General features: G+C 39.5%; 1 protein-coding gene across 1 annotated transcript; it reads left to right on the top strand.

Annotated features, from left to right (window-relative positions):
• The first annotated feature begins 31873 nt into the window (after window positions 1-31873).
• LOC121972532 (enoyl-[acyl-carrier-protein] reductase [NADH] 1, chloroplastic-like) lies at window positions 31874-64856 on the top strand. Its single transcript, XM_042524189.1, has 11 exons — window positions 31874-32006; window positions 62632-62756; window positions 62832-62887; window positions 62984-63068; window positions 63159-63206; window positions 63376-63450; window positions 63524-63635; window positions 63886-63937; window positions 64012-64063; window positions 64208-64249; window positions 64743-64856. Exons 1-11 carry the CDS (start codon window positions 31874-31876, stop codon window positions 64827-64829), a joined length of 867 nt encoding a protein of 288 aa, XP_042380123.1. The 3' UTR covers window positions 64830-64856.
• Window positions 64857-72089: the final 7233 nt, after the last annotated feature.

Here is a 72089-nt window from a genome sequence, read left to right as displayed (position 1 = left end):
TGCCAAGGATAATGTCAAACTTGACCATTTTCAGTACTAATAAATCTATAGTGAGTATATGGTTGCCAAAGTCAAATGGGCATCCTTCAACCTCCTAAGTGACGTCCAATGTATCACCAAATGGTAGGGAGACGGTCAGTCGCTGTGGTCTAAGAATAGGTAGTCTACCAATCTTCCTCATAAATACCCAAGAAATAAAGGAATGCGAACTACCAGTATCAATTAGCATATCCACAGAAAATGCATAAAGTAAAATCGTACCGCAGAAAATAGATCCGTCGGCCCACTGTGCATCCTCTCTGTTAATCGCGTGAATTTATCCAGTCTCTGGCGGGGGTGGAGGTGGTAGCACTACAAGAGGTTGCTGCGTCTGAACTGGAGTCTGAGCTTGCCACTGAGGCGGTGCTGGATACTGAGCCAGAGATGGATATGAGGGTTGTGACTGATACAGGACCAGTGGCCGGGGCTGCATCGGGTACTGAGCTAGTGACTGTGGTTGCAGCTGATACTGGACTAGTGGTTGAGGCTGTGACTGGTACTAGACCAGTGGCTGGGGCTGTAGTTGATATTGCACCAGTGGCTGGGGCTGCGACTGATACTGAGGCCCCGAAATAGAATCCTGCAATACCGTGTGAGCACTGGAAGGCTCCTGTCTGTGCATGCCATATGTAGCTATTGCTGGAGGGGATGTCCTCTACAGACGATATGAAGATTGGGCTTTCTGCCCCTCTCGCTGAGTCCCAGTCTGACTGAACTGTCCTCCCTGAACAGAAATCTCGGAATCCACACGCTGAGCATTCAGTGAGCAATCTCGGCTCATGTGTCCAGGCAGTTTGCAATAATAGCAAACTAACTGTCCCAGGGAGCAGGCTGATGTGATGTGATCTCTGGATCCACATTGGATGCAGTGCATGTCATTGGAGGACTATTTTCGGTTCTACTGAGAAGACCGGAAACGTCCTGAGGAAGTCCGCCTTAATTTCTGAGGCCAGCCAAATGCCCCAGAAGTACCCTGACCTGACTGACTGTGACCACTCTGCTGTTGTCCGGTAGCCTCTGGCTGCTGGGTCTGCCCTGAAGTCCGATCTGTCTACTTTCTTTTCTTGTCCACATTCGCTCTCTGCTGAGCCGCCTCAATCATAAGGGCTCTATCCAATGCCTCTATGTACGATGAATTACTAAAATCTGTAATCTTTACTTGAAGATGCCCATCCAGTCCCCGGATAAACTGAAGCATACGAGACCCATCCTCCGTAACTAACTCTGGACAAAATCTGGCCAACCGATTAAATTCGGCATTGTATTCTGTCATGTGCAGTTGTTCTACCGAAGACTAAGAAAATCCTGACGGCGTGTCATCTGATATGATCGTGAAAAGTACTAGCTCTCAAAAGTCTCTCTAAATCTTGCCCAAGTGATGTGTTGCTCACCTATAATCGAGCGCTGTGTATCCCACCAGATGTCGTCCTTGTCCCGTAAATGGTAAGCAGTCAGCTCTGCCTTCTCCCACTCGGAGTAAGCCATATAGAAGAAAGACCGCTCCAAAGTCTCTATCCAAGACTGAGCTATGCTCGGATCAGTCTCCCCGCGGAATAGTGTGAATATGTTCTTCATCGACTCTGCCAAAGTTGGGATCCGAGCTCGTGTCGCAACCATATGAGTAGGGTGAGTAGGGATCACCGCGGGAACTGGCGGAACCACTGGAGTTGGTACTACAAGTGGTAGTGCTGGATAGGCTAGAAGAGGTATGGGTGTTGCTGCATAAGCCGAGGCAGGTACCGCTGGTGGCACTGCAGGGTCAATATATGCAGGAGCGGCTGGAGGTACGGTAGGTGGTGGTACCAGATAAGAAGCAACTGGTACTGCTGGTGCGGGTGTCGAGTATACAATAGGCACAAGTGTAACTGGTGCTGCTGGTGTCAGATACGCCGTAGCAAGCACAGGTGGCGATGGTGCCAGGTACGCAGTAGCAGGCACTACTGGTGGAGGGGCCAAGTATGTCGTAGATGGTATTGCAGGTGGTACAATGGATACTGTAGGTGTGGGTAACTCTGGAGAAAGAATCGTCGGGATCCGAGAGCCCGACGCGCCTGCGGTACCATGAGGAGTCTGTCCCTGGCTGACAAGCTCAATCCCAGTAGACCTCTCTAGCGACTCGGTCACCGGAGATTCCAACGCCCTCTTGCGTGGCCGTCCTGCACCACGTCTCGGCACAGGAACACGTGTACTTGTTTAAATTTATTACCTCGGTATTAATACAAGTACTAAAATTATAAAAGTAATTATCATACCTATTTGCCGTCTGGAGATGTTCCGTCGCTGCTAAGTCCTCAAATATAACCTTGTCTAAAAATACCTCGGAATTTCGAAACATAAAAATTGACGGAATTCTGTATAAATCCAAAAATTCCCAGATTAACTCGTAATATCGAGCTCTGATACCGAATAAATTGTCACGTCCCGGGAGAGCCCCTGCCAGAGGAAATTTCGGTAGCATCTCCCCTATACAGATGATAATATGAAACTTATCTACATAGCCCTCAGGGCTCACAATTATCAGCCAAGATGACTGGAATATATATAATATAAAAATGAAACAATACACGCAGTTATAGTATATCAGCCTCCGGCAGTCATCACAATAAGAAAAGAAATCGAAAATAACATCCAAACTTACCTCTTCTGTCGTCCTGCAGGCGCGTAGCAAAACATGCCAAATAGAAACCCACCAAGTAAGCAAAAGACCAACCATTACAATGCCTTAAGAAAAGTCATACAAATCCAGGGTACAAAACCAATACAAGTTCAAAATACAGCTTTAAGCAAATAAACTGAATACCAAAAGACCAATACGTAAACTCTTATGACAGGGGGACTAGCAACTGGAATCTCCTGACGACCTCAACCTGAAATAGGAAAATAGAGCAACAGTGTGAGTTCAACAACTCAGCGGATACTGGATAGACATGCATAATAAGATATAACTAACAGTAATCATCATGTGGTACAGTTTCCTGAAAAAAATAGGAAATGCAGACTGAAAAGGTTGAAGAAACTGTACTCACCAGAACCTCTTATCCAGAAATAAGGGTCGCCAGACTAGATACAAAATGTCACCTGTATACATGTCAATCATATGCAACCACCAAAATGCATCATACATAATGCAGCAAGCACAAACAATAAATGCAATCCATGTATATGATGCAAAAATGACATGGTCACCCCTGACGCTAGTCAACCATCTCACACACGATGGTGAGACCGAGTGGGTAGGTCTATGACAATTGTGCACTCTGCCATCACTGCTCCTGAGTGGTCGAGTGGACAGGATGGTGCTGAGTATACCTATCCTCCTACCCCAAACAAAGTGGGGGAGCTCAATGCTCTCATCTCCCTGTATCATGGTCAAGGGGAGGGATCCCTGCCCGCTACACGCTGCAGTCATCACTACCCATGAGCAGACCAACGGAGCCTTAATAGAGCAAACTGCACACACCCTGCCTGATGTACCACTAACCCATGAATGGTTGTGTGCGCAGATCATGTAACTAGCGATGTGATCAACAATAATGGAGCCGACAATCGCTCAGCATGCAATCATGCAAGATGGTGCATGACACTAAACATGTAGATACTGACAGTATACACCTCCATATAAAATGTACCAAAAAGAAAATAAATCCATACAATGATCTAAGTGTAGGAGCAGCGAAGACTGGCAAGAGGGGGGTGAATTGCTGAAAACAAAAAATAAAAAGTACCCTCCTCGAATTTCAACTCAGAAATAAATGCAGCAATAAAATAATAGCAACTAAATTAAGGAAACAAAAAAAGAAACAGGAACAGAAGAGACTCAAGGATTTAACCTGGTTACAACCAAGGAGGTTGTTAATCCAGGATAGTAGAAAAAGCGCAGTAAGAAAAATCTCTTTCTCTGAAGGCGGAGAAGCCTTTTACACTTTGGAAGCTCACTAGTTGCTTAGGAATTGCTTACAGATTGATTGCTTGAGTTGTTGTTCATTTCCTAGCTCTAGGGGCCTTTATATAGCTCCTGGAAAGTCTATCCCGAGGGTCCAAGGCGCCTCCAACAAGGTTTAAGGCGCCTCCAGCTCGGTCAGCGGATAAAACTAAGCCTGCTGGAGGCGCCTCCAAGCTGGCAGTTCATTTTCCAGCCTGGTTTCTTCAGCTTCCGACGCTCCGTTCTTTTGGGTGATTGTGGCCAACCGGATAGGGCTCACCCGAACCCAATTCCCAGCCTTCTCCTCGAGCAGCTTTCCGTCCCGGCTTAACGTCCTTCGAATGCCACGCACGCTCTTCATGCCCACCGGAGTACTCTTCCGCAGCTCTCTCGTCCTTCGGACGCACCGAGCCCGTCGGCTCCCTTCCCGTGCCGTCATTCTCGCTAGCTGCGTCTTCCGCTCGACTTCCTGTGCTCCTAAGCTCTTGCACACTCAGACACAGGGATCAAACACAGCAGGACCTAACCAACTTGGTTGATCACATCAAAACTACCACGGGGGTCCAACAATCTCCCCCTTTTTGATGTGCATCAACCCAAGTTCAAGTTAGGGTTTACAAATAGACATAACTAGTAATTTTAAAGAAAAAAAATACTAAACTAACATATTAAGCATAACTTTGCAATAATTAAAATTGCAACACATTTTAAAAAAATAGGTAAAATTTAAAATTTTCATTTTGTAAAATTTTCATTTTCCTAAGTCCCCCTAAACTTGTATTTTTTTCTCCCCCTTTGATCATAGCAAAAATGGGGTCCTAATTAGAGGGAACTTAAAAAAATTCTAAGTAAATGAATTTTCAAACAGAACTATCTAGAAAAAATATTAAAAAAAATTCTAAGGATTTTCAAAAAAAAAAATTCAACTCTAAAAGCAAATTAAGTCTTTAGAATTTTTTCAGGAAAATGTATTTCTAAAAATGAATTATAAACAAAATTTTCAAAAATGTTTGATTAAACTTTCAATGCATTATTTAATTCTAATTTTTAAATACTTTTTCAGAAAGTTAATTAAAACATTTCATTTCAATATTTCAGCTTCCAGGTCGTGGCGAGGCACTAGGCCTTCTTGGTTATTGGAGCAACAACCACTTCCTTGACAAAGCTTTATAAAGAAATTTACTGTTTAATTTTCTTCTCTGAAAGCGCTAAGTCTAATATTTCAACTAAGATCAAATATTATGATTTTTAAATTTCCATTTTAACTTCTCATAAGTTCTTAATTCACAATTTTTTATAATTGTAGCAAAAAATATTGAGCATGCATAAAATTGTACATTTTCTATTGTTAGTTTGCCAAAATCTCTTAATTGACAAATTGTGTCTTTTAACTCAATATTCTTTAATAGTTTTTCAGTTTTTAATTCAAAATATTCTTTCGACGAAATAATTTGTAATTTACGAAAACCTTTCGGCAATATTTCAATTGAATCAATTAATTTTTCAAGAGGTGGAGACCATACCTGACTTACCTTGTCGACGGTTGATTCTCCCCCTATTACGTTGTTTTTGTCTTCTGATATTTCTCCCCCTTCATCGATGCTCATTTGTGATGAGCATTCTAGGTCTTCAAGTTGGAGTTTGGTTACTGGTTCTGTCTCGGCACTTACCTCAATTTCGGACTCTTCTGACGTCGGGTCAGTGTCCATCGAGGAGTCAGATTTAACTTCAATTTGTTCTTCATGGAGTCTTAAGAACTTTTCCCAAAGTACTTTTGCACTTTGGTAGTTGCCAACTTTAACGAGATCTTCATCTGGTAGTACGCTTAGAAGATGAAATTCATCCCGAGCGTTTGCCATAGACTCGTCACGTTGGTTATTGGTTCAGAGGTCCATCTCAAGTTCTTCTCCATTCGTTGTCTTTGGTGCTTCATAACCAAATTTCATTATTAACAGAATGCCAAATTCGATTTTAAAAAATACCTCCATTTTGCGCTTCCATGTGGCGAAGTCTCCGTCGAACTTCGGGGGATGGATGTTCGCTCCGGCCATCGTCTTGATCGTAGTGCTTCAGTTGGCGGTTAGTCCTTCTGAGACGATCAGGCTCTGATACCAATTGGCAGCGGAGACCGGCAAGAGGGGGGTGAATTGCTGAAAATAAAAAATAAAAGTACCCTCCTCGGATTTCAACTCAGAAATAAATGCAGCAATAAAATAATAGCAACTAAATTAAGGAAACAGAAAAAGAAACAGGAACAGAAGAGACTCAAGGATTTAACCTGGTTACAACCAAGGAGGTTGTTAATCCAGGACAATAGAAAAAGTGCAGTAAGAAAAATCTCCTTCTCTGAAGGCGGAGAAGCCTTTTACACTTTGGAAGCTCACTAGTTGCTTAGGAATTGCTTACAGATTGATTGCTTGAGTTGTTGTTCATTTCCTAGCTCCAGGGGCCTTTATATAGCTCCTGGAAAGTCTATCCCGAGGGTCCAAGGCGCCTCCAACAAGGTTTAAGGTGCCTCCAGCTTGGTCGTGAATAAAACTTTATCCATAGCATAACGGTCAAAGCCGACTGTTGAAGGAGCCTTGATAGGGTTGAAGCGGCTTGTGGGCGCATCAAGCTTCTGGGCGCCTCACAGCGACTCATTTTCGACTGGTTTCTTGACTTACTCCGTTCTTTTGGGTGATTATGGCCAACAACCCGAACCCAATTCCCGACCTTCTCCTCGAGCAGCCTTCCGTCCCGGCTTAACATCCCTCGAACGCTGTGCACGCTCTTCACGCCCACCGGAGTACTCTTCCGCAGCTCTCTCATCCTTCGGACGCACCAAGCCCATCAGCTCCCTTCCCGTGCCGTCCTTCTCGCTAGTTGCGTCTTCCATTCGACTTCTTGTGCTCCTAAGCTCCTGCACACTCAGACACAGGATCAAACACAGCAGGACCTAACCAACTTGATTGATTACATCAAAACTACCATGGGGTCCAACACTAAGTAACAATAAACTAGGTACACAAGTCAGACATGTCAAATAACTAGACTACTACACAGTAGGGCAATGTATGTCACTATTTCTATGAGCAAGAGTAAACATGGCAACAAACAAGAGAATATAAGTATGAATGCATAACTGATAGGAATATAGGTAGATTACAAGAACCAAGAAGTGACATACCAAAGTAGAAGTAACCACAATCATTACTACTAGCTATAAACTACTATGCATATCAAAAATGACCATATCAAGGAGATAAGTCAGAGGTACCCGCCTTTATCAGTCGATCGTGATCAGAAATCCTACGTCAAGATACCATCTCAAATCAATGTCCTGCGATTACATAAATGTATATAGCTAATTACACATATAGCAAATAGCTAAATAAAATCCCAAAACCTATATAGGGTAACTCCAATCAAAATATGATCATCGCTTAACCCCCAATATATGTTTAGGTCTCAGTAAAATAATTCACCACCTAAACTTGAGTTAATCCAACTTTAACCCTAAGCATTCCATAATCAACTTAGGATAAACAAACTTGAATCAATTCCAATAACTCACCCAAATCTCAATGCTCTGTTGTAGGACTTGCAGCTGAAGAAACCTGCTGCTCACCTTTCCTTCTCCTAATTTAATAGTCCCAAATTATAAATCGAATTAAAATAGAGCAAAAATGCCTAGGTTAAGAATTTGGTTACCTTCCATTTCTTGTTCTCCGATGAGTAGCGACTACTCATGGTGACCAGTGGAACCGTCGAAACTGGTGGTCAACAAATTTGTGCAAGCCTCTCACAAAGGAAACAATCGGTGATGCTATGATCTACCCTCCAACACAAGGTTGAAATGACTCAGAAGGAGATAACGACATCAACAATGATCTGTTGGAGGGGAATAATAGGATTAGGGCACGAGATGTACCTCAGGCGCTAGGCGACGATCTAGGGCGCGGAAGAAAGCTTGCTGCCAGCATGCCTGCGACCAGGAGAGGGAAGATCGAGTGTGGCTAGACGACCCTCGGGTCCCTGAACACCTTCTCACGCTGGCGATCGGGTGGCACTGGCTCAATCTAGTGGCGCAGAACAAAACTAGGGTAGAGGCACGAGAGGGATTGGACTGCCAGCGCGATAGGGGCTGAGGCGGGCATCAACGAAGTGGAGATCAGACAAGAGGATCGGGCGTGGAAGAAGGAAAGGGAGTCGACATCGCAAGGGAGGAGTCAGCGACACTCAAGCGGATGAGAGGAAGGGAAGTGGCATAGGCGAAGAGAGAGATCAGGAGAGAAGAGTTGGCTAGGGTATGGTGAGGAGGGGGTCGGCGCGCGCAAGGAGTCGGGAGGAGAAAAGAGGAGAAGGAAATAAAAAGAAATTAACTTAGGTTTTGCTTAATCAAACCCTAGGTACATTCCTCAATCAACTCCCACTTATTGGTATTCCAAACAGGTTTTCCCCAAGTCTATAAATTCGTCCCCTTAAAACCCGTCATACGAGCTCCGATTAAATCCCAAAAAATTTCTAAAAATTCCATTAAGTTTATTCTTCAAATAACCTTATTATTTTATTATTATTTAGGTGTCGTATTTTACAGAGGTAGCTGGGTCAATGAACTCACCTGTGGGCTCTTCGCACGACACTAAAGGAGGCGACCGACGTCACACCATTCCAGCTAGTGTACGACAGCGAGGCGGTGGTCCCCGAGGAAGTCGGAGTAGAATCCGACTGGGTGCAACTCTACGGTGAAGGGAACATTGAGCGGAGATTCATGGAGCTCGATTTGATGGATAAAGCTCAGGATAAGGCCATCGTTCGACTCACGACATACAGGCAGCAAATGAAGCAAAACTACAATCGGAGGGTGATCCTGAGATCCTTCCAGGTTGACGATCTAGTGTGGAAAAGAGTAAAATCAGTCGACAATGTCACCAAGCTTGAAGCCCCGTGGGTGGGACCTTACAAGGTCTTGCAGAAGCTTCGCTCTGGAGCCTACTACCTGCAAGACGAGGAGGGAAGAAAGCTTGATCGACTTTAGAGTATGAATCATCTCCAACCATATAAGGTTGGATGATAAGTGCGTGGATAAATTCAAATGTATTTATATAAGTGTATGTCTTGTGGGTGTAGGAAGAGAATGAATAAAAATCCCAAGTATTCCAGACTCTTGTGCCGATCGGTCAAGTTAAAAGTTGAGCGACAATTATAAACCCAAGTCTTCATCAACTGTCGAGCGACGATGTTAAACCCTTGTCTACACAAATCAACCATCGAGCAATGATGTTAAACCCTTGTCTACGCAAATCAATGGTTAAGCAGCAACCTTAAACCCCGGTCTTCACCAACGGTCGAGCGGTAATCTTAAACCTCTGTCTTCACCAACGGTCGAGCGATGACCTTAAACCTCGGTCTTCATCAACCGTTGAGCGGTAATGTTAAACCCCTATCTTCACCAATGGTCGAGCAGTTGCCTTAAATCCCAATCTTCACCAACGGTCGAGCGGCGATCTTAAACCCTATCTTCACCAACCGTCGAGTGGCAACGTTAAACCCTTGCCTTCATTGTTGGGATATATACTATAAGCCTAGCTTTTGTATGAACATCTGTTTTGAAATATTTTGAAATGAGAATCACTTTGGTAAAATATTTACATTTTATATTTATATATATGTCAATGCAGTTGTCCATTTAATTTATATTATAAATAACATGGTGTGTAGTGTCACACAGAGGATCATGTTATCGGTTCCTTATAAATTATAAATAGTAGCTCACAACTAAGATGGATTGGGATAAACCATTGGAACAATTGTAGTGTAATTTGGTATTAGTCTGTCTTGACTATAAAATTACACTAGTACACTTTGTGTGTATTAAGTAGGACCATTTGAGGTTGTTTGATTTATACTGACTACATAAAAGAATAGAACCTCTGTTATTATGGAGGTGCGCCTTCTTAATCCCTATATAATAACAAGCACGTATACTTAGTATTTATTTCTTTAACTTATCAATGAGTGAGATTTATTCATTAAATCAATAGGGCCGATGAGTTGGGAGATAGTATTATTTATATGGTGTGTTGTTGATTATAGAAGGAATTTGTGTCCTAATTATTTAGGCTAATGATGTCCCCTTGAGGAGCTCATAAGGATTATCATGTAAACCCTGCAGGTGGACTTAGGCCGGCATGATAATGAAGTTGAGTGGTACTACTCTTGTAATCATATGTTAATTAATTGAGTTGTCAGTAACTCATTTAATTAACGGACATACGATATCTTAAACACAGGGAGATTAACACACTCATGATAAGAAGGAGTCCATATTATAATATGGGATTGGTGTGGTAGTTCAATAATAACCCTTTAGTGGTATGAGTTATTATTGATGGACTTGGTTGGGTGTTCAGGCCGAACACAGGAAGCCCAAGCCCATCAGGAAGCCTAAACTAATTCCTCCTCTAGGTCCCTGTTGTAGCCTCTATATAAAGCCTCGCATCCACCCATCCACAACTTGGTTTGGTTTAACTTAACTTGGTTTGGTTTAACTTAACTTGGTTTAGTTTAACTTGGTTTGGTTTAACTTAACTTGGTTTGGTTTAACTTAACTTAGTTTTGTTTAACTTGGTTATAGAAAGGGAGATCTTTTCTTAATAGAATTCTGTTAATTTTCTTTCTTTGTAACCGATAGCAAGCCTATAAAAAGGAGTAGGTGGTGTCTCCTAAAACCTAATTTTCTCTCTTCTCCTCCTTGTGGTCGGCGCCCCTCCCTTTCCTCCTCACCTAGGGCCAGTGCCCCTCCCCTTCTCCTTTGCTAGGGTCAGCGCCCCCTTTATCCTAGGTGGTTGGCGCCCCTCCTCCTTGGTGGCTGGCACCCCCTCCTTCTTGATGGCCAGCGCTCCCTCCTACTTGGTGGCCGGCGGATTGGAGAAGAGGAAGAAGATTAGAAGGTGCCCCATCCTAGAGCCTCCTTTTGTGGCTGGTGGTTTGAATCCAAAGAGAGGAAGGGTGGTGTTGTCTTGGTAGATCGTCGCCCACATGACGTCCAAGAAGAGGAGAGGAATACGACAGAAGATCAAGAGGTCTTTAGCTACAAAGAAAAGGTACAACTAGTTCTTTAATTCCGCTGCGTAATTAGTTAGTTTTCTTTGTATCATTTTTTGGAATACCAACACAAGAGGCTGGCGATCTTGTACTTCGATCAAGGTGTGCTTTGATCATTCAAGAATTTGCTTGATTGGTCAAATATATGACTGATCAAACATGCGGGTTGCTAGGAAAAGTTCTATTCTTGTATAATTTTTTTATACAGGGAAATTGAAACAGAACGAAATTCCAGCGCCTTCATTCACCAACTGTCGAGTGGCAACCTTAAGCCCAAGTCTTCACCAACCGTCAAGCGGTGACATTAAACCCAAGTCTTAGTCAATCGTCGAGCGGTGACGTTAATGAAGGCCCTGGAATTCTGTTCTGTTTCAATTTTTCTGTATAAAAATTGTACAAGTACAGAACTTTTCCTAGCAACCTGCATGTTCGATCAGACATGTGTTTGATCAATCAAGAAAGTACCTGACAGATCAAAGCACACCTTGATCAAAGTACAAGATCACTGGCCTCTTGTGTTGGTGTCTAAAATCGATACAAAGAAAACTAAACTAATTATGCAGCGAAATCAAAGAACTAGTTGTACCTTTCCTTTGTAGCTAAAGACCTCTTGATCTTCTGTTGTATTCCTCTCCTCTTCTTGGACGTCGTATGGGCAACGATCTACCAAGATAACAAACACCCTTCTCTTCGTTGTTTCCAAACCGCCGACCACCAAGGGAGTAGCTAGGATGGTGCACCTTCTTCTCTTCTTCTTCTTTTCCAAGCCGCCGTCCACAAAGGATGCAAGAGGAGGTGCCGGCCCTAGCAAGGAAGAGGAGGTGCCGCCGGCCCTAGCAAGGGATGGAGGAGGTGCCGCCGGCCCTAGCAAGGATGGAGGTGGTGCCGCCGACCCTAGCAAGGGATGGAGGTGGTGCCGCCAGCCCTAGCAAGGAGAAGAGATGCGCCAACCCTAAGCAAAGAGGTGGTGGCGCCGACCCTAGGAGGAGAAGGTGGCGCTGGAAACCAAAACCAACTACTACTTGGATGTGTGGATGCGAGGCTTTATATAGAGGTTACAACATGAACCTAGAGGAGAAATTGGTTTAGGCCTCCTGATGGACTTGAGCTTCCTGTGTTCGACCCGAACACTCAACTCAAGTCTATCAATAATAATTCATACCACTAAAGGGTTATTATTGAGCTATCGTACCAATCCCATATTACAATATGGGCTCCTTCTTATCATGAGTGCGTTAATCTCCCTGTGTTTAAGATATCGTATGTCCATTAATTAAATGAGTTATTTACAACTCAATTAATTAACATCTGATTCCAAGAGTAGTATCACTCAACTTTATTATCATGCCGGATAAAGTCCACCTGCAAGGTTTACATGATAATCCTTATGAGCTCCTCAAGGGAACATCATCAACCTAAATAATTAGGACATATATTCCTTCTATAATCAACAACACACCATATAAACAGTACTATTTCCCAACTCATCGGGTCTATTGGTTTAACAAATAAATTTCACCCATTGATAAGTTAAAGAAATAAATACTAAGTATACGTGCTTGTTATTATATAGGGATTAAGAGGATGTACATCCATAATAACAAAGGTTCTGTTCTTTTATGTAGTTAGTACAAATCGAACAACCTCAAATGGTCATGCTTAATACACACATAGTGTACTAGTGTAATTTTATAGTCAAGACAGACTAATACCAAATTACACTACAACCGTTCTAATGGTTTGTCTCAATCTATCTTGGTTGTTAGCTACTATTTATAATTTATAAGGAACTGATAAGATGATCTTCTTTTTGGCACCACACACCATGTTATTTACAATATAAATTAAATGGACAACTGCATTGACATATATATAAATATAAAATGTAAACATTTGACCAAAGTGATTCTCATTCCAAAATATTTCAAAACAGATGTCCATACAAAAGCTAGGCTTATAGTATACATCTCAAAAATCTTCCACTTGTACTAAAAGACTATGCTGCCATAAATTCTGCCATACATTTGATTCTCATCCCCTCAACATGCCTATCAAAAGCTCTCACAGGAAGGACCTTAGTGAAAGGATCTACCAGGTTATCTGCTGATGTAATCTTGGCGACAACAACCTCTCCTCGTTTTACGATATCTCGTAGCAGGTGGTACTTGCGCTCAATATGTTTACTTACCTTATGGGCTCATGGTTCCTTCGAGTTTGCTACTGCACCACTGTTATCACAATAAATTGTGATAACTTTGGGAAAACCAGGAATCACATCTAAGTCCATCAAGAAGTTTCTGAGCCATACAGTTTTTTTGGCTGCCTCAGAGGCTGTCACATACTCAACTTCCATGGTGGAGTCTGAATTGCATTTCTGCTTAACACTCCTTCATGCTATGAATCCACCTCCCAAAGTAAACACATACCCCGAGGTTGATTTACTACTGTCCCTATCTGATTGGAAGTCAGAATCCGTGTAACCCACAGGGAGCAAATCATTTGCCTGGTAAACTAGTATATAATCTCTAGTCCTTTTCAGGTACTTTAATATATACTTTACGACAGTCCAATGTCTCGGTCCTGGGTTACTTTGATATATGCTAGCCATGCCTACGGTAAAACAGATATTCGGTCTTGTACATAGTATCACATACATTATGCTTCCTACAGCCGAAGCATAAGGAACTGTCTTCATCTCCTCTATGTACTCCATGCCGAAAAGGTAGAAAACCTTTCTTGGAGTTTTGCATGCTAAAACGAGCTAGGATAATATCGATGTATGAAGCTTAGGATAAGCACAACATCCTTTTCTTGCGATCCCTTATTACTTTAATCCAAAGAATATGTCCACATTCTCCCAAGTCCTTCATATCAAACTGCTTGGACATCCACACCCTTACGTCTGACAACACTTTGACATTGTTGCCAATGAGCAAAATGTCATCTATGTATAATACAAGAAATACCACCACATTCCCGTCACTTTTCTTGTATACACAAGACTCATCCAGACACTGAATGAATCCATGAGACTGGACCACTTCATCAAACCGGATGTTCCAAGATCTCGAAGCTTGCTTCAGTCCATAAATGTACCGATTGAGCTTACATACAAGATGCTCTTTGCCCTTCGTAATGAATCCCTATGGTTGCTTCATATAGATGTTTTCTTTAAGACTTCTGTTAAGGAAAGCTGTCTTGACATCCATTTGCCAAACCTCATAACCCATATGAGTAGCAATAGATAAAAGAATCCGGATAGACTTAAGCATGGCTACCGGCGAAAAAGTTTCCTCATAATCGATTCTCTCTTTCTGAGTATACCCCTTTGCAACAAGCCTCGCTTTAAAGCTTTCCTCCCTCCCATCTGTTCCTCTTTTCTTTTTGTAGACTCATTTACATCCAATGGCTTTTACACCATTTGGTGGTTCTACAAGCTCCCAGACCTAATTAGAATGCATAGATTATATTTCAGAGTTCATTGCACTTTGCCAAGATGCTGCATTTTTATCTTGGAGTGCTTCATCATATGTCCAGGGATCAGCTTCATGTTCACCAGGGATCAAGTCCGAAGACTCTCCCAAAAACATGAATCTTTCAGGTTGATTAACAACCCTCCCATTACGACGAGACACTACCTGTAATTGTGCATCATTTGTGACACGTGTTGCAGTTACTTGTAGTATCTCATCTTGTACCATTAGTACTAAAGTAGAAGTGTCCTCTCTCCTCAAGAACAATTTTACTCATGGGCTTGTGGCTCATTACATAGTCGTCTTCTAAAAATCGGGCATTGGTGCTAACAATGACCTTCTGATCTTTAGGACTATAAAACAAACCACCTTTCGTTCCTCTAGGATATCCCATGAACAAGCGGACTTTTGTATATGATTCCAACTTATCAGCGTCTCCCTTCAACACATGTGCGGGACTACCCCAAATTCGAATGTGTTTCAAACTAGGCTTACGTCCATTCCATAATTCTGTGGGTGTAGAGGATACTGACTTAGAAGGTACCAGGTTCAGAATGTACGCTGTCATTTCCAGAGCATATCTCCAAAACAAATTTGGTAATTCTGAATAACTCATCATTGATCTAACCATTTCCATAAGAGTCATATTCCTTCGTTCCGCCACACCATTCTGTTGGGGTGTACCAGGTGCAAACAATTGGGATTGAATCCCGACCTCTAATAAGTAACTCCTAAACTCTCCTAAGAGGTACTATCCACCACGATAAGACGATAGCATCTTGATACTTTTACCATGATATTTCTCCACATCAACCTTGTACTCTTTGAACTTATCAAAACACTCAGACTTGCGGCGCATCAAGTAAATGTACCCATATCTCGAATAGTCGTCTATAAAAGAAACAAAATATTTGAAACCACCTCTTGCCTGGATAGTCATAGGCCCACACAAATCATAATGAACCAATTGCAACACTTCTTTGGCTCTATACCCCTTTGCCTTAAAAGGCCTTCTGGTCATTTTTCCTTCCAAGTTAGACTCGCAGGTCGAAAAGTTTTCCACTACCAATGAAACCAAAGGTCCATCAGCTATTAACCTTTGAATCCTACTCAAGTTAATATAACCCAACCTTAGATGCTAAAGATATGTTTAGTTCATTTCCGAAGGTTGCTTTCTCTTATTAGAATTAGAAGACGTGCTATTAATTTCCATTTGTTGCATCGTGGGAGTTATTGGATTAAGAGTATACAAATTGTCAACCAACGCATCAGAATAGATAATCACCCTATTTTTCTTGACAACCACTTTGTCATCAAAAGAAACAGAATATCTATCCATAAATAATTTAGAAACTGAAATCAAGTTCTTTCTAAAATATGGTACGTAAAGATAATTTTTCAAAATCAAAGTTTTGTTCCTATCAAAAGATAAATAAACATCTCCCACTGCAACAGCCGCCACTCTCGTAGCATTGCCCATATAGACGGTAATTTCCCCTTCATGTAGCCGTCTAGTTTCCTGAAACCCCTACAATGAATTGTAGACATGATCAGTGGCTCCCGTATCTACACACCAGGTACCGACAGATAACACCGCTAAACATGTTTCAACAACTAATGAATAAGATATACCTTTATTGTTCTCCTTTCTGTGAGGACAGTCCACCTTCCAATGTCTAGACTGCTTGCATGTGAAGAACTTGCCCTTCGACTTCTTCACACCTGCCTGCGGCCTAGTCCCTTGAGGTCGAATCACTTTCTTTGCTGAACCAACTTGTTTCTTCTTCTTCTTTCTGCCTTTCGGCTTAGAGGCAGAAACGTTTTCAGCAATGTGAACTTGAGAACTTTGACGAAATAGCCCTTCTGCTGCTTAGAGTTCTGTCAGAAGTTCCGCCAATAAATAAACCCTTTTGTTCATGTTGTAGTTCAGGCGGAACTGCTCAAAACTCTTGGGCAGCGTTTGGAGAATGATATGATTTTAGCTCAGTCATATCATTCTGGTTTAGCTCGAAATAACCAAGGTTTCCCCATCAATTTTAGCTCAAAGGACTTCCATCTCATTCAAATGAGCCATCATCTTGACGATATGATCCCTTACGAGTGTCCCCTCAGTCATGGTGGTCGTCATTAAGTTTCTCATGGCCTCCTGCTTGGCAACCCGATTCTGGTGTCCGAAGAGTTCCTTGAGATTGAGCATCATGTCATAGGCAGTGGGTATGGCCTGATGCTGATGTTGCTGTACATTTGACATAAAAGCCAAAATGTAACACCGCGCCATCTCATCTGCCTTGACCCATTTCCTATGTCTCTCTATCCCCTCTTCACTAGAATCCATATCAGGCACGCTAGGACAGACCTCAAGAAGTATAAACTTGTATTCTTCAACAGTTAAGACAATGTCCAAGTTCCGTTTCCAATCAATATAATTTGGACTAGTAAGTTTGTTTTATTTTAAAATAACAATAAGAGGATTGAAAGTCATTTTGAAATCCTGAGAATCATAAAATAAAATATTTAGTCAAAACTTTAGAATTTAAAATAATATTGATTCCTCAAACAATATAATTTAAATTCACCAACACCTCAAAACACCGTGAATTTCGTATGCCACGATAGTGTGGGCGTATACTAATTCAAACATTTGTAAGAGGAGGTTTTACCCATTAATTTTATTATTTTGTCAACCTAACTTTATGACAAATAAAATTAATTGTTGGTTCATCTTCGGTCACACAAATAATAGCAGTGACTCCGATGGGGAGGATACTATTAAATGTGCCTAAGTATATACCATTACTTGATACTTAGGATTGTGCCCCTTCAGATGGAGAAGATCACACATACCTAAATAATTTCCTATAATCATCCATAGAGGAAGTTTGATCTAGTGATCCACAAACAAACTCATCCGATATAGAGGAAGACACTTAAAGCCAACGCGCAAATTTGAATGCATCACTTACAAACCAATAATGGAGACCGTGGAATTTATTTAAATAATCCCTTTCCTTCTTAGTTATTTAAATTGAGAAATTTTAACATGCACACACATCACAACACACAACATCACAGTATATAAAAACAGCATATAAAGGCAATAAATATGAAAATAAAATTTCTAACTATTATGGCCTCATCCATCGCTGTCCTCCAATATGCCGCTAATGGATCAAGTCGTCGCATCTATCTTGCTTCCTTCTTCGCTGCGCCTCCGGTCCTCAAAATAGCACCACGCATAGCAAGGATACAAGTCGCAATAAAAGAAATAAAAATTTACATTTATCGATCCTATATTCCACAAAGGAATTTACATATAATCTAGAATGAATAGAATGTAAAAATAATAATAATACAACAACCAGCTGTATTTAATTATTACAATCATGCACACAAAACAACCTCGACATGCCTGAGGGTTCAAATTATACACAAACAGAAAAAGTCATAATAGTTGGACCTAGGATGCCTACAACCATAGAGTTAATCTTTCTTGCACATCCTACTATTATCCTGCCTAAACTTATATATGAGTAGTGCATAATTTAACCGAAAACCAATCATACAGAACCAGAAAACATGCTCTGATACCACTTGAAGGCACTGGAATTCCGTTTTGTTTCAATTTCCTTGTAAAAAAAATTATACAAGTACAGAACTTTTCCTAACAACCTGCATGTTCGATCAGACATATATTTGATCAATCAAGAAAGTACTTGATGGATCAAAACACACCTTGATCGAAGTATAAGATCGCTGGCCTCTTGTGTTGGTATCCAAAATTGATACAAAGAAAACTAAACTAATTATGCAACGGAATCAAAGAACTAGTTGTGCCTTTCCTTTGTAGCTAAAGACCTCTTGATCTTCTATTGTATTCCTCTCCTCTTCTTAGATGTCGTGTGGGCGACGATCTACCAAGATAACAAACACCCTTCCCTTCGTTGTTTCCAAACCGTCGACCACCAAGAGAGTAGCTAGGATGGTGCACCTTCTTCTCTTCTTCTTATTTTCCAAGCCGCCGTCCACAAAGGATGCAAGAGAAGGCGCCAACCCTAGCAAGGAGGAGGAGGTGCCACTGGCCCTAGCAAGGGATGGAGGAGGTGTCGTCGGCCCTAACAAGGGCTGGAGGTGGTGCCGCTGGCCCTAGCAAGGAGAAGAGATGCGCCGGCCCTAAGAAAAGAGGTGGTGGCACCGACCCTAGGAGGAGAAGGTGGCGCCGACCCTAGGAGGAGAAGGTGGCATCGGAAACCAAAACCAACTACTACTTGGATGGGTGGATGTGAGACTTTATATAGAGGCTACAACAGGAACCTAAATGAGGAATTGGTTTAGGCCTCCTGATGGGCTTGGGCTTCCTGTGTTCGGCCCGAACACTCAACTCAAGTTCATCAATAATAACTCATACCACTAAAGGGTTATTATTGAACTACCGCACCAATCTCATATTACAATATGTGCTCCTTCTTATCATGAGTGTGTTAATCTCCCTGTGTTTAAGATATTGTATGTCCATTAATTAAATGAGTTATTAACAACTCAATTAATTAACATCTGATTCCAAGAGTAGTACCACTCAACTTTATTATCATGTCGGACTAAGTCAACCTGCAGGGTTTACATGATAATCCCTATGAGCTCCTCAAGGGGACATCATTAACCTAAATAATTAGGACACAGATTCCTTCTCTAATCAACAACACACCATATAAATAGTACTATTTCCCAACTCATCGGGCCTATTGATTTAATGAATAAATCTCACCCATTGATAAGTTAAAGAAATAAATACTAAGTATACGTGCTTGTTATTATATAGGGATTAAGAGGGTGTGCATCCATAATAACAGAGGTTCTGTTCTTTTATGTAGTCAATGCAAATCGAACAACCTCAGACGGTCCTGCTCAATACACACATAGTGTACTAGTGTAATTTTATAGTCAAGACAGACTAATACCAAATTACACTACAATCGTTCCAATGGTTTGTCTCAATCCATCTTGGTTATGAGCTACTATTTATAATTTATAAGGAACCGATAACATGATCTTCTGTGTGGCACCACACACCATGTTATCTACAATATAAATTAAATGGACAACTGTATTGACATATATATAAATATAAAATGCAAACATTTGACCAAAGTGATTCTCATTTCAAAATATTTCAAAACATTTCAAAACAGATGTTCATACAAAAGATAGGCTTCGAGCGGTGATCTTAAACCCTGGATTTGCCAATGGTCGAGCGATGAAATTAAACCCTGGTCTTCGCCAATGGTCGAGCAGCGACCTTAAACCCAAGTCTTCATCAACCGTTGAGCGGCGACGTTAAACCTGTTGGTGCAACCTTAGGTCAAGGTTGACCTGGTTGACCCGACTCGAGTTGACCTGACTCGAGGTGTATTTTGATGTTTGACGAGAATAGAAAAGTTGTATCTTGATGTTTGACAAGAATACAAACTTGGGAGATTGTGGGTGCAACCTTTGGTCAAGGTTGACTTGGTTGACCCGACTTGAGTTGACCTGATTCGGGTAAAGTCCAAGTATGGAGACTTGGCACGGGAAAAGTCCAAGTATGGAGACTTGGCACGGAAAAGTCCAAGCAGGGAGCTTGGCACGGGAAAAGACCAAGTATGGAGACTTGGCATGGAAAAGTCCAAGCGGGGAGCTTGGCACGGGGAAAAGTCCAAGTATGAAAGCTTGGCATGAGAAGTCGGAGAGGGCTCGGTAGCTCGTTCTCTGGACTAGGTCAGAAAGAGGGCTCGGGAGCTCGTTCTCTGGACCGGACGAAGTCAGAGAGGGCTCGATAGCTCGTTCTCCGGACTAGGTCAGAGAGGGCTCGGGAGCTCGTTCTCTGGACAAGACCGAGTTGGAGAGGGCTCGGTAGTTCGTTCTCCGGACTAGGTCAGAGAGGGCTCGGTAGCTCGTTCTCTGGACCGGATGAGGAAGTCGAAGAGGGCTCGGTAGCTCGTTCTCCGGACTAGGTCAGAGAGGGCTCGGTAGCTCGTTCTCTAGACCGGGAAGGCTTTAGGTTTAAGGCTGGGAAATTGGATCGGTCTGTTGATCGATCCAGTGATACCTTAGTTGTCTGATCGGTCTAGTGACCGATCAGTAACCCAACAGAAGCTTTCTATGGATTATCTAATCGGTCCATAGAACGATCAGGAAGCGATGTTATCTGAGGAAGCGAGGGGATTCAGAGAAGGGGGGATCGGTCTGTGGACTGATCCATCTATATCCTGATCGGTCCACAGACCGATCAGGATGACAGATCGATGCCCGATCGGCGTGGACCGATCGAGACCTCTGGACCGATCGGGATGGAGCTGATCGGTCGAGCTAGCCGCTGTGACTCAACGGCTAGATTCTGGATTCTTCCGTGTCTTCTTCGCTGTTGTTTATAAGCCTCTGATGAAGGTGGAAATAAGGCTCGGAAGATTGTCTTCCTCACTCTTGCGATCGAGCTTTCTGAGCTCCTATTCCGAAGCTTCGTGAGCTTCCCTCATTGGGTGATCACCGCTGACATCGTGAAGTTCGCTCATCGAACTCCGACGAGAAGGCAAGCAAAGTGTTTTTACATTTATATTGTTCTTGTTTTCTTTCTCTATTGGTTGTACTCCATTCTTGCTGTTGCAAGAGAGATTGTGGCGAGGTTTCTCCACCCAGAAGGAGTTCATATTAGCCGGTTATCCGGGGTCTCATCCACCGACGGATTGATAGGCTTCGTCCACCTTACGGACACGCCGAGGAGTAGGAGTATCATCTCCGAACCTCATTACATCATCGTGTTTGAGGTTTGATCTTCTCCACTTTCGTTTCTACATTGTATTTCCGCTGCGCTAACCTAAATTGTAGGAGGAAACGATAATTTGAGGTCAGCTATTTACACCCCCCCTCTCTAGCCGCATCCGAAGGTCCTAACAAGTGGTATCAGAGCTAGGTTGCTCTTCGACGGATTAACACCCAGGGGAGCACAAGCTATAGAATGGATCGACTTGAAGAAGACATCACGATTCCACCCTTCTACGATCGCGACGACTTCGCGTATTGGAAGGTAAGAATGAAGTATTTTCTTTTGACTAACCTAGTAAATTGGAATTGTGTACAAGTAGGTTTTATTCCTCCGGTGGATAAAGAAGGAGAACCTCTTGAGAAGAAGAAGTGGATGAAGGAACAAATCCACCGATCCATGATCAACGACGAGGTAACGAAAATCTTTGAATTTTCATTACCTAATGATGTCTTGTGTAAGATAGGTGGATACAACGATGCCAAGGAGTTGTGGAACAACTTGGCTAAGTTCCATGAGGAGAGCTCCAATTCAAGTCATGAAGAGGAGTCAAGTGAGCCAAGTATCTCACGTCATGGAGGTATGGAATTAGAAGTTGAGGGCTACTCAACATCTAAGGAAGAAGAGGAGGAGAGCTCTTCATCAAGATTGGTGCAAGAAGAAGCCTCTACCTCCGGAAGGGATGAAGAAGAGAGCGTATATCCATCCTCAACCCTAGGTAACTCAAGCAACTTAATTTCAAATAAATTACATATAATGTGCTTTGAGTGTAGGGAATATGGGCATTACAAGAGTAAATGTCCAAAGAGGATTAGGAAGACTCCACCGGCGCCAAAGGTCAAGGAAGCCGGGGTCCCAATACACAAGGGCAAGGAGCACGTGGTGTGCTTCCAATGTAAGCAAAGGGGACATTATAGGAGCCAATGTCCGAGGGGGAGGCAACCTCACAAGGACAAGAGACCAAGCACATCTATAGGGGGAGCTAAGACAAACCCTAAGGTACCCTTTAAGGCACATTATTGCAATTCTAATAAGAAACATGCTAGTAGCTTTATTGCAATTGCCAATGATGATAAGCATGATAACCATAGAAACTGATACATGTGCTTAGGTGCCAAACATGTTAGTCTAGGTAAGGATAATACTAGAAATGCCAACCCTAGAATTAACTCATCTAAGGTTAAGGAAAACCTAGATAGGAATCCCAAAACAACTAGACATATGCCTAGGAATACCTCAAAGAAAAATGACAAATTAAAACTTGAGGTATTAGAGAAGGAAAATCAAGTCTTGAGGTCAAGACTTGACACCTTAGAAAAGACTCTTAAGAATTTGGAGAAGTCAACTCTAGGGTCTAAGGGTCAAAAGCAAAAGCCCAAGGACATGAGAGGTTTGAGTCACAAACCTAAGTCTCAAGTGGTCAAGCCCACTTACCATAATGTTCCATTCGATTGTGGAACAAGACCTAGGGCTAGGAAGACCATCACCAAGGTCACAATGGGAGTCACCCCTAGAGTTGATCTTGATGAGTCCCAAATGACCAAGGCTTTAAAGCCTAGGAGGGTCATTAGGAGGGTTGCTAGGGAAGTCATCCCTAGTGAATATTTAGTGAACCCAATGAGCTCAAATAGGTTTTGGGTTCCTAGGAGCGTGATTTCATCACACTAGATGGTTTAGGGTGTGCCCACCTTATTTGGATAGGTAGTTAACCTAATCATGGCAAAAGGTGGCATTTTAGGAAGTTTCAAGGTATAACCAAGCCTTGAAAATGAAATTAAAAAATATTCCTAAGGTGATTAGGATGTGCCAACCACATTTGAGGAATTTTCTAGGGTCAATCTAATTGGCACATAGTGATCTAAAAATCTTTAGTATATGATTTTAGGTCTATTACACTTAGGAATATAGAATTTATGGCAAAATGATCAAAATTATCAAAATGACAACTAAGGCTAGAATTAGGTATTTTCTATACCTCTATATGTTCACTACAAAAAAAACACCCATATAAGAGCGGTTTTTTTTACTTTTAAAAGTGGTTTTCAAGCGCTCCTATACTTTTACCAACGGTTATAAAACCGCTCCTCTTGTTGCCGTCCCTATATCCTATAGTAGCGGTTTTTGTAACCGTTGGTACAAGGTGAAAAACCGCTCCTATTATTCTATGTAGGTACGGTTTGAAACCAATCTTACACGTTGTGCATATAACAACGGTTTCAAACCACTTCTACAGGTATAAATCCAGGAGCGGTTTAAACCGCTCTACAACCTTTTAGGTGTAAGAACAATTTTAAACCGCTCCTACACGCCATGAATATAAGAGCAATTTCCAAACACTATTGATGCTAGAAATTTAGGAGCGGTTCAAACCACTTCTAAATGTCATGGGTATAGCAGCACTTCAAAACGTTAGTAAAGCTAGAAATATAGGAGCGGTTCAAATTGCTCTAGAACTCATAAGGTTTAATAATAGTTTTCACAATATATGAGTGGTTTCAAGCCACTTCTAAATGTCATGGATAAATGAGCATTATTAAATGCTTTAAGAGCACTACAAACCACTCTTGAACCCGTGCTCTTACATGTCATGAAAATAAGAGTAATTTCAAAATTGATGTTAGAAATTATAGATTTGTTTTAAACTATGCTTAAAAGTACAACCTATTGATTGATTAAAAGTGATCTAAATAATTTTATGGATTAAGCTACCTGATCAATTATGTAAATCGAAATTATCATGTTAATCATGCCTGATGATGAATAAATCAATATGATTTGAGATTAGATACTTGCGAATACTACAATTAAAAGATGTTTTTAATTACAAGTCTAAAGATTCTTTTACAATCAAAACATGAAGATGAACAAAAAAAAAAAGCCTAGAATTCTTGTGAGGGTGATCTGATCTCTGGTTTACTCTTCCCTCCGCCTTGCTTCTTGGGCAGTAAAGCCCGATGGATGTTGGGCATGACCCATCATTAGAAATTGTCACACACGCTAGGAGCCTGCCAAACTCCTCATTGTTTTTCATGAGCAATTGAATGTGTTTTGGGATGACGCGTCATTTTTGGCCAACTCTAACACCTTGAACAATAAAGAAATATAAATTTAGTTAGAGAAGGGGATACCTAGTGAAAGAACAAAACAACGAAGCTTACGTCAGCATCTATGTACTCGAGGACTATAGAGAGAGACCGGTGCATCAGAACCAACGCGCTAAGAGTATCGATCGACCCCAAGGTAGTGAGTGATGCACCCCATCGGGAACTGGAGGCCAACCTTCTGCAACCAAGAAACAACCTTCGTCCCCTTGGCCTTGCTATGGCCACTCTTAGTCGTCGTCGCCCCCACTGTTGTCAAACTCATCACAAGAGATCGAAGCTATTCGACGGGGAAAAAAAATAGCAGCAATGATGGATGCTAGATGGGTAGGGTTTTCACATGATTTTATTGAATGGGTCGTCACTCGAATTGCCAGCGTGGAACAACTAAAGGTGTTAGATGATGTGAGAAATTTAGATATTCGACTGTCACGATTAGCTTTCACATGGCGGTAATCCCCTTTCCAATTAAGCAAAATATGCTCTACAAATCTTCCATTATCAGTAATACTGAATAAATGACAATAGTACGGTGTAGTCAATCATTGATTTTTTTTCCTTTTTTATTTTTTAAATGTTTTTATTTTTTTAATATTTTTTACACGTATTCCCTTTTTTATTATTTGCACGATTTTCCTTTTTTAATTTTTTACACGCTATTCCTTTTTTTTATATTTTTTTTATACATTTTTCCTATTTTAAATTTTGTTTTCCCTTTTATATTTTTAAATATATTTCCTTTTTTATTATTTACACGATTTTTATTTTTAATTTTTTACACGCTTTTCTATTTTTTAAAAAAAATTACACGTTTTTCTTTTTTTTTAATTTTTTACAAGTTTTTTTATATTACTTATTTATGTACTACTATAATTTAGACGAGTGTCGTTTGAAACAGGTATATTTTACAAATCAATTCTTATCCATTAGAAAATAAATAGATCCGCTACCTTAGCGAGTCCCTCGTGTCGACCCCATGGATATGAAAAAAGGTAAATATAGATACACAGGTGTTAAACGTATGGTGGGTGACCACAGGTCATCAGTTCCTGGTAATCGACTCATGACCATTACACTAGAGATATCATGCGTCCACCATCTGTGTTATGCCATAGGGGCATTACCCATTAGAGGAGAGAATATAAGTGGTTTATTGCCGCACAAATTCTTATCCATTAGAAGAGAGAATGGTTTATAGCAGCACTTTATATAAAACGTTGTTAGTGATTTGAAAATTATTTCTAGAAGTTAAGCAATAAAAACAGTGAGTAGCAATATTTGACACAAAACTGTTGCTATGTAGATAATTTCAATGTCTTGTGATCCATTGCACCATTTCCTCGGGATAGAGCTATCGATTTAAGTTGGGTCCGTTAAGTTGGGTTCGTCGGATTGATATACTTAATTGTTATTTTTTAAAAATAATATTGATCAATTTTAACTTTGATAAGTTATTAACTAAATTTATCTGGTCAAAAATATTTAATTAGTAATTAATTCTTTTTTAGCATCCAGATAAAAAAAAATATTTATAATAATTAGTGGATAAATGAGAATATGAAAACAATAGTATAAAAATTGATAACAAACGATAGAAATTGTGAAAGAAATAAAATTTAAAGAGAAATAATCTATTTTAATATTAAATATATTTTTATTTAAAAAATTAAACATAAAAATGCTATGTCCAAATTTTTAAAAAATTATAAAAAATTAATAATAAGTATAACCAATAAATATTTTAATTTATTAGTGAAACCTAACTTACACTAGTAAAAAAATTAAATATTACCGTTCAAATCTAATTTTGATAAATAATAAATTAAATATTACCGAAAAAATAAATTTGGTTAGTAAAAAATTATATATTACCTGTTAAATTTAACTTTGATTATAAAAACAAATTAAATATTACCGACCAAAGTTTGAATGATTTGATAGCGGTTTATAGCAACATTTTACACAAAACAATATTAAAAGTATTCAGTATGAATGCTTTGATAATTGTTCTTAGAAGTTAGAGCAATAAAAATGATTAGTAGCAACATTTGACATAGAACCATTACTAAAATTATCCAATATCAGTAGTTTCAAGATTATTTCTAATATTTATATCATTAAGAGCGGTTTACAGCGATGGTTCATTCAAATTGATGCTAAAACTATATAATAGGAGCACTTTGAAAATTAATTCTAAAACAATGGAGCAATAGAAGCCTTTTATAATAGCACTTTACACAAAATGATGTTAAAAGTATTTAGTAGGAATAGTTTGATAATTGTTCTTAGAAGTTAGAGCAATAGAAACGGTTAGTAGCAGTGTTTGACATAGAGTCATTGTTAAAGATACCCAATATCAGTAGTTTCAAGATTGCTTCTAAAAGTTATATCATTAAGAGTGGTTTATAGCGGCGGTTTAATCAAATTAGTGCTAAAGTTATTCAACAAGAGTGGTTGCAAAACTGTTCTAAAAAGGTAAGACAATAGAAACAGTTTAGTTCAAATTGATTATGTTGTTGGATTTCCAAGAGCGGTGTTACAACCGCTCCTAATAAACCGCTTCTATATGGGTGTTTTTTTTGTAGTGGTTATTTGTCATATATTGTTTGTCATATGCCATGTCATGACATCATATTTAGTTTATTGTCATTTGAAATGTCATGATAATGCATAGGTTAATTATATGTCATGCCTTATTTAAGTTTCATACTTTATGCCATGACATCATGACATTGGCACATATGTTCACTTATGATATTATTTTATGTCATGTCATCATATCTTGCATTTATGATCAATTAAATTGATTTAAGGATAAAAACTCAATTTGATATTGAAATCAAATTGTTGTCTAGAAAATGCATGAGAACTTAGCTTAAGATGACCTAAACTCATATCTCACATCAAAATTGACTTGGATGTGTTTGATACACCTTAGATGTGTGTGAGATATTAGGATTATGAGTTAGGATCAAGGTGCCTAGCTCTTGTACCTAGATGAGCCTAATTCTAAATTGAGGATCATAGGGAAAGCTTGCGTACAAGTCATGTACACTTAGCCTTAGGATTATGGTCCTAAATTAAATGGTTTAAAATCATTTCAAAATTGATTTGAAAAACCTTGATGAAGCTTTTCTAATGATAGCATTCATCATTGAGCAAGTTGATACAAAGATGGATTAACCTTGAACTATTTCAAAGTCTTTCGAACTTTGTATCAAGATTTAAAAATGGAAGTTATTTTCATAGAAAACTATTTTTCCATGATAATATATGTTATGAGGAATGTATCCTCAAAATTTTATAATTTTTGGAATTTTCTGTGATTTTTTAGGGGTTTCTGAATTTCGGGAGAAAAATCAGAAATTCCTATCAGAGCTTTGTGGACCGATCAGAGGGGATTCTGATCGATCCAGGGAGGTCTGGATCGGTCACTGGACCGATCCAGGGAAGTGTGGATCGGTCTGGTGACCGATCCAGTAAAGGGCTGAGCATGCCAAAATGCTGATTTTCGACTGATTGTCTGAAATTTCAGCTGGAAGTTGGTATTTTAGATTTCTAAAGGATTGAAACTCTCCAAGACATTGTTGGTGTAATGGTCAAGGGGGAGTTAACCTTTAGGAGGAGTTACCTATTGGTCAAGCGGGAGTTGACTTTAGGGGGAGTTTTTACTCGTCAAGATTAGTGATATGGGGATTGTCACTATGTTGATTGTTGTATTTAGTATCAAGGGGGAAATTAAGGGTTTCAATGAAAGGTATAGGACTTTCATTAGGAAGAAACTCTTGATCTTGATTCACTCTTTTTGATGTGTGTCAAAAAGGGGGAGAATGGCTAGAGAATGTTCAAGGAAGAACATTGGAATTTGGGGAGAATGCTCAAGGAAGAGCATTGGAGAACTATTGGAAAACCTAAGTTAGGTTATCGGGTTAACCTAACTTGATTATGGTTTTTGTCAAATATCAAAAAGGGGGAGATTGTTGGTGCAACCTTAGGTCAAGGTTGACATGGTTGACCCGACTCGAGTTGACCTGACTCGAGGTGTATTTTGATGTTTGACGAGAATAGAAAAGTTGTATCTTGATGTTTGACAAGAATACAAACTTGGGAGATTGTGGGTGCAACCTTTGGTCAAGGTTGACCTGGTTGACCCGACTTGAGTTGACCTGATTCGGGTAAAGTCCAAGTATGGAGACTTGGCACGGGAAAAGTCCAAGTATGGAAACTTGGCACGGAAAAGTCCAAGCAGGGAGCTTGGCACGGGAAAAGACCAAGTATGGAGACTTGGCATGGAAAAGTCCAAGCAGGGAGCTTGGCACGGGGAAAAGTCCAAGTATGGAAGCTTGGCATGGGAAGTCGGAGAGGGCTCGGTAGCTCATTCTCTGGACTAGGTTAGAGAGAGGGCTCGGGAGCTCGTTCTCTGGACCGGACGAAGTCGGAGAGGGCTCGGTAGCTCGTTCTCCGGACTAGGTCAGAGAGGGCTCGGGAGCTCGTTCTCTGGACCAGACAGAGTTGGAGAGGGCTCGGTAGTTCGTTCTCCGGACTAGGTCAGAGAGGGCTCGGTAGCTCGTTCTTTGGACCGGATGAGGAAGTCGGAGAGGGCTCGGTAGCTCGTTCTCCGGACTAGATCAGAGAGGGCTCGGTAGCTCGTTCTCTAGACCGAGAAGGCTTTAGGTTTAAGGCTGGGAAATTAGATCGGTATGTTGACCGATCCAGTGATACCTTAGTTGTCTGATCGGTCTGGTGACCGATCAGTAACCCAACAGAAGCTTTTTGTGGGTTATCTGATCGGTCCGTAGAACGATCAGGAAGCGATGTTATCTGAGGAAGCGAGGGGATTCAGAGAAGGGGGGATCGGTCTGTGGACCGATCCATCTATATCCTGATCGGTCTACAGACCGATTAGGGATACAGGACCGATGCCTGATCGGTCTATGGACCGATCAGGGACCTCCTGGACCGATCAGGATGGAGCCTGATCGGTCCAGGCTTAGCCGTTGTGACTCAACGGCTAGTTTTCTGGATTCTTCTGTGTCTTCTTCGCAGTGCTGTTTATAAGCCTCTACAGTGAAGGTGGAAATAAGGCTCTGGAAGATTGTCTTCTTCCTCACTCTTGCGATCTGAGCTTTGCTGAGCTCCCTATTCCTGAAGCTTCATGTGAGCTTCCCTCGACTGGGTGATCAGCTGCTGTTGACATCGTGAAGTTGCTGCTTCATCGAACTCCAGTCGACGAGAAGGCAAGCAAAGTGTTTTTACATTTATATTGTTCTTGTTTTCTTTCTCTATTGGTTGTACTCCATTCTTGCTGTTGCAAGAGAGATTGTGGCGAGGTTTCTCCACCCAGAAGGAGTTCATATTAGCCGGTTATCCGGGGTCTCATCCACCGACGGATTGATAGGCTTCGTCCACCTTACGGACACCCCGAGGAGTAGGAGTATCATCTCCGAACCTCGTTACATTATCGTGTTTGAGGTTTGATCTTCTCCACTTTCGTTTCTACATTGTATTTCCGCTGCGCTAACCTAAATTGTAGGAGGAAACAATAATTTGAGGTCGGCTATTCACACCCCCCCCCCTCTCTAGCCGCATCCGAAGGTCCTAACAAAACCCTCATCTATGTAAACCAACGATCGAGCAACAACCTTAAACCCATGTCTTCGTCAATGGTCGAGCAGCGACCTCAAACCCAAGTCTTCGTCAATCGTTGAGCGGCAACGTTAAACCCTGGTCTTCGTCAATACCCAAGCGGCAGCTATAAACCTAAGTCTACAATGAATAATGACTGATTGATCACTCTAAAACCAAGTCTACGACAAATGAATAGGAGCGATGAATATATAAGCCGAGAATAAGGCTGGCCAGGAAATGTCCTGCTCGAAGAAGCAACAGTTTCCACTAAAATAAAGTCATTCGACATCATTGAATTCATTGCTCGGACATCCCAACGACTAGCTACATCGACAAACGGGAGGACAAGGAACCACACTTAGAAAGTTTTCAAAAAAAAAAGGTAAGTGTTCCGTAGTCCTATTTAAGTCGAGCGGCGAAGCATGCATGAGTAAGCACGACAGGCAACAAAGCAAAAAAAATGTCGAACGATGATGCATGATGAAATACAAAATCAAATAAACAAGGATATGTCGAACAGGCAATCATGCATTAAGGCATAGAAAGTTTTTACAAGTTGGCAAGGGGCAGTACAAAATAAGGCAAGCTTCGTAGGGGGCGGGTTCACTCCAGATAATCTAACACATCATTGCGCAACGACTCAGTCAGCTTATCCTAATTGATGACCTTGTTGGTTAATGCAGATGGAATATAGCCACCGACCTTCATCTGGTCGAGCGTCCCGTCAATGACGAGGTTGAAGAGGCGGAGCACCTGGTCGGTAAGTCGATCGTTGAACGGGTCCGAGCGGAGGTAATCTCGCTTCAACATCTCAAACAGGCTTGACTCGATGCCTCGATACTCCTCCAAGGTTGTTCGAACGGTCTCCAGCTCTGCCTTCAAAGTGGTCGGCTCAGCATCCTTAGCGACGAGTTGTTCTTGCGTCTTATTCAATCGATTGGCTTTCCCGCTCGGAGCTGCAACCACCTCCTTCAGGTTTTGAGCTAGAATCTGAGCCTCATTGTTCTTGATCTCTAGGTCCTTGATGGCTTGGAGCTTCCTGGTATTGGCCGAAAGGATCTTCGCCTCAAAGGAGCTGGCCTGCTTATTGAGCCTCGCCAGTTGTGAAGCATGCTCCGCACTCTTGCCCCTCTCTGCCTCCAGCCGCTCGGTGCTCTTATGTAGATCGTCCTTCAGTTGAGTGGCCTCGATAGTTAGCTACTCTAAATGTGCCTCAAAAGCCGCTGACTGGTCGCTCAAAGCGCGCAATTGCTGGACTTCATGCTCTAAAAAGGTGAGCCTTTGGCACATGACCAGGCTATCGACCCAATACTACAGTAATAGAGAAATTGTAAGAGTCAAGCGGTTAAAAATAAGTAAGTACAAAGACAACGTGCATACCCTAATGGGCATCTGGGTGTAGCTGTTTGTGAGCTCCCCTGGAGAGATAACCATCGCACGGGCCCAAGAATCGGCTCATATTTGTGTGAGTGGCCCTTGGATGCGTATTTGGTGCTCGGGGGTGTGGGACATAACATCGTCTGGCCTGCGCCACTCGTCGGTTAGCAAATGTATAATTGCTGTTATTTACCTCTGGCTGCTCAGACTAGAGGGCTCTAAGGTAGCTCTTCTTGTCGACTGGGGCATTGTGACCGGTCAAATACGGGAGACTTGGGTCGCCGACAAGGATTGAGGCGACATGAAGGTGACTGGTGGTGCATAGATTGTCCCCAGCGGTAGCCCGGATAACGACGGTGTCCGGTCGGATGACAAGGAGGTGTGGAGTGCCGTGACTTCCTGCTCGAGAGTAGGCGTGGATGTCTTGCCCCACTTAGAGGAAGGTCGTGAGATGGCTTGTGTTGGAGTTTGCAGGGCAGAAGTTGCAGAATGGGAGGGTGCTTCCGCCCGGCACCTCTTGCGATGTTGCAGGGGTTCACCAAAGGTGGTCGACTCAGAAGCTATCACAATCGGCAGCATCGAGGGTCGTTCGGGAGGAAGGTACACTGTAGCAGTCGCTGCATCACTCGCCACTACCTGACTTCCCCACCCTTGCTCGCCGGCACTTGCATTCCTTTGGCCTGGCCGAGTGGATCCTTGTGAGAGCCAACCAGCTATAGGCCTTGGCTCTCCAGTTTGGCCACTACCGCAACATTGATCTCAGTGTCCACAAGCTTGCTTTTATTGGCCAGATGTGCCCTTAACATGATGTGAGCTGCAAAAAAGAAAGTAAAATCAGTTAGATTCAAGGATGAAGGGAAGAAAGAGGATACCTAAGCTCGACGGAAGCCGTATGCAGATCGGGCTCAAGCTAAACACATAAAGGATATCCTCCAACAACAATCTGTGAATGTGATATTTTTGACTAACTAAATTAGAAGCTGCCTGGAGAAAGTCTGATCAGCTTTTGTACTTCCTGAGTGATGGGGGATTTGTCACTTCCATCTGCCAGCCAGTCGAGAAGTCTGACCGCTCGAGAAAATGAAGAAAAAAGTAGTGGTCCCTCCAATGCTTATTGGAGGATGACATCTTATCAAAAAAGACTAAGCCCACTCGGACTTGGAACAAGAAGGTCCCCGGCTCAGACAACTTAGGGTAATAAAACTAATAGAAGAGTCGAGGAGTCAAAGGAATATCGTGTAGGCAGAACAAGACGACGACCCCACACAGTAGTCTAAAGGAGTTCGACACTAATTAGTTAAGAGAAATATGGAAATATTTACAAACAACGGAGAAGAATGAATGAAGAGGGAACCACAGACCGGTGGTAAATTGGTCCTTAAAAAAATACAAAAAGCCCTCTGGTGGCTCGTGTCGCCAGTCATACGCAGAAGGAATAGCAATTTGGTAGTCAGAGGGAAATTCATAGATGGATTTCAGACTTTCGATATCGTCCCCGTCGAACTTGGACTCGGTGGAAGTATACCAGAGTCTAGGGACAGGGACCGGGGGGGGGGGGCGTTGCAAAGAACTGGCCATTGAAAATAAAAGAGGAAGGAAGGAGCAGCGAACAGATTCAGATAAGGAAAATGTGAAGAAGCTTACAGAAAAGACCGCCGGAGAAGAAGAAAGGGTGAAGCGTCGCAAAAGGCTCAAAGACGAAGACACGCGAAGTGAAGCAGATGGCGATGTAAGAGAGGTTTATAAACTCGTGACTGATCACCCTGAGCTATCTGATCCAGGGTTATAAAATCTAGGAGAAGATCCGATAGTAGAATTTGAAAAGGCGCTTGCCACATCACCAGCGGATATCCGCCTGTCACGTCAAACGTATGACAGCAGAAAGTGGGGCACGTAGCGTTCAGCTAGCGGAAGACATTAATAAGGCTTAATTAAAAGGTATGGTCGCGTGCTTGGCCATAATGATCAGAGATTTGCATGGTCTTTGAGAAATTTGGATGACGTTAGGGCACTCATCCGAGGGAGCGCAGGGAAAAGAAAATTTCTCTAAGTGTTGTCGCCTATCATCTCGATCGGCACAGAGAGTGGGTTGTCACACTGTTGAACGGTCGATTCACTATCTTCCTTTGTAGGTATGATTCGGGCAGCAGCTACAAATCAAGCCTGGTGAAATAAAGATGAACGACATAAACTCTTGTTCCGACCAGCTACTTGGGAGCGCACCTGGTCTGATCAGACGCGGAAGCCACCGAAGTCTCTACTGGTCCAGTCGTCGGACTTGCAGCCTCCTTCGACTAGACTTAAGGGGGAGGTTTGTGATGCGGCGATAGAGGGGGGCCCACCCGGTACAGGTTAACTGCCAAGGTGGAGGTCAAAGTCAAGGTAGTCAACTTCGAGGTTTCAAAAGGCTCTCTTACGGTAGTCGAGCGGAGGATGACTACAACGATCGGTCAGGGCAATCAGTGTTCAATCGGCAAGAGACTAAAATAGCCAGTCGGGTCAATCAGAGTCCAGGCGGGTCAACCTTCTAGCTCGGATAATACGGTAAGATAGCCAGATGCTCAGTGTGGAGCAGTAGGACGCTAAGGAGACCAAAGAGATTGTCTGAACGGGAGGACGCGCTACTACACTCAGTCACCACAAGGAAGAGCAGCTAAGGCTGATAGAGCAGAAAAGTCCCAGCTGAGCAACTACCCCGCTCAGCCAAGCAACGGGACCTGACTATCAACGAAGTTGAGGAGTCCCGGTTGAGCGGCTACCCCGCTCGGCCAAGCAGCGGGACCATTGTCGTATCTCTCGATATCCTTCTGGGAGATAGTGTTGGAGCAATCACAATGGTCCGTGCGACCATGTGTTTTGGTTTTTGGTCAAAGGGTTTAAGTTAGGTTCACCCTTGTATTTGATATGTGTATTTGAGTTATGCAGGTTTGCAGGATACGCATTTGACTCAGGTTGATGACTTCGGGTCCGGTGAAGGATGGAGCATCTGAGGGACCATGGACAAGGCAGTGAGGACAAGGGCCGAGGGAAGCGACTTCAAGGCATACGTGAAGGATGGCATTGGGGACGAGTCGGGAGCTTGAATGTATCCGAGGGGCGAGAACCAAAGGAAGTAGGCTTGAAGGCAAGAGGTCAAAGATGTAGCGAAGCGTCAAGTGAGTCGTAAGGGTGAGGGTCCGAGTGCTGAGAGATTGTACTCGGGTACCATTCGATTGATGGTTTCATCAGTCGACTGGTGTAGTAGACTGGGCAATCAACTGGGACCAAACAGAATACTTCTGTTCGCTCGACCAGTGTGGAGTAGTCGACTGGTACTTTTTACCAGTCGACTGGTATCGAGCCGTTAGGATGTAACGGTCAAATTTCCATAGAGGATAGTCGACTAATGGTTTTAGTAGTCGACTGGTAGGCAGGGTTTTCCAAACTGTTGCCCATATAACCAAGGCTTTGGAGCTTGGTTGAGGCTGACGAAATAGAGGTGGTTAACCCCTATTAGTAGTCTACCAGTGCCCTACCTTGTAAAGAGTTCTTGTGAGAGCTGTGGTGAAGTTTCTCCACCCACAAGGAGCTATGTGAGCTAGCCGGAGGTATTCTGGGGAGTAATCCACCGACGGATAGGGATCATCCACCTTACGGACAACCGTGGAGTAGGAGCCTTATCTCCGAACCACGTAAATCAGCATGTCGATTTGTTTGCATTCTTTCCTTTAGTATTTAGCTTTTGTATTATTGTATTTCCGCTTATGCAACTAATAAATACGTAGGAAGCGATTCTTTGGGGGGTGCCATCTATCCAAACCCCCCCTTCTAGCCAGCCATCGATCCCTTACATGTGGTATCAGAGCCGAGGTCGCACTTCATCGGACTAATCGCCGAGAAGAGCAAATACAAGAAGATGACCGGCTTGATTGAACCGTCGAAGTTTGAAGGCAGAGACTTATGGGGCATCACCTATTGGATGATGAAGATGGAGGTCTTCTTCGACAATTGATTGGGATATCATGATGGTGATCAAGGAACCGTTCAAAGTCCCAAAAGACAAGAAAGGGAAAAAGCTCCGACCACGACATTAGACGGAAGAGCAAACCACACGGTCAAAGACAAACGATAAGGTAATATCAATTTTGGTAGATATTTTTCCTTCTAATATGATGAGATGTGTAGGTGAGTATGAGAATGCTCACGATTTGTGGAGCAAGATAAAGAAGGTTTAATGGGAAGAACTCATGCCTACACATGAAGAGGAAAAATCCAAAGAAAAGGATGAAGTGGCTCAAGTTGAGGAGGAGCAAATGGAAGATGAGCCATGCTCAACATCCGAAGAGGAAAAAGATGAAGAAATGTCATCCACTAGTGTGGATGAGAAGACATCCTCAAAGATTGAAGAAGAGTCCAAGACAAGTGAAGAAGAGGTCTTGGAGGTCAACTTAGTGAGCGTCTCCACCGAAGTCAAGTCAAAGGACCACATTGTGTGCTTCGGGTGTAATGAGAAGGGACACTACAAAAGTAGGTGTCCAATGGGTAAGAAGAAGGTAACTCCTGAACTCATTCAAGTTAATTTGAATATTAACAAGGGTTGTAGGAATGAAGAAACCCAAGGAAGGAGGATGCACATCATATGCTTCACGTGTGGAGAGAAGGGCCACTACCACACCAAATGTCCCAAGAAGAGAGAGATTAAGAAGCTTGCGCAATTAAAGAAATGGGAGAAAGAGAAGAAGAAGGAAAGCTCAAGTCGAGGGGGAGCTTCAAGGGTAAGGGAGGTATACCCTAATTTGAAGTGTAATCGTAATTTAAATTCTTACACTTCCATGCATGCTATAAATAATTGCTATTATTTACCCATGCATAATGTTGGTTTTAAATATCATGATAGGAGTAGGGTAAATGTTGATCATAACCCTAGGAAACTCATTCATGATAACTCTAGAAACGTTAGACCTAAGGAGACCCAAGGCATTAATCCCAAGAAGGAGATATATATGCCTAGAAAGGGTAGGTCTAGGAATGTCCATGGTGGACATGTTGACTCTAGGGTTAGGAACCTAGAAAGGAAAAATCAAGCTTTGAAGTCAAAGTTTGATAAGTTAGAGAAAACCCTAGAAAGATTTAAGGTTGGATCTAAGGGTTTAGGTATGGTGTTGGGTAGCCAAGACCCAACAATGATAGATCAGGTCTAGGATACTGATCTAGTGTCTCCAAAGCTAAGGGAAATTCTTATGTTAGGGTTGCATATGACTATAGCAAGGAGAAGCCAATAAATGACAAGAGAAAGTCATTTAATGGTAAGAATAATGTTGGTTGCTACTCGGAAAACCTAATGGTTTCACTGTACAAAAATTTTGTACAAATGTCTGAACCTTTTCCTAGCTACCATGTGTTCTTTTAAATTAAATTTTGGATCGCCTGCGGAACTTAACACGTTTGATCCAAAACTTAATCTATTTGTTCTTTTAGGTTTAGACTTGGATCTCCTGCGGAACTTAACACGTTCGATCCAAATCACCTAAGTTATTAATTCCATTAAATATTAATTTCCATAATTGGTTCCCAGTACTGACGTGGCGAGGCACATGGCCTTCTTGGATATGGGAACAACCACCACCGACTAGACAAAACCTTTTAAGGAAAGCTAATATTTAATTTCCTAAAATAACTTTAGATTAACCGAAAGGAACAATCAAATCACAAGGAAAAGAAGAAAATATAAGAACACTACATCGAAAATAAATTCGAAATACTAGAATCGTAAGCCTCTTGTATTTGGTATTATTTCCAAAAATAACTAGTATGATGCGGAAAGGAAAAATTACTAGTTATACCTTTTAGAAAGAGCTCTTGATCTTCTACCGCATTCCTCTTCTAACCTCGGACGTTGTGTGGGCAACGATCTTCCAAGATGAGAAACCACCTAAGCACCTTCTTCTCCTCCTTTCTAGGTTCGGCCAAAACAAAAGCTTCACCAAGGATGAAGAATAACGCCAACCAAGCTCCAAGGGATGCAAGCTTTCTCTCCTTCTTCTTCTTCTTCTCCAAGTAGTATCCGGCCACCACAAGAGCTCCAAGCAAGAGATAGGTTTCGGCCACCACAAAGAGGAAGAGAGGGAGGGAGGATGACCGGCCACAACACCAAGGAAAAGAAGGAGAAAATAATAGAAGTTGTAACCCATGAAGGCACCCCAACCCCTTCTTTTATATTCCTTGGCTTTGGCAAATAAGGAAATTTATTTATAATAAAATTTCCTTGACAACAATTAATTAAGAAAAATTAAATAAAATTTCCTAATTAATTGTATGTGGTCGGCCACCTCATATAGAGCAAATAAGATAATTTTAAATCAACAATTAAAACTTCCTTATTTGTCTTTAGAAATTTTAAAAAATAAAATTTCCCTTTAAAATCCCTTCATGGTTGATAAAAATAAATTTCTATAATTTTAATTTTTCAACATGTGAATAATTTTCAAAGAGAAAAAATAAAATATCTTTCCAATCTACAAATAAGGAAAGAGATCTAATCTCTTTCTTTAATCTTTTGTAGATCCATTTTAAGAGAGATATTTTAATTTTAATTCTCTTTAATAAATTATATCTTTCACATAATAAAAATTAAAAATTAAAATTCTTTTTAATTTAATGGGGGCCGGCCACCTAAGCTTGGGTACAAGCTAGGGCCGACCACCCATGAATCAAGGCTTGGCCGGCCCTAGCTTGAACCACAAGCTAGCTTGGCCGGCTCCCTTATCATGGGTATGAAGGTGGGTATAGGTGGGTATAGTACTCTATAAATAAGATGCTACGATAGGGACCGAGAGGAGGAATTGGTTTTGGTCTCCCGATAAAATTAAGCATCCCGTGTTCGCCCTGAGCACACAACTTAATTTTATCAATAATAATTCATTCCACTAGAGAACTATTATTGAACTACCGCACCAATCCCAAATTATATTTTTGGGCTCCTTCTTATTATGAGTGTGTTAGTCTCCCTGTGTTTAAGATATCGAATGTCCACTAATTAAGTGAGTTACTGACAACTCATTTAATTAATGTCTTAGTCCAAGAGTAGTACCACTCAACTTTATCATCATGTCGGACTAAGTCCACCTGCAGGGTTTAACATGACAATCCTTATGAGTTCCTCTTGGGGACATTATCAACCTAGTATCTCTAGGACACAGCTTCCTTCTATAATCAACAACACATACTATAAGTGATATCATTTCCCAACTTATCGGGTTTATTGATTTATCGAACTAAATCTCACCCATTGATAAATTAAAGAAATAAATATCAAATATATGTGCTTGTTATTATATTAGGATTAAGAGCACACACTTCCATAATAACTGAGGTCTTTGTTCCTTTATAAAGTCAGTATAAAAGAAACGACCTCTAATGGTCCTACTCAATACACTCTAAGTGTACTAGTGTAATTATATAGTTAAGATAAACTAATACTTAATTACACTATGACCTTCCAATGGTTTGTTCCTTTCCATCTTGGTCGTGAGCTACTGTTTATAATTTATAAGGTACTAATAACATGATCTTCTGTGTGTGACACCACACACCATGTTATCTACAATATAAATTAATTGAACAACTACATTTATCATAAATGTAGACATTTGACCAATGTGATTCTTATTTCTAGATAAATGTTTATACCAAAAGCTAGGCTTTTAGTATACATTCTAACAATCTCCCACTTATACTAAAAGACTAAGCTGCCATAACTGCTACCATACATCTGATTCCCAAACCTTCAACATGCCCATCAAAAGCTCTTGCCTTAAGGGCTTTAGTGAAAGAATCTTCTAGGTTATCACTTGATGCAATCTAGGCAGCAACAACTTCTTCTCGTTTATACGATTTCTCGTATTGGGTGGTACTTGCGCTCTATTGCGTTTACTTGCCTTATAGACTTATGGTTTCTTCGAGTTTGCTACTGCACCACTATTATTACAATGAATTATAATAATCTTTGGACAAACTAGAAATCATATCCAAGTCCATCTTGAGGTTATTGAGTCATTTAGCTTTTATGGCTACCTCAGAGGCTTGCCATATACTCAGCTTCTATGGTGGAGTCCAGAAAAACACCTATGCTTATCATTCTTCCATAGTTATGACTTTTCCTCCTAAAGTAAACACAAAACCCCGAGGTTGACTTATTATTGTCCCTATCTGATTGGAAGTCAAAATTCGTGCAACCCACAGGGACCAAATTAACTGCCTTGTAAGCTAGCATATAATCTCTAGTGCCTCTAAAGTACTTTGATATATGCTTTACTGCAGTCCAATGTCCTTGTCTAGGGTTACTTTGATATCTATTAACTATGCCCTTGGCAAAACAGATTTCTGATCTCGTGCATAGCATACATTAGGTTGTCTATCTTTCGAAGCATAAAGAACTGCCTTCATGTCCTCAATCTCCTTTGATGTCATCGGAGACATCTCTTTAGATAAAGACACTCCATGCTTAAAAGGTAGAAAACCTTTCTTGGAGTTTTGCATGCTAAAACGAGTTTGTTATATAAAGCTTGAGATAAGCACAACATTCTTTTCTTGCGAACCTTGTTCCCAAGAATATGTGCTTATTTTCCTAAGTCCTTTATAACGAATTGCTTGGACAACCATACCCTTACTTCCGATAACATCTTGATATTGTTTCCAACTATCAAAAATGTAATCTACGTATAGTACAAGAAATACCACCACGTTTCCATCACACCTTTTGTATACACAAGACTTATCCGGTTACTAAATAAATCCATAGGTCTGGATAACTTTGATAAACCGGATTTTCCAAGACCTTTGAAGCTTTGTCTCAGTCCATAGACTGATTGAGCTTGCACACAAGATGCTCTTAGCCCTTTGCAATGAACCCTTCTGGTTGCTTTATATGGATGCTTTCTTCAAGACTTCCATTAAGGAATGCTGTCTTTACATCCATTTGCCAAATAGATAAAAGAATCCAGATAGACTTAAGCATGGCTACCAATGAAAAAGTTTTCTTTTTATCAAGCCTTGCTTTGAAAGTTTCTACCTTCCTGTCTATCCCTTTTTTCCTATTATAGACCTTTTTATACCCAAAGTCTTTTACACCATTTGGTGGTTCTACAAGCTTTCAGATTTTATTAGAATACATATATTCTAATTCTGTTATTCATTACTCTTTGCCAATATGCTGCATCTTTATCTTGGAGTGCTTCGTCATATGTCCGGAGATCAGGTTCATGTCCTCCAGGGATCGAGTCCAAAAACTCTCCCAAAACATGAATCTTTTTAGGTTGCCTAACAACACTCCCACTACAACAAGGCACTTTCTGCAATTGTGTATCATTTGTGATACGTGTTGTAGTTTCTTGTGATATTTCATCTTGTACAGTTGGTACTAGGTTAGACATGTCCTTTATTATTTCCTTAAGAACAAATTTACTTATGGGCACGTGATTTATTACATAGTTCTTTTCTAAAAATCGTTCATTGATGCTAACAATGACCTTCTGATTTTTAAGACTATAATCCTACTTTCATTTCTCTAGGATAACCCACAAACAAGTGAATTCCTGTCCAACTTATCATTGTCCCTCTTCAGCATATGTGCTGGACTACCTGAATCCGAATATGCTTCAAAATAGGCTTATGCCTATTTAGCAATTCTATATGAGTAGAGAGTTCTGACTTTGGAAGGTACTATGTTGACTTCCGTTTCCAGAGTATATCCTTAAAATGAATTTGGTAATTTTCCAAATAACTCATCATCAATCTACTTATTCCATAAGAGTCCTATACCTTCCTTTTTCTACACCATTCTGTAGGGGTGTACCAGGTGCAGTTAGTTGGGATTGAATCCCTACTTTGGATAGGTGACTCTTAAATTCTCCCAAGAGGTACTTGCCACTACGATCTCACCGTAGTGTCTTGATACTTTTACTTTGATGTTTCTCCACATCAGCCTTGTACTCTTTGAACTAATCAAAGCACTTAGTCTTGCGGCACATTAAGTAAATGTATTTGTATCTTGAATATTTGTCTATAAAATAGATGAAATATTCGATACTACCTCTTGTCTGGATAGTCATAGGATCACACAAATCAGAATGAAACAATTCCAACATATCTTTGGCTCCATACCCCTTAGACTTAAAAGCTTCTTGGTTATTTTTCCTTCCAAGTAAGACTCGCAGGTTGGAAAGATTTCCACTACCAATGAACCCAAAAGTTCATCAGCTACCAATGATTCCTACTCAAGTTAATATAGCCTAGCCTTAGATGCCAAAGATATAATTGGTTCATTTCCGAAGGTTGCTTTCTCTTAAAGTTAGAAGATGTGTTATAATTTCCATTTATTGCATCGTGGGAGTTATTGGATTATAAATTGTCAACCAACATATCAGAATAGATAACTTCTCTATTTTTCTTGATAACAGCTTTGTTATCAAAATAGACACAATATTTATTCTATAATAGTTTAGAAACTGAAATCAGGTTCTTTCTAAACTTAGTACGTAAAGATAATTTCTAATAATCCATATTTTATTCCTATTAAAGGATAAATATCTCCCACTGCAACAACTGCTACTTTTACAGCAGTGCTCATGTGGACGGTGTTTTTATTTTTATTTAGTTGTCGGGTTTCCTGGAACCCTGCAATGAATTGCGGACATGATTAATGACATCTGTATCTACACTCCAGGTTCTGGTAGATAACACCACTAAACATGTTTCAACTAATGAATTAATTACACCTATATTGTTCTTTAGTTCTAAAAAGACAGACTACCTTAATGTCCAAGTCTTATTTCCAATTTTTACAATCGGGACTACTAAGTCTTTTCTATAGTATAACAACTAGGGAATTGACAAACATTTTAAATCCTAAGAATCACAAAAATATTTGGTCAAGATCAATTCCTTAAAATCCCCATGAATTTTGTATGCCACGATAGTGTGGACGTATACAAAATCAAAGAAGAGATTTTATCCATTAATTTTATTATCTCGTCAACTTTACTTTATGACGAATAAAATTAATAGTTGATCTTTCTTTGATCAAATATTTGGTCAAAACTTTTGAATTTAATATAACATTGATTCCTCAAACAATATTATTTAAATTCACCAACACCTCAAACACCGTGAATTTTGCATCCCACGATAGTGTGGACGTATACAAAATTAAACATTTATAAGAGGAGGGGTTTACCCATTAATTATCTTGTCAATAAATCTTTATGACAAATAAAATTACCTCCAACACCGTGAATTTTGTATGCCACGATAGTGTGGACGTATACAAAATCAAACATTTGTAAGAGGGGTTTTTAATTTTATTATCTTGTCAACTTATTTATTTGACAAATCAATAGTTGGTTTTCTTCGGTCACACAAATAATAGCAGTGACTCCGATAGGGAGGATTACTATTAGACGTGCCTAAGTATATACCATTACTTGACACTAAGTCCGTTAATAAGATTGTGTCCCTTCCGATGGGGAAGATCACACGCTCTTAATTAACTTCCTATAGTCATCCAAAATGGAAGTTTAAGCTAGTGATCCGCAAACAAGCTCATCCGATATGGAGGAAGGCACTCAGAGCCAACGCGCAAGCTTGTTGCATCACTTATAAACCAATAATGGAGACCGTGGAATTTATTTAAAAATAAATCCCTCTCCCACTTAGTTATTTAAAGTGAGGAATTTTGACTATGCTAGCCTACTTAGCATGCATACTAACAAGCACACACAACACAGCATAAAAAGCAATAAATAGAAAACCTAATTTTCAACTATTATGGCTTTTATCTATTGCTGTCCTCCGTGTGTCGCCAACCCTAGCTGCTGCCATCTTTGGCTACCGCCACCGGGTCTAGTTGTCGCATCCATCTTGCTTCTTGTTCCGCTGCACCTCTGATCCTCGAAAGGTTCCACGCCTTGCAAGATTTGATCCACGACATAAATAGAATTTTACATTTTTTCGATCCTATATTCCTCGAAGGAATGTACATGTAAACTAGATCGAACATAAAATAAAATTTACATCCATCGATCCTATATTCCATAAAAGGAATGTACATGTAACTAGATCAAAAAAATAAAATCCTAATAAAACTAAATACATCTCCTGCTGTATTTTATAATACAATCATGCACACACAATAAAATGCCCTTGACATGTCCAAGGGTCCAATCACACACATAGTAACTATAAGCCATAATAGTTGAATCCTGCATCCACAAAGTTAGCACATCCTACTATTAACCTGCCTAAATTATGTATGACATGTGCATAATTAAACTAATACCAAATACACAGAGGCAAAACCCTAGCTCTGATACCAATTGTTGGTTGCTACTCGGAAAACCTAATGGTTCCACCGTACAAAAATTTTGTACAAAGGTCTGAACCTTTTCCTAGCTACCATGTGTTCTTTTAAATTAAATTTTGGATCGCCTGCGGAACTTAACACGTTTGATCCAAAACTTAATCTATTTGTTCTTTTAGGTTTAGACTTGGATCTCCTGCGGAACTTAACACGTTCGATCCAAATCACCTAAGTTATTAATTCCATTAAATATTAATTTCCATAATTGGTTCCCAGTACTGACGTGGCGAGGCACATGGCCTTCTTGGATATGGGAACAACCACCACCGACTAGACAAAACCTTTTAAGGAAAGCTAATATTTAATTTCCTAAAATAACTTTAGGTTAACCGAAAGGAAAAATCAAATCACAAGGAAAAGAAGAAAACATAAGAACACTACATCGAAAATAAATTCGAAATACTAGAATCGTAAGCCTCTTGTATTTGGTATTATTTCCAAAAATAACTAGTATGATGCGGAAAGGAAAAATTACTAGTTATACCTTTTAGAAAGACCTCTTGATCTTCTACAGTATTCCTCTTCTAACCTCGGACGTTGTGTGGGCAACGATCTTCCAAGATGAGAAACCACCTAAGCACCTTCTTCTCCTCCTTGCTAGGTTCGGCTAAAACAAAAGCTTCACCAAGGATAAAGAATAACACCAACCAAGCTCCAAGGGATGCAAGCTTTCTCTCCTTCTTCTTCTTCTTCTCCAAGTAGTATCCGGCCACCACAAGAGCTCCAAGCAAGAGATAGGTTTCAGCCACCACAAAGAGGAAGAGAGGGAGGGAGGATGACCGGCCACAACACCAAGGAAAAGAAGGAGAAAATAATAGAAGTTGTAACCCATGAAGGCACCCCAACCCCTTCTTTTATATTCCTTGGCTTTGGCAAATAAGGAAATTTATTTATAATAAAATTTCCTTAACTTTCCTTGACAACAATTAATTAATAAAAATTAAATAAAATTTCCTAATTAATTGTATATGGCCGGCCACTTCATATAGAGCAAATAAGATAATTTTAAATCAACAATTAAAACTTCCTTATTTGTCTTTGGAAATTTTAAAAAATAAAATTTCCCTTTAAAATCCCTTCATGGTTGATAAAAAGAAATTTCTATAATTTTGATTTTTCAACATGTGAATAATTTTCAAAGAGAAAAAATAAAATATCTTTCCAATCTACAAATAAGGAAAGAGATCTAATCTCTTTCTTTAATCTTTTGTAGATCCTTTTTAAGAGAGATATTTTAATTTTAATTCTCTTTAATAAATTATATCTTCCACATAATAAAAATTATAAATTAAAATTCTTTTTAATTTAATGGGGGCCGACCACCTAAGCTTGGGTTCAAGCTAGGGCCGGCCACCCATGAATCAAGGCTTGGCTGGCCCTAGCTTGAACCACAAGCTAGCTTGGCCGGCCCCCTTATCATGGGTATGAAGGTGGGTATAGGTGGGTATAGTACTCTATAAATAAGAGGCTATGATAGGGACCGAGAGGAGGAATTGGTTTTGGTCTTCCGATAAAATTAAGCATCCCGTGTTCGCCCCGAACACACAACTTAATTTTATCAATAATAATTCATTTCACTAGAGAACTATTATTGAACTACCGCACCAATCCCAAATTATATTTTTGGGCTCCTTCTTATTATGAGTGTGTTAGTCTTCCTGTGTTTAAGATATCGAATGTCCACTAATTAAGTGAGTTACTGACAACTCATTTAATTAATGTCTTAGTCCAAGAGTAGTACCACTCAACTTTATCATCATGTCGGACTAAGTCCACCTGCAGGGTTTAACATGACAATCCTTATGAGCTCCTCTTGGGGACATTATCAACCTAGTATCTCTAGGACACAGCTTCCTTCTATAATCAACAACACACACTATAAGTGATATCATTTCCCAACTTATCGGGTTTATTGATTTATCGAACTAAATCTCACCCATTGATAAATTAAAGAAATAAATATCAAATATATGTGCTTGTTATTATATTAGGATTAAGAGCACACACTTCCATAATAACTGAGGTCTTTGTTCCTTTATAAAGTCAGTATAAAAGAAACGACCTCTAATGGTTCTACTCAATACACTCTAAGTGTACTAGTGTAATTATATAGTTAAGATAAACTAATACCTAATTACACTATGACCTTCCAATGGTTTGTTCCTTTTCATCTTGGTCGTGAGCTACTGTTTATAATTTATAAGGTACTGATAACATGATCTTCTGTATGTGACACCACACACCATGTTATCTACAATATAAATTAATTGAACAACTACATTTATCATAAATGTAGACATTTGACCAATGTGATTCTTATTTCTAGATAAATGTTTATACCAAAAGCTAGGCTTTTAGTATACATTCTAACAAATAAATTAACCAAGGACAAGGTTCCAAGGTTAAAAAGGTTAGGTTTGTAGGCCAAGTGTTACCGGAGGTGCACCGATGTGGCCTAGCAATTGTGGATGAGTCACCTAGGGAGGTGACTAAGGTTAAGAGCTTTAGGGGGAGCTCAAAGAGTCAATTTGAGACCCATGGCCAATGGATCTCAAGTGAGTATTACTTCGGAGTCTAGAGGAGCCATGGATTGTGCCAAATGGTTTGGAGACGGACTTAAGTCTCAAACCTAGGGAATTTACACACATGGATTGTGTTTCATGCAAGGAAATATGACATTGGGGTTATATTGCATGATAATTGATTTTGGATGTATAGATGTCATATAAACCAATGCTATGGATGCATTGTGGGTTAGTATGAGCAAATACATCAAGAGGAAGCCAAAACTAGGACTTTAGGTCAAGGTTCAATTGAACCATTTAGCTAGTTTTGAGTTTTGTGTCAATCTTGGGATTGGTGATAGATACATTTTGTAATGTATTTTTCTCAAGTAGACATGGGTAAAATAGATCTCTCCACAAAATTTGAGGATTTTTGGATGTCTGTGGAATTATTGCCATATTTTTGAAATTGGGTCAGAAATGTTGAAAAAGACTGAAATAGGGTGTCAGTCGACTGGTAACGGTGAATATCGAACAAAGAATGGTTCTGTGTGTTGTTTCGATAAGGGCAGTCGACTAGTACAGTCGACTGATGCCAGTCTAAAATTATTTTCATCACTGGATTTTGACCAGGTCAGCTCGTATATATATATGAGATCCATGGGGAATAAATACACGAGTTTAGGGTCAATTTGATGATCAAGTTTTCAATAATTGGGATATTGTTAGAGTCTTTTAATGTTAGGCAAAGGGGGAGAAGTAAGGTTTAGTTGGGAAAACCTTAGTGCCTTTGCGTAGGGGGAGCCTTGTGAAAGGTTCTTAAATAGCCCTGTGGGAAATTCCTAGCTCAACGGGGAGTATAGGTGTAGGAGGAGCCTTAGGATAGGTTCCAATGCCTGTTGCATTATTTTTCATTCAGTGGTATAAGTCCAAGTGTGTAGCCTTGGCATGTAAGTCCATTCGGCAGTGTAAGTCCAAGTGTGTAGCCTTGGCAACGTAAGTTCATTCGACGGTATAAATCCAAGTGTGTAGACTTGGCAACGTAAGTCCATTTTATTTTAGCATGTTTATTTGCTATTATGTTTTCCCTAACTTAAACGTATTGCCAAACATCAAAAAGGAGGACATTGTTGAAACAATCCCAATGTCCGTGCGACCATGTGTTTTGGTGTTTGGGAAAAGAGTTTAAGTTAGGTTGACCCTTGTATTTGATATGTGTATTTGAGTTATACAGGTTTGCAGGATACACATTTGACTCAAGTTGATGGCTTCGGGTCCGGTGAAGGATAGAGTAGGGACCGTGGACAAGGCAGCGAGGATAAGGGCCGAGGAAAGCGACTTCGAGGCATACGCGAAGGATGGCATTGTAGACGAGCCACGGGCTTGAATGCATTCGAGGGGCGAGAGCCAAAGGAAGTAGACTTAAAGGCAAGAGGTCAAAGCTGTAGTGAAGCATCAAGTCGTAAGGATGAGGGTCCAAGTGCTGAGAGATTGTACTTGGGTACCAGTCGACTAGTGGTTTCATCAGTCAACTGGTGTAGTCGGTTGGGCAGTCGACTGGTATCGAGCTGTTGGGATGTAACGGTCAAATTTTCACAGAGGGCAGTCGACTGATGGTTTTGGCAGTCGACTGGTAGACGGGGTTTTCTAACCGTTGCCTATATAACCAAGGCTTTGGAGATTGGTTGAGGCTGATGAAATAGAGGTGGTTAACCCCTATTAGTAGTCTACCAGTGCCCTAGCTTGTAAAGAGTTCTTGTGAGAGTTGTGGTGAGGTTTCTCCACCCACAAGGAGCTATGTGAGCTAGCCGGAGGTCTTCCGGGGAGTAATCCACCGACAGATAGGAATCGTCCATCTTACGGACAACCATGGAGTATGAGCCTTATCTCCGAACCACGTAAATCATCATGTCGGTTTGTTTGCATTCTTTCCTTTAGTATTTAGATTTTGTATTTGTGTTTATATTATTGTATTTCCACTTCCGCAACTAACAAATATATAGGAAGCGATTCTTTGGGGGGCGCCGTCTATCTAACCTCCCTTCTAGCCGACCACCGATCCCTTACAGATAGTGGCGCTGACACGAGGCATGGTCGACAGGCGGATCGTACGACGGAAGATTCTACTATTTTGTCAGGAATATGCACGTTCTGTTAAAGTATGATGACAGAGGTACTTTCCTGGCAGGTCCCTTCAGACGACATATTAGAGAACGTGTGCATGCCTCGAGGAGCGTGCACGTCGCCCACCAGGGTTGTATATAAAGGGAGGTCCATTACCGGCGGAGGTACGCGTGATTACTGTTTTATGCTTGCATTACTGTTGCTCCTCTTCCTTCTACACTTTCGGTGACTAACTTGAGCGTCGGAGGGCCAATGTCGAGGACACCTTCTATGGCTCGGTACTGACGTTACTTGTTTTGCAGAGCAGACAAGGTCTACAGCCAGTCAGCGCAGTAGCCACATCCCCAGTTTTCCATCTCCCCGTTTTCGAACAATGTCACAAGGAGATGTGAAAAAAATAAGAATTGATATAATTGTATCAATTTAAGGGATAAGTTCTGTAAAATATTAGATTAAATATCCATAGTGTTGTAAGCAAAAAAGTTGGGTAGGGAATGTGCAAGTACAATTATATCATGGCATCAGTTTTATATAATTGTGTGTAGTATTTGTTGTTCAATACAATGGTAATTATGGTATAAGAACTGTATACTAAATTATCACAGGAATAACAAGACTATTGCATACTGAACTAAAATTCACAATATCCAAATTTCCATGCTGGTGCTGATCAGTGAAAAGAGACATAACTTATATAATTAATATTTCACACCATATCTCTCTTTTAAAACTAAAAATTTGATAATGGTTGGGATTTTTTAGAAATCCAAATAGGCTAGTTCCAAATAGGTCTGCTTGGAAATATGAATTAGGCATGTGATTTGGGAACTAAAAAGAAACTAAGTTATGAGTAAAATAAAATTGGTTATTATCCCCTTAAAATCCATAAGTTTGACATGTTCTATGTCAAATGGCACGGAGCAAGAGCTTTATTTGTATTGGTCAAAGAAAAGTTTTGACATCATATATAGCATCTACTAGCTTGTTTCATAGGGAAAGTGATTTTAGAGAAATCCAAGTATCATAAGGCCATCATTGGATTTTGATCAAAAACCCACTGATGGACCTACACATCTCTGATTGCGGTCATTTCAAGTCTTATAAGTTTCTAGTATGCCAAGGACTCCAACGGTGCTATCCATTAATGATTTAAATCTCCCTAGAGGTGATCGAATGCTACAAAACATCTCAGCCTTATTGTGGGCCTGATATGTTATAATATCAAACCCAACGTTGGGCTGATATGTTGGGGCCTTGGCTGCTTTGTTCAACCGATCACTTCCAAGTTTTTTCTTCACAAATCTAAAACTTGACACCATCTCTCCCTTCTATAAGCTATAAACTTTCTACGATTTATGAAATAGTATAGAAATTCTAGTAGGCTAAGTCCAACAGTGGATTTCAAGCCTACAGTGTATGATTGGAACTATCTAATAGTATTTTAATATAGCTTTAATCTCTAACTAGATTGTGACTCAAAAATAAATTGATGGTATTTATTGTTGTTGTAAATTTAATGATGTTCATTTAAAGAAATTCATAAGCTTGACATGTTCTGTGCTAACAAGCACAGAGCAAGAGCTTCATTTGTATTGGTTAAAATTAAGTTTTGACACCATATATAGCTTCTACTAGCTTGAACCTTCATAGGGAAGGTGATTTTAGAGAAATCTAAGTATCATAGGGTCATCAATGGGTTTTGACCAAAACCCACAAATGGGCCTAGACATCTCTGATTATAACCATTTCAAGTCTTGTGAGTTTCTAGTATTCTAAGGACTCCAACGGTGCTATCCATTAATGATTTAAATCTCCCTAGAGGTGATCGAGTGTTATGAAACATCTCAACCTTATTGTGGGCCTGATATGCTAGCAGTAGCAAGCCCATGTTGGGCCTGATATGCTAACATATCAGGCCCACATTGGGCTTGATATGCTATAATATCAGGCCCAACGTTGGGTTGATAGGTTGGGACCTTGGCCACTTTGTTCAGCCGATCACTTCCAAGTTTTTACTTCGCAAATCTAAAACTTGACACCATCTCTCCCTTCTATGACCTATAAACTTGCTACGATTTGTGAAATAGTATAGAAATTATAATAGGCTAAGTCCAACAGTGGATTTCAAGCCTACAGCGTGTGGTTGGAACTATCTAATAGTATTTAATATAGCTTTAATCTCTAACTTAGTTGTGACTCAAAAATAAATTGGTGGTACTTACTGTTGTTGTAAATTTAATGATGTTCATTTAAAAAATTCATAAGCTTGACACGTTTCATGCCAACTGACATGGAGCAAGAGCTTCATTTGTATTAGTTAAAACTAAGTTTTGACACCATATATAGATTCTACTAGCTTGAACCTTCATAGGGAAGGTGATTTTAGAGAAATCCAAGTATTGTAGGGTCATCAATGGGTTTTAGGGTTGCTACCATTTCAAGTCTTGTAAGTTTCTAGAATGCTAAGGACTCCAACTAGTGCTATCCATTAATGATTTAAATCTCCGTAGAGGTGATAGAACGTTACAAAACATCTTAGCCTTATTGTGGGCCTGATATGCTAACATATCAGACGCACGTTAGGCTTGATATGCTATAATATCAAGCCCAATGTTGGGATGATAGGTTGGTACCTTCACCACTTTGTTCAGCCGATCAATTCCATGTTTTTGCTCTCCAAATCTAAAACTTGACACCATCTCTCCCTTTTATAAGCTATAAACTTACTATGGTTTGTGAGATAGTATAGAAATTCCAGTAGGCTAGGTCCAACAGTGGATTTTAAGCCTACAGCGTGTGATTGGAACTATCTAATAGTATTTTAATATAGCTTTAATCTTTAACTAGGTTGTGACTCGAAAATAAATTTGTTGTGCTTACTATTGTTGTAAATTTAATGATGTTTATTTAAAGAAATTCATAAGCTTGACATGTTTCGTGCCAACTAGCACGAAGTAAGAGCTTCATTTTTATTGGTTAAAGCTAAGCTTTGACACTAGATAGCTCCTACTATCTCGAGCCTTCATAGGGAAGGTGATTTTAGAGAAATTCAAGTACCGTAGGCCATCAGTGGGTTTTGATTAAAACCCACTGATGAACCTAGACATCTTTAATTGTGGTCATTTCAAATCTTATGAGTTTCTAGTATTCCAATGACTCCAACGGTGTTATCCATTAATGATTTAAAGCTCTCTAGAGATGATCGAACGTTACAAAATATCTCAGCCTTATTATGGGATTGATATGCTATAATATCATGCCCAATGTTGGGCTGATAGGTTGAGACCTTGGCCGTTTTGTCTAGCCAATTACTTCCACGTTTTTCATCACCAAATCTAAAACTTAACACCATCTCTCCCTTCTATAAGAGATAAACTTGCTATAGTTTGTGAAATAGTATAGAAATTCCAATAGGCTAGGTCCAACAGTAGGTTTTAAGCCTGCAACGTGCGATTGGAAATTGCTAATAGTATAATATAGCTTTAATCTCTAACTAGGTTGTGACTCAAAAATAAATTGGTGTGTCGTTGTAAATTTAATGTTGTTCATTTAAAGAAATCCAATAGGTTGACATGTTCCGTGCCAACTGGCATAGAGCAAGAGGTTCATTTGTATTGGTTAAAACTAAGTTTTGACATCATATATAGCTTCTACTAGCTTGAACCTTCATAAGGAAGATGATTTTAGAGAAATCCAAGTATCGTAGGGTTATCAATGGATTTTGGTTAAAATCGACTGATGGACCTAGACATCTCTGATTGCGGTCATTTCAAGTCTTGTTAGTTTCTAGTATGCCAAGAACTCCAACGGTGCTATCCATTAATGATTTGAATCTCCCTAGAGGTGATTGAACGTTACGAAACAACTCAGCCTTATTGTTGGCTTAATATGCTAACAAATCAGGCTCAACGTTGGGCTAACAGGTTGGGACCTTGTCCGCTTTGTTCAGTTGATCATTTCCAAGTTTTTGCTCCCTAAATCTAAAACTTAACACCATCTCTCCCTTGTATAAGCTATAAACTTGCTATGGTTTGTGAAATAGTATAGAAATTCCAGTAGGCTAAGTCCAATAGTGGATTTTAAGCCTATAGCGTGTGATTGGAACTATCTAATACTATTTTAATATAGCTTTAATCTCTAACTAGGTTGTGACTCAAAAATAAATTGGTGTGCTTACTATTGTTGTAAATTTAATGATTTTTATTTAAAGAAATTCAAAAGCTTGACATGCTTCATGCCAACTGGCACAGAGCAAGACCTTCATTTGTATTGGTTAAAACTAAAATTTGACACCATATATAGCTTCTACTAGCTCGAACCTTCATAGAGAAGGTGCTTTTAGAGAAATCCAAGTACTACAGGGTCATTAGTGGATTTTGACAAAAATCCACTAATAGACCTAGACATCTCTGATTGCGGTCATTTCAAGTCTTGTGAGTTTCTAGTATTCTAAGGACTCCAACGGTGCTATCCATTAATGATTTAAATCTCCCTAAAGGTGATCAAATGTTACAAAACATATCAGCTTTTTTGCGGGCCTGATATGCTAATAGTATCAAGCCCACGTCGGGCCTGATATGTCAATAAAGCCTGATATGCTAATAGTATCAAGCCCACATTGGGCTTGATATGCTAACATATCAGGCCCACGTCGGACCTGATATGCTAACATATCAGGCCCATGTCAGACCTGATATGCTATAATATCCAGCCCAATGTTGGGCTAATAGGTTAGGACCTTGACCGCTTTGTTTAGCCGATCACTTCCAAGCTTTTGTTCCCCAAATCTAGAACTTGACACCATTTCTCCCTTCTATAAGATATAAACTTGCTATAGTTTGTGAAATAGTATAGAAATTTTAGTAGGCTTGGTCCAACAGTGGGTTTTAAGCCTACAGCGTGTGATTGGAAATTGCTAATAGTAGTGTAATATAGTTTTAATCTCTAACTAGGTTGTGACTCAAAAATAAATTGGTAGTGCTTGTTGTTGTTGTAAATTTAATGTTGTTCATTTAAAGAAAGTTTAATAAAATAAAATTAATGTTATATATAGGTGTTGTTTTTTAAGGAGCTAAACTGGTCATACTATCACATATAGCATCATGGACTAGCACATTTCTCTGGGAGAGACTTTAAATTGATTCAAATAAATGGCTCCACACAAAGCAAATCATAAGTATTTATTTATGTTACATCACCTTATCTCCAAATAGGCTCTTACAATTTTAATATTATTTTCTTGTAGGTTAGATTTTGTTTTTTATGATGCGCTATGCAGAGAGTTTGATGTTTGAGAGATCAATGGACTTTATACAATTTGAAATGAGAGCTTATAGATCTAGTGATGTACAAAAAATTATAACAGACAAAAACTTTAAATTGTAAATTGTATATTTGTAATGAAAAATATGTATAATATGTTGTTCTTGTAATGATATACTATTTGTTTAAATTCAAAGTATGTTGTATCAAATTTTAGATGAATGGTTGTAAAATTTTTGTACTACATATCTATGTTTCAGAGTTTTGGATGAACATGGGGCCTGATATGTTAGCATATCAGGCCCGCGTGGACCTGATACTATTAGCATATCAGACCCACAATAAGGCTGGGATGTTTTGTAACGTTCGATCACCTCTAGGGAGATTTGAATCATTAATGGATAGCACCGTTGGAGTCCTTGGAATACTAGAAACTCACAAAACTTGAGATGACCACAATCAAAGATATTGAGGTCTATCAGTAGATTTTATCAAAATTCACTTATGGCCCTATGGTACTTGGATTTCTCTAAAATCACCTTCCCTATGAAGGTTCGAGCTAGTAGAAGTTATACATGATGTCAAAACTTAGTTTTAATCAATACAAATGAAGCTCTTGCTCCGTTCTAATTGGCACAAAATATGTCAGGCTTATGAATTTCTTTAAATGAACATCATTAAATTTACAACAACAGTAAGCACCACCAATTTATTTTTAAGTCACAACCTAGTTAGAGATTAAAGTTATATTAAAATACTATTAGATATTTCCAATCACACGTTGTAGGCTTAAAACCCACTATTAGACCTAACCTACTATAATTTCTATACTATTTCACAAACCGTAGCAAGTTTATAGCTTATAGAAGGGAGAGACGGTGTCAAGTTTTAGATTTGGGGAGCAAAAATATAGAAGTGATCAGCTGAACAAAGTGGCCAAGGTCCCAACCTATCAACCCAACGTTGAGCCAGATATTATAGCATATCAGGCCCAAAGCGGGCCTGATATGTTAGTATATCAGGCCCACAATAAGGCTGAAATATTTCGTAATGTTCGATCACCTCTAGGGAGATTTAAATCATTAATGGATAACACCATTGAAGTCATTGGCATACTAGAAACTAACAAGACTTGAAATGGCCGCAATCAAAGATGTCTAGGTCCATCTATAGATTTTGACCAAAACCCACTAATGGCACTACGATACTTGGATTTCTCTAAAATCATCTTCCCTATGAAAGTTCGAGCTAGTAGAAGAGTTATATTTGGTGTCAAAACTTAGTTTTAACCAATACAAATGAAGTTCTTACTCCGTGCCAGTTAGCACGAAACATGTCAGCCAATTAGATTTCTTTAGATGAACAACATTAAATTCACAACAACAACAAGCACCACCAATTTATTTTTTAGTCACAGTCTAGTTAGAGATTAAAGTTATATTAAAATAGTATTAGATATTTCCAATCACACATTGTAGGCTTAAAATCCACTATTGGACCTAGCCTTCTAGAATTTTTATACTTTTTCACAATCCATAGCGAGTTTATAGTTTATAGAAGGGAGAGATGGTGTCAAGTTTTAGATTTAGGGAGCAAAAACTTAGAAGTGATCCGCTGAACAAAGCTACCAAGGTCCCAACCTATTAGTCCAATGTTGGCCTGTTATGTTAGCATATCAGGCCCACAATAAGGTTGAGATATTTCGTAACATTCGATCACCTCTAGAGAGCTTTAAATCATTAATGGATAGCACCGTTAGAGTTCTAGGAATACTAGAAACTCACAAGATTTAAAATGGCCACAATCAGAGTTGTCAAGGTCCATCAGTGGGCTTTGATCAAAACCCACTTATGGCCCTACAGTACTTGGATTTCTCTAAATTCACCTTCCCTATGAAGGTTCAAGCTAATAGAAGCTATATATAGTATTAAAACTTAGTTTTAGCCAATACAAATGAAAATTTTGCTCCGTGCCAATTGGCAGGGAACATGTTAAGCTTATGAATTTCTATAAATGAACATCATTAAATTTACAACAACAGTAAGCACCACCAATTTATTTTTAAGTCACAACCTAGTTAGAAATTAAACCTATATTAAAATAGTATTAGATATTTCTAATCACACATTGTAGGCTTAAAATTCACTGTTGGACCTAGCCTATTAGAATTTCTATAATATTTCACAAACAGTAGCAAGTTTATAGCTTATAGAAGAGAGAGATGGAGTCAAGTTTTAGATTTGGGGAGCAAAAGCTTGGAAGTGATTGGCTTAACAAAGAGGCCAAGGTCCCAAACTATCAGCCCAATGTTGGGTCTGATATGTTAGCATATCAAGCCCTCAATAAGGCTGTGTTGTTTCATAACGTTCGATCACCTCCAGGAAGATTTAAATCATTAATGGATATCACCATTAGAGTCCTTGGCATACTATAAACTCACAAGACTTGAAATGACCGCAATCAGAGATGTCTAGGTCCATCAGTGGATTTTGACCAAAATCCACTGATGGCCCTACGATACTTGGATTTCTCTAAACTTACCTTCCCTATGATGGTTTTAGCTAGTAGAAGTTATAAATGGTGCCAAAACTTAATTTTAACCAATACAAACGAAGCTCTTATTCTGTGCCAGTTGGCACAGAACATGCCAACCTATTGGATTTCTTTAAATGAATAACATTAAATTTACAACAACACCACCCATTTATTTTTGAGTCACAACCTAGTTAGAGATTAAAGTTATATTATACTACTATTAGCAATTTTCAATCACATGTTGGCTTAAACCCCACTATTGGACCTAGCCTATTGGAATTTCTATACTATTTCACAAACTATAGCAAGTTTATCACTTATAGAAGGGAGAGATGGTGTCAACTTTTAGATTTGGGGAGCAAAAACTTAGAAGTGATTGGTGTAACAAAACGGCAAAGATCCCAACCTATCAGCCCAACGTTGGGCATGAAATTATAGCATATAAGGCCCAACATGGGTCTGATATGTTAGCATATCATGTCCAATGTTGGGCCTAATATGTTAGTATATCAGGCTCATAATAAGGCTAAGATGTTTCGTAGTGTTCGACCATCTCTAGAGAGATTTAAATTATTAATGGATAGCAACCTTGGAGTCCTTAGAATACTAGAAACTCACAAGACTTGAAATGACCACAATCAAGGATGTCTAAGTCTATCAGTGATTTTTTGTCAAATTCCACTAATAGCCCTACAGTACTTGGATTTCTCTAAAATCACATTCCCTATGAAGGTTAGAGCTTGTAGAAGCTATATATGGTGTTAAAACTTAGTTTTAACCAATACAAATAAAGCTCTTGCTCCGTGCCAGTTGGCACAGAACATGTGCACCTGATTTGTACTCTATGAACAGCAACCTCTGTCCTATTTTATTTTTCAAGCACAACAACATTCATTTTATTTAAGTCATAACTTAGTTAGAGTTGAAAACAAATTTATAAAACTTTGAAATTTCCAACCCCAACCTATTGAGTTTAAATGCACAATTAGACTGAGCCTATTATATTTCTAAATTTTCACAACTGCTAATGAGTTTTTATTTTACAAAATGGGGATATGGTGTGAAGTATTAATTCTGCCTTCCTGGGTTTGGTTTACACTTCTCATATCATAGATATCACTGTATTATAAAATGAATACTACATACAATGAATAACAGTAGCATTTTTTGCACAACTATTTTTCTTACAACACTATAGATGTACTATATACTAAATATAAGGATCTACTCCTCCTGCTTACAAAATATTTAAATCAAGTAGAATATTCCTATATATATATACAGGTAAGTCAAGAACCAGGGGTTAGCGGCACTCTACAAGTCCTTCAATTATGGCCCAGTTGTTTACACTGGCTGCATTTAATTTTTACCTTCCCATTATGTTTCGATTCGATTATTGCTTTCTTTCGCCAACCCGACTGCATAAGACTACGGGGACATAGAACTATAATGTTGTTTATGCCCCTAGGCCAAAATTTCTTACTTTGACATGGGTAAATACGATCCATGTATGTCGCATTCCAATTCTGTGCATGAAAAAAATGCTCACAATATGAAAGTGTATCCATGTTCCGTTAAATGATGACAGCAATAGAATGTGAGCAAGGCAGTCCTAAAATTTAAAATTCCTTGTAGTTATAATATTTTCTTTCCAAATCAACAATGAATGAAGCACCTCATGTCTCTACTTCCATTTTAGATTGAGAGTAGGGTGGACTTTATATCATCTAGCTTCTCTCTCCTTGAATCCATTTCTTTGGTAGCATGAGGTGTCAAAGCAACATACCATTTCGAGACTTCCTCCCTACGGTTAAAGAACTATTGAGCTACATTTCTTTTGGTATTATCAATTAACTTGTTTATGGAAAGTTCACGTGTATGCTTGAACAAAACATTCAAACTCTCTACACAATTAGTTGTTAGCATTGTGTACCTGCTTCCACTAACGTGTACATTAGCCTATCTTTTAGGGTCAATGTTCTGAAGCCACTTATGGGTATCTAGATATTTTTCAAGCATGGATTGCATTATGAGATAATATTATAGTATTGTGTTTGCTCGTGCTATTACCCAAAACAAGCCTAAAGCTGACCTGCTACCAATATCTGTTACCATATTGCAAGACATGTGGTGGCAATAGAAAGCATGATGAGCGGTTGGGTAGACTTTATTAACTATTGATACAATGTCGCAATGTCTATCTGATACTATGCTCATTGGTTGTGCATCAACAGCAAAGAATCTCTTTGTATGATCCAAAACCACTCCCAAGCAGACTCACATTCAACTTCAGCGATTCCAAAGACTACTAGGAGGGCATTGTCATTAGCATCAATTGTTGTAGCCATCAACAACACGCTCGGATACTTCCCTCTTAGATGTGTGGCATCAATTCCGATCAATTTGCGAAGATAAGACCTGAATACTCTTTGACAAGCTCCAAACTCCCAAAAACAGCGTGGAACTGATTATCACCATTCCTTTGTAGTGCCACGTAGGTTTCCAGGTCCCTGACTCTTAACTCATGCAGATATAATGGAACATCCCTATAAGCCTGGTCATAATCTCCAACAACCTTCTTCATCACTTTCTCCTGAACTATGTATGCTTTTCTGTATGATATAGTTATTGGAGCTATCTAGGTACCCTAAGTTTTGATATTTGGGCAAAGTTTAAGTTAGGTTTATTGTTGTATTTGATATGCATTGTGAGTGTGCATAATACAAGTACAACAAGGAGAGTCTAAGTGTGATCTTGGCAAAGGAGGAAAGTCCAAGGGTGAATCTCGGCGGTGTATGTCCAAGCATGTAGTCTTGACAACATTAGTCCAAGTGTGACTTGGCAATAGATGAAGTCCCGGACGTACGACCTCTTGGTAAAGGAAGACCTGACAATAATGACAAGGTCGATGAAAGCTCCAGAAGGCAATGTGTGAAGGATGGGGAGGCATCCGAGGGACGCGAGGCTGATGGAGGAGGCTAGAACACTAGGTCTAGGTTGTGCAAGCAATGATGAGTGGATGAGAGATTGTACTCAGGGTAAAATCTTAGGTTGAGGGTTTTACTGTAGCAATACTATAGTAATTACTGTAGCAGTTACTGTAGCAGTCGACTAGTATTTTCATCAGTCAACTGGTAGTGAACAGAATGTCTCTGTTCGCTCAACCCATGTGGAGCAATCAACTGATACTTTCATCAGTCGACTAGTATCAAGCCGTTAGCGAGTAACAGTTGAATTCCACTTAGGACAAATCGACTAATGTTTTTACCAGTCGATTGGTGGCGGAAAAATAGCTTGGTGTTTTCCTCCAGAATTCTATTCAATAGAACTCAAGGTGCTTGAGCAAGGTTGACGAAATAGAGATGGTTGACCCCTATTAGTGTTCGTCCAAATGCCCTAGCCTCCCAAACATGTTTGTGCGAGTTATGGTAAGGTTTCTCTACCCACAAGGAGTTACGTGAGCTAGCTGGAGATTTTTTAGGGAGTCATCCACTAACGGATCGGGATCATCTACCTTACGGATAGCTATGGAGTAAGAGCTTTATCTCTGAACCATGTTAAATCAACATGTCATTGAATTTGTCTTTCTATTTGTTAGGTTATTCCCCCCCCCCCCCTTTTAGCGAACGTCAAGGTCCCAACAAGTGGTATCAGAGTTTGGTCACTCTTTGTTGGACTAATCACCAAAGGAGCAACTACTAGAGAAGAAGATGGACTCGGAGGGACCTCTCAGATGGGATATTGGGGTCCCACCTCCGTACGACCGAGATGACTTCAATTATTGGAAAAGGAAGTTTGAGACATGGTTCCAAATGGAATGGAACCATTAGATAGCTTTGGATGAATCATTCAAGACTCTAACGTACAAAAAGGAGAAGCATCTTCGACCTCGGTATTAGACCAAGGAGCAAAGAGACCAATCGGAGGTGGATAAGGAGGTAATAAAAATTTTATTGAATTTATTGCCTCCTAACGTGTTGTTGAGTGTAGGTAATTATGAGAACGCAAGTGATCTTTGGAAAAGGTCATTGCATTTCATGAAGATCCTACAAAACTCCAAGGAGTGGAGGAGCCCAAGGAGAAAAACTCATTGGTCCAAGAGGAGAAGGACTAATCGGATGTTGATACGTGTTCAACATCCGAGTAGGAGAAGGAAGATGACAAAGTGTCATCCACATCTTTAAGGGAAGAGGAAGTGGAACTGTCCACATCTTTGAGTGAAGAAGAAGAAGAGCCATCCAAGGAAGAGAAGATCTTGGAAGCTCAACCCTCCACCTCATCCACCAAGAAGAGCGCAAAGGACCACATCAAATATTTTAAGTGTGGTAAGATGGGACACTACAAGAGTAGGTGTCCTTCACTCAAGAAGGTAATTCCTAAACTCATCAAGGTTGATTTAACTAAAGTGAGTTATAGGAAGGAGAAGAAGCACATTCATTGTTTTATGTGTGGTGAGTATAGACACTACCACACAAAGTGCCCAAGAAGAGGAGAGCTCAAGAAATTGGCGCACTTGAAGAAATGGGAGAAGAAGAGGAGCTCATGTCAAGGGGGGGCTTCAAAGGTAAAAGGGAATGTAATCCCTAACTTGAAGTTTAATCCAAGCTCTAATTCTTACATGCTTGTTAGAAATAATGTAGATTATTTGTCCAAGAATAATCATGGATTTAGATATAATGATAGGAATAGGGTTAATGTAGATGATAACTCTAGGAGACCTATTGATGCTAAATCTAGTAAGGGTAGACCTAATAAGACCCAAACCACTTTGTCTAAGGGAAGGAAAGTGGGTGAAAACCTAAGCATTAATCCCAAGAAAGGGAGACATATGCCTAGGAAGGTGGATAGGTCTAGGGATGTCCAAGGTGGACATGTTGACTCTAGGGTTAGAATCTTAAAATTAGAAAATCAAGCCTTGAAGGTAAGGCTTGAAGAAATGAAGAAAGTCCTAAATAGGTTCATTATTGGATCTAGAGGACTTGACATGTATTTGGATGGTTAAAGACCCAAAAGTGTCAAATTGGGTCCCTCCCATGCCAAGAGGATGTCAAGTGCTAGGGTGACACATGACAATTACAAGGGAGGAGTGACAAAGGGCAAGAAAGAATCGTCCAAGGTTCATGATAAGAAATATGCAAGGGTTTTATATGATTATGGAAAAGACACTACAAGAATTTCTGGATTTAACCACACCTAATAGACAACAGTTTTTCAAGAAATTGTTGTCTTTTTTTCATTTAACAACAGTTTTATTGAAAACTGTTGTTGTTCACCATAATGTTTTTTAAATAACAACAGTTTTTCAAAACACTGTTGTCTAATGTGTGTCAAAGACAACGGTTTTAAAAAACTATTGCCTTTTAGTGTTGCTTATGTGATAATATACAACAGTTTTATTAAACTGTTGTCTATTGAATGTTGTTGAATCCTAAAAACACAATAGTTTTTTTAACTTCATGAAAAAAAACCTAAAAACCCACTTCTCTGTGACTCTTCAACGAACAAAAACCTATCTCTGACTCCTCCTTCGCGAAAGACGCTCCTCCACTACTAGAAAAATGATTTATTATAACACTTTCTTCATGACACCTATTAAAAAGTGTCAATATAAATAAATTATAATGACACTTATAAAAACTAATTAAATTTTTAGAAAATATCATATTAGATGGTGTATGATGACACATTTTGTAAGTGTCATTATAATTATAATCACATTAGACCTATTCCAAATCTCTTTCCACCCACGCGATCCTCCTGATCCTTTTGTTTCCTCCTTGCAGCACCGCCCATTTTCTTCCCTCTCCCACCCCCTTCTTTCCTTCAGCGCAGACATGTTTCATTCCCTCTCCGCAGCAACCAAGATGAGCTCAAAGCCAAAGGTAACCTATTTCTTATTTCTTCCCTCTCCGCAGCACCGCGCGCTGCCTTGCCAGGCGACAAGCGATCGCTTCGCCTGTGGCCGCACTCAAGAGGGACACAACCTCGCCAGGCTGCTAATTCACTTACGGCTAGTTTGTAAATGGAGGCACATGAGGGGGCCATGCCTCGCCAGGCATTCGGTTCACAAACGATCGCACACGAAGGGGTCAATTCCTTGTCGGGCAGTGTCCTGTCGTGAGGCAGCGACATCACTACTTGCTTTTGAAACTCTCGCCCTTTTTTCCTAATTAATTTGATCTATTTTGTTTGAATAACTATAGGAATTTTAATCATAAATTGGTTGATTTTGTTGACTGTGAATATAGTAGAGAAGTTAATTAGTTGTGTTTGTTGTTGGTAATTATTCATGACGCTTGTGATGTTTGTAATTTAGATTATGTGCTTGATTCCTAAATTTTATGACATTTTGGTTGCTGGGAATACTGATGATAATGTGTTCTTATTTAGGCAAAAGGGCATTTATTGCTGGAGTTGTTGATGATAATGGTTATGGTTGGGCAATCACAAAGGCTCTTGCCGCTGCTGGGGCAGAAATACTTGTTGGTACATGGGTGCCTATAGGTGCTTCCGAAGTCATGTTTATTTTGTCATTATGTAATTAGATAAACACTGGAATATAAGCCTTCTGTTGGATCATTCATCAATAGGCACTGAACATATTTGAGACAAGCTTAAGGTGTGACAAATTTGATAAGTCACGGAAGTATGCCCTCCTCTATTATCAGGAGCATACATGGTTGGATTTATTTATTTTTCTCTTTCATGTTCAGTAGTAATCTTTCTCATATTGTATTTACATATTGCCAAATGGCTCACTGATGGATATTGTCAAAGTATATCCTCTTGATGCCGTTTGCGATACACTTGATGATGTTCCTGAAGATGTATGTAAAAGAAACTTTTGATAAAATTGGTTCCTGGCACTTATTCCAATTTATGATCATAATCAGCAGCTTGTATGGTGTTTATTTTAGGTCAAGACAAACAAACGCTATGCTGGATCCTCAAATTGGACTGTTAAGGTAGACACCAACTCCTTGTTTTCACCAGAACTTGAATTCCCTTTTCTGTACACTAATTAAACATTTTTTCTCCAAGAGACTGTGTAAACAGAACTAAAGCCTGGAATGATAATTCATTTGATTTTTCACACGCTCTTGTGTTATTGATGCCTTCTTCTGCTTGGTGCAGGAAATGGCAGAGGCTGTGACGAAAGATTTTGGAAGGATTGACATCCTCGTGCATTCTCTTGCCAATGGACCAGTGGTACTACCTTACACCATCATATAATCATGATGTTTTTTTTACTTTAGTTCTAAATTATGGTTTTCATAAATAGGTAACGAAGCCACTCTTGGAGACATCTAGAAGAGGGTATCTTGCTACAATTTCAGCTTCGAGTTACTCTTTTGTCTCCCTGCTTCGGCACTTTCTTCCAATAATGAATCCAGGTTTCTTTCGATTCCATGAAAACAAAACAATTGCATGTTCCATTTGTGTGTATATTTCAACTTGAGATCCTGACAAGAACATCATTATCAATCCATCATTATATCTTCTTCTTTATGGATAGAATAAAGCAATGCTAGTAGTTATAATAAAACCCAAAATAAAGTTATCAAACAATTCCTTTTCTTGTTGGCACATAGATTTTATATCTCATCTTCACTTTGTTTTGGATGTCTCCGTTAAACATGGCAAGCGGTGCTTCAATATCTTTGACATACATAGCTTCCGAAAGGGCAATCCCAGGGTATAACCTTTTCCCTTGTTTATTCCAAAGTTTATAATTTGGAATACTTGTTTAGTTCTTGCATCAACTTGCAGATATGGAGGTGGAATGAGCTCAACAAAAGCTACATTGGAGAGCGATACAAAAGTAAGTTCAACTCTTCTGTAATTGTTGTATGTGTTTGGAAATATTTAAAAACAAACTATATGGTAGTTCACTCATCTAAGATTATATTTGGCAAAATATAGATTCAATAATTTTGATGTTTTCAGCATTTGTTTTTGGATGTAGGTGTTGGCTTTTGAACTGCACTTGCTTGCCACAAAGCATCAGGTAATTATATAATTAGTAACCATTTGGTGATTGTTAGCATACATGATATGATGGCTTTTCTTCAGTTCAATAGACATGTTTTTACCTACTGCTCTGTATTCCTATGTTCCTTTCTCTGTCTATGCAATGTTTTACATTGATCTTTCAATTGGCATTTGACTCGAGATTTACCCACGCATGAAATTCTGCAGTTTGTTTATATCACTTGATTATAGAAATTTGTTGAAGAGTTGTCCCGTTTTTGTTTATTTGATCTATGAATTTGTTTGCATTTGCATTATTTTCAATTCCTGAGATGTTAAACACTTCTAGTTGCTTCCTTATACATTGAAGAATGTTTTAAAACATTCTTCAACCTAGCTCTTAATTGTTAATTTTAGTCAATTATAGTGGTAATTGTTAGATCCTTTATTTATTTTAATTAATCTCTATTTGTATATTCCATTATCTAATTAATCAATGACTTATTAATCAATGGTGCTTATTTTTGTAGATGTTTCATCTGATTCCAACACCTCAGGGAGCTTTTATGTACTCAATGACATATTCCGTCTCAACGTGCTCATTACAAAGATTCTAGGATACACTTGGAGGAATGATAGCTCAGCCTTATCATCTGGTGTGATTTTAATTAATCTTTCAGTGAAATATTATAAATTTTTTAGATTTATTATGTTATTAAAATTTTAAATAAATATGAAATGTATTTGCAGTTGGCTATAAACGAAGATTTCTATTAGTGCATATGGAATGATACTTTCTGGATTCATTTTTATTTAAGGCATTCTTTCCTTTAATGGTCCCTTTTAGAATTTAATGTATGACTTACTCCTTAGCATCATATGGAGTGTGTGGGAACGTTTGCATTAGATTGTACCTTTTAGAATTAATGCTGCTTGATCACTGGGAAAAATAATGTTTGCATGGTTTATAATAGAAGCTTTGTATGCAGTGACATAAAATGAAAATTCTGCTTAATAAGAAATTTAAGAGCCACCATATTGTTTCAAGAGGTTACCATTTATGTTACATAGATAACGCTTTTTGCACTTCTGTTAGATGACTAGATCAAATGATTTTTATGGTTAGGTAACATTTATGCAGTGCAATTAGAATCACACGTACAATTTAGTTTCTAATTTGTAATATATATCTTTATTCGAATAGGTGCCCTCAAGAGTACTGGGAAGAATGCCGACAAACTAAAAAAATGGAGAGACTTTAACAAATTAAGGAGCACTAGGAGCTACAGTCCCTCCTCTTCACCGACGTCTAAGTAGAAAATCTCGTGTTATATTGCTCTACCTTTGTTTTAATAGTGTTATCATTTTGTTGGTTGCTTATGAAATTTCTTCAGAATGTTATAGATATTATTTTTGAATGTTAGAAAATTATATATTAAATTTTATTTTGAAATTTAGTATTTTGAATGATTTATAATATTAGAAAATTATGTATTAACTTTTTTTTATTTTTTATCTAAAAAAGACAACGGTTTTTCACCATTGTCGTAGATAATTTAAAACTGTTGTTGAAGACCCTGTTATTAAAGGTAGACACTCAAAGACAACGGTGAAAAACTGTAAAAATGTTGTCTTTGCCTTCAAAGACAACGGTTAAAAACTGTTGTCTTTGGGCACCCCTTTTAACAACACAGCCTTTAACAACAATTCAAAATGGACTACGACAATGGTGAAAAACCATTGTTGTTAGGCTTTTTTCTTGTAGTGAGATGAGGTGCCCAAGGTTAAGAAAAAGAAGTCTACTAAGGTATACCATGTGGGTGTAGCCATGGTAGATGAGTCACCTAGGGAAGTGACTAAGGTTAAGAGTCCTAAGGTTAAGAAGATCCTTTGGGACCCATGGTAGATAGGCTATCAAATGTGTCAAGTGATTTAGAGACGGACTTGAGTCTCAAATCCAAGAAATTAGCACAATTGGATTGAGTTTCATGCATGGAAATATGAATTGAGTTCATATTGCATGAAAATTAGTTTTTGATATATAGATGTCATATAAATTAATACTAGGAATGCATTATAGTCTAGTATAGGCAAATACATCAAGAGGAAGTCAAAACTAGGACTTTAGGTCAAGGTTCAAATGAACCATTTAACTAGTTTTAGATTTCGTATCAATCTTGGGATCCATGATCAATATATTTATATATATTTTTTCCAAGAAGACATTGGTAAAATAGACCTCTCCACAAAATTTAGAAATATTTAGAGGTCTGTAGAATTTTTGGTGTATTTCTGAAGTTGGGTCAGAAATATTGATTTTGGCTGAAATAGTGTACCAGTCAACTGCTACTTTTACCAGTCGACCGGTAACACTGTTCACAAGTACAAAATATCTATGTAAGCTCATTTTGAAGAGAGCATTCAACTGGGGTTAATGGCAGTCGACTGATACAGTCAGAAAATGTGCATTAGCAATAGAAAATGATCAAAAGGATAGTGAACATACATGTAATCTTATAGGGGATTAATACATGATGTTTATGGTCATTAGAGGTTAAAGAGTCTAATAATTGGGATGTTGTTGGAGATCTTTTTGATATATGGCAAAGGGAGAGAAGTGTTGAGTTTAAGTGAGAAACCTACACACCATTGCAAGAAAACCTAGCTCAGGGGGGAACTTAGGTGAAGGGGGAGCAATTACTCACTTGTTGGAAAAGGTGGAGAAGTTTAACTTTATAAGAAATCCTAGCTCAAGGGGGAGCTTAGGTGAAGGGGGAGCCTAGGGTTAGGTTCCATGTTTATGCATGTATAATTTGTATAGTTTGCATTGTTATTGCATTTATGTTTTCCTAACTTAAATGGGTTGTCAAACATCAAAAAAAAGGAGATCGTTAGAGCAATCTAGGTACCCTAGATTTTGATGTAATTGGGCAAAGTTTAAGTTAGGTTTATTATTGTATTTGATATACATTGTGAGTGTGAAGAATACAGGTATAATAAGGATACTCCAAGTGTGATCTTGGCAAAAGAGAAAAGTCCAAGGGTGAATCTTGGCGATGTAAGTCCAAGCATGTAATCTTGGCAACATAAGTCCAAGTGTGACTTGGCAATGGATAAAATCCCGGAGGTGTGACCTCTTGGAAAAGGAAGACCTGACAATAATGACAAGGCCGATGGAAGCTCCAGAAAACAAGGTGTGAAGGATGGGGAGGTATTCGAGGGATGCGAGGCTGATGGAGGAAGCTAGAAGACTAGGTCTAGGTTGTGTGGGCAAGGACGAGTGCATAAGGGATTGTACTCAGGGTAAAATCCTAGGTTTAGGGTTTTATTGTAGCAGTTACTATAGTAGTACTGCAACAATTACTGTAACAGTACTATAGCAGTTGCTGTAGCAGTTTACTGATATTTTCATCAATCGACTGGAAGCGAACAACATGTCTCTGTTCGCTCAACCCGTATGGAGTAGTCGACTGATACTTTTATTAGTCGACTAGTATCGAGTAGTTGGCCTATAACTGTCAAATTCCACTTAGGACCAATCGACTGGTGTTTTTACCAGTCGACTAGTGACAGAAAAACAGCTTGGTGTTTTTCTCCCAAGCTCTATTTAATAGAGCTCGGGGTGCTTGGGCAAGGTTGACGAAATAAAAGTGTTTAACCCTATTAGTAGTCTTCCAACTGCCCTAGCATCCCAATCGTGCTTGTGCGAGTTGTGGTGAAATTTCTTCTCCCACAAGGAGCTACGTGAGCTAGTCAGAGGTTTGACAAGGAGTCATCCACCAATAGATCAGGATCGTCCACCTTACAGATAGCCGTAGAGTAGGAGCTTTATCTCTGAACCATATTAAATCAGCGTGCCATTGGGTTTGTCTTTCTATTTGTTAGGTTGTTTTGTATTCCAATGTGTATTAACAATTATAGGAAGCGACCTTTGGGTGAGATGTTATTCCCCCCCCCCCCCCCCCTTCTCTAGTGAACATCAAGGTCCCAACAATGGTCACTCCAAACCTTGCTTTTATATCTGATATAATTATACTTGGTTTATAGTATTCATTAGTAACAAATTGCTCTTCAACAAAACACACTGCAAAGGAGGAAGAGCATGCTTGATGATCAGTACTTTCCTTAGAAGTGTCACATTGGTGTTCCTTTATATATTTTGTAATAATGAACTCTACATCCCCCGGGCAACTACTCTCCATGTACATGGTTGATTAAAACAGACGAGTTTTACTTTATTTTCTTTTTTGTCAACTGGGTTATATCTCATATGTAACCATGGCATGTTTCATAAGTACATTCTTGAACTCTTGTCGAGACGAAAAAATTTATCCAACATAAAATTCATGCTTATCTGTTGCTTCTTCAATTGGCCTTTGGAGCAATCGAGAATTTAGAATACATAGATCATCAGCTATTGAGAACTCCTCCTCTAAGTTATTGTACTACTCTGGGAGAATTTCATATTGTTCAATCTGCATATCATTAGCTAAGAATTCTTGTACATTGTATTGTATTGTAATTCCTCTCCAGTTTGGGTACAATGCCCTTCCTATTCACTCTAAGTATTCTCAAAGTAATCACCAAGTATTGTACAAGGATTTAGACCCTCATCTTCTAGAATACTTACTTCTTCATTTCGATCAAATGTCAAATTGTTTCTTATATTTCTATTTGTGTTCTGCACACCACTATGCTCAGAAGACGATGGAATATTTATTCTTGATAATTCTCCTATATTAGCTCTATGTCCTATGCAAGAATTTCCATCAAGCGTATTCCATATCTCAGAGAGAATTTCTTCAGTAACATGATCGCCCCTGATAAATAATTTACAAACTAATTTAACAAAATTACAACTACATAATCATGTGTTGTTGTACATACTAATTTAGCAAAAACCAAGTAACGATATATATGGTGTATATATTTGATTTCCATAATTTATCAGTAGTTGTGACACAATCCAATTGATATGGACCTAGGGTTTTTGTAATTTTTGATAATTTTAAACACTAGAAAGGGTTGAACGAGGTATATATGGTGTAAAAATAAAGTTTCAACCATAGATCACGTAAGACCTGATATAATCCTACATCAGGCCCATGTTGAGCCTGATATGGGATGATATCAGGCCCAACATAGCCCTGATATCATCCCATATCAGGCTCGCATTGAAGTAGAAATTTCTCATTGCTACAAGCACTACATCGTTGCTTGGTTCGATTGAAGTGGGTGTACTTGTAGCAATGATGTAGTGCTTTCTCATTTTACACACAATGGCATCGGTATAAAATCTTCAATTCTTTGTTTAAGCCTGCCATAGTTTTTAAGATTTAATAAAAATATGATTATGATTTAGCATGATGGTATTTACATGTATTATGATTTGATAAATGTTTCCAGCATTTAGATGTTAGAACTATTTTAATCTATGAACTGTTGGTGCATATTAATATTTAGGCTTTTAACAAACATGCCTCCCATAAGAAAGCAATTGTTTAGAGTAGGAACAAGTAAGAAAAACAAAAGGTAAAAACTTTAATTCAAAACCAAGCAAGAAGTCTTAATCAATATTTCACTAGCAACCAAAGAGCAGAGCAAATAGAATAGTAGAACAAGTGAATCAGGATGACACTGATAATAAGTTGAATGATCAAGAACATATTGAATTGAATGAACTTCACAATAAAGACCCAAAACAATCTGGAAATGATAAAGGTGAAATCAATATGCCTGCAAATAACAGTGATGAAGATATAAATTAAAAGATTTTATTTCCTTTAAATGTTGATGATCCAGGAAATTAGGACAAAATTTAAAATATTTAGAACTTTCTAGTTAAAAGAGGTCCTAGAAAAGATGATGGTATTTTGTTTACTCTTGATAATGTTGGTGCAACATCCCTTAGGTCAAGGTTGACCTGGTTGACCAAGCTTGAGTCTTAGTTTGGGTTTCGATGTTTGACAATGCAAGGTTGATTGAAGAAGAGTCAAGTAGGTCAAGGATGACCGGATACTTGACTGGGAAGTCCTAGTGAGTGAAGCTAGGCAGGAGGAAAATCCTGGTGAGTGAAGCCAGGTGAAAGACCTAGTGAGTGAAGCTAGGCAATTGGGAAGTCCTAGTGAGTGAAGCTAGGCAAGAGGAAAATCCTGGTGAGTGAAGCCAGGTGAAACACCTAGTGAGTGAAGCTAGGCAATTGGGAAAGTCCTGGTGAGTGAAGCCAGGCAAGAGAAATCCAAATGGGTCAAGGTTGACCAGACATTTGGTGAGAGTCCAAGTAGGTCAAAGGGATTGACCGGATACTTGGCACGAGAAAGAAAAGTCCAAGTAGGTCAGAGGGACTGACCGGATACTTGGCAAGAAGAGAAAAGTCCAAGTGGGTCAAAGGGATTGACCAGACACTTGGTGAGAGAGTCCTAGCTGGTCAAGGGTGACCGGATGCTAGGTCTTATGTACCAACAAGTCATGGTTGACTAGATGTTGGTTTAGGGGGCTTTAGACTTGGTTTTGGACAAAAACCAAGGTTTGGATTGATCCGTGGATTGATCCAGCAGGTTTGGATTGATCCGTGGATCGATCCAGCAGATCTGGATCGATCCGTGGATCGATCCAGAAGATCTGGATCGATCCGCCGATCGATCCGGTGAGTCCCCGCGAACAGAACCCCTCTGGATCGATCCGTGGATCGATCCAGAGGTCCCAATCGATCAGTGGATCGATTGGGACGCTGCTGCTTCGCGCGATAAGCGCTGGATCGATCCGTGGATCGATCCAGGCATTTTTCCAGAGCACAGAGGCGCTCTGGATCGATCCGTGGATCGATCCAAAGCCTCCCCGATCGATTGGGAGCAATCCAATCGATTGGGATTCGACCGTTGGCGTCGTTTATAGCTGTTGGCGTGCGATTCCTTCAGCAGAACTTCCAGCTTCATCACAGCTCCTCCCCAGCACTCTCTAAGCTCCTCACCGCCAGTTCTTGAAGGTTCTTGGAGGTTCATCCAAGTCAAGAGGCGAGTTGCAACGAGAAGAAGAAGAAGCTAGGGTTTTTACTGCATCTCTTGTAAGCTTTTGCTTATTCTTTACTACCCTTTCTTCTACTTGTATTGAGAGACTTGTAGGGCTTCTCCGCCTTCGGTAGTTACCGAAAAGGAGTGTTTATTAGTGGAGGTGTGTGTGTGCGCGTGGATCCTTGGACTAGTCACCTCTTGTGAGGTGGATACCAAGTAAAATCCTATTGTTAGCATTGTTGTAGTTTGTTTCTTTGTATTCCGCTGCGCATCACTTTGAAGAAACAAGCAACGAAGAGCGCAAAGAGCTATTCACCCCCCCCCTCTAGCTACTTTTCGGTCCTAACAAGTGGTATCAGAACGAGGCCGCTCTTCACCGGAATCATCGCCGGAAGGGTCAAGCATAACAAGAAGAGCTAGAGGGTGAAGAAGTTGAAGCAAAGTTGTCAAAGTCAAAGAAATTCAAAAGCTTAACTTCTACAATGGAATTCCGAGATGGGCTCGGATTCGACACAAGGGCGGCTCCACCATACACTTCCACGAGCTTCGATTATTGGAAATCAAGAATCAAAAATTTTCTTATGATGGAGATAGAGCAATGGTTTGCTCTTATGGAAGGCTTCAAGACTCCAACAAACTCAAAGGGCAATGTTCTCAAGAGGAGCAAGTGGAGCCAAGAGCAAATCCAAAGGTGTGAGGCCAATGACAAAGTGACCAAGCTTTTGGTCAATTTATTGCCAAGCACCATCCTTTGCAAAATTGGAGAATTTGAAGATGCAAAGGAATTGTGGAACAAATTGATCAAGCTCCATGAAGAGATCCCCTTCACTGTACAAGATCAAGAAAAATCCAAAGAGGGCGACTCAT

Source organism: Zingiber officinale, chromosome 4A (assembly GCF_018446385.1).
Source record: "Zingiber officinale cultivar Zhangliang chromosome 4A, Zo_v1.1, whole genome shotgun sequence".
Classification (NCBI taxonomy): Eukaryota; Viridiplantae; Streptophyta; class Magnoliopsida; order Zingiberales; family Zingiberaceae; genus Zingiber; species Zingiber officinale.
The sequence above is the reverse complement of the archived record's forward strand: the minus strand, read 5'-3'. Positions and strand labels throughout refer to the sequence as shown.

Coding starts and splice junctions, on each gene's coding strand:
- LOC121972532 (XM_042524189.1), top strand. CDS start 31,874: ATGGCTTGTGTTGGAGTTTGCAGGGCAGAAGTTGCAGAATGGGAGGGT. Junction 64,064..64,207: donor CATTGGAGAGCGATACAAAA/GTAAGTTCAACT, acceptor TTTTGGATGTAG/GTGTTGGCTTTTGAACTGCA. Junction 64,250..64,742: donor TGCTTGCCACAAAGCATCAG/GTAATTATATAA, acceptor TTATTTTTGTAG/ATGTTTCATCTGATTCCAAC.